Source organism: Onychostruthus taczanowskii, unplaced genomic scaffold (assembly GCF_017590055.1).
Source record: "Onychostruthus taczanowskii isolate IOZ18803 unplaced genomic scaffold, ASM1759005v1 scaffold64, whole genome shotgun sequence".
Taxonomy (NCBI): domain Eukaryota; kingdom Metazoa; phylum Chordata; class Aves; order Passeriformes; family Passeridae; genus Onychostruthus; species Onychostruthus taczanowskii.
The window spans coordinates 3,748,776-3,817,206 of NW_024504122.1; the positions used below are offsets into that span (position 1 = coordinate 3,748,776).

Consider the following 68,431-nt stretch of genomic DNA (forward strand, 5'->3'; position numbering starts at 1 on the left):
GAATCTGAATTTATTTTTTTTTACCATGCCCACTGTGTTTGTGCAAATTTGTCTCCCCAGGGCTCAGTTCCCTAAACCTAAGCTTGGGACAACTCCTAGAGCCTGGATACACACAGGTCACACACAGCCCCAAGAGGAGTTAAATGCACTCAGGGTTTCAGGTCTGGCTCAAATCTCCCTGTAGGGTCTTTGCTCCTTCAGCTTCCACATGTGCAGTGACGTGGCTGTTGGTGAGACCAACACCACGAGTATCTCTGTAGTAAACATTTACACCCCTCCCTGGGAGTGGAAATGAGTTGAACCCCACAGTGTAAGGCCTTGAGCAGAGTAAAACCTTCCAGCTTCCTTGGTTGCCAGTGTTTGCTCCCTCTGCCTGTAGCCTGAGCTCTCTCTCCTCCCTGCAGGGACACTGACCGAGTTGATCAGCTCTGGTGAGCATTTCCAGCAGCCTCTGTCCGTTGTCCGTCAGCCTTTCCTGGGTGACTTCTCCCAACTAACTCGGCTCTTCTCCCTCTTTGTTTCTCACTTGCCTGGAAATCACCAGAACTAAGCTGGGGGTGGCCAGCACGAGCTGCTGGGGGTTGGATCTGTGTGAACAGCCCTCTGTCCTCACAGAAAGGCTTTTAGGACTTGGCTTTTGAGAGCTTAACTGGGATGTGGCTCAGACTAACACTCACTGTCAGTCCGTGTGTGTACTGCTCACTGACAGGAGATTGTCCTGCAAGTTTTATGCATTTATTTTTGATCATTTCCCTTTTTTCCCCATATTTTTGGGAGAGGGCCACGTGTTACCAAACAATTCCAGTATTGCTGTGCAGGGTGTTGGCAAAAACCTGCCACTTGTTTTAGAAGGACTGAAAATCCCATGGCTGGAACAGGTGCCACAGAGCTGGTGGAGGGTCAGGATAACCAAAACCCAATAAATATCTGAGATTTGGGATGAGGAGAGGAGTGGGGAGTGTGGCTTTCAGTCCCCCTTCCTCAAACGAGCAACATCCCTTTTCCAGCCTGTTTTTTAATGTCTCTTTTTAATCTCTGAAGCAATGCAGGGACCACCAGGATAGAAGGATGAGCTGTCCAGAGCTTTCCAAAGCAGTGTCAGAGCACCATTGTCTAGGATAAAACAACAAAAACCCCAGCATATGTTAGGAATGGTGAGCTCCAACAAAGAGATCCTTGTTTTAATCCCTCTGGTTGGTTTTCCCCTCATCCATCAGTGAGCTACTCTGGGATAATCATTCCCTGAGCAGCGAGATGGGGCTGTGGGAGCTGTGTGGCACCTCCCAGGGCTGTTCCCACTCCTGCAGGTGCTTCTGACAGGGATTTCCAGCAGGTCCCTCCAGTCTCCAGAACCTCTGCAGAGAGGCTGGTCCCTGTCAGCCTTCCCGTGCCGGGGTTCCGGCTCCAAGGCCGCTGTGTGGAGCTGAGGAAATGAGCCCACTGAAGTGGGAAATGGGATTTCTCTGCTGTTTCTCTCCCCATCACTGACCAGCAGCTGGAAATCTCCTTTCTTGGCAAGGAAGGATTAATCAGAGCTGCTGGGTGTCAGCAGAATTCCCTGGCAGTCTCTTGGCAGCAGCAAATCTCCAGTGCAGAACAGCAACAGCACCAAATCCTGATGCCAAAGAGTTAATGGAGAGTCCCTGGGTTTTGTAGGAATTGAGGAGGGCAGGGCACACAGGGCTCCCAGGTTTTGAGGGGGGCTGCAGAAGGTAATTAATGACTCTGAGCAGTAATGAGGTGCATGTGCTGGTGCGGCTCCGCCAGTGCCGGGAATGCTGCGCCTGCCCACCTGTGCATGGAACACCTGCCTGCCCACCCCGGGCTTTGCATGTTCCTCCTTGGCTCAGTTTCCTGGATGCAGGAGTGTGGGACTTCTGGAGTGCCTGTGGGGGCAGTGGGAGGATGGCAGCGACCGAGGGCTTTGACATTTCTGTGTTTAAACCTTTCCAGCTCTGAGCAGGGTCCAGCCTGCTCCCAGCACTGCCACATCCCTCCTGTGAGCCAGGGCTGGATCAGCTGCGTGGATCAGAGCCCCCAATTCCCAGTGTTCCCCACATTCCCCATGGCCTGGCTCAGAAGGGCCCGTGGTGGCTTTCCTTCAGCCCCTCAGCCCTGAGCCCCCCAGCGTGGCATTGGCATCGTGCTGGAGCTCCTTTGCAGCACATCCAGCCTGGAAGTGTCCAAGGCCAGGTTGGACAGGGCTTGGAGCAGCATGTGACAGCAGAAGCTGTCCCTGTTCATGGTGGGGTGGCACTGGATGGGCTTTAAGGTCCCTTCCCAGCTAAACCATTCCATGGTGAATGGCAGAGAGCTCTCTGTGTGACAAGAGGGCACAGCCTGTCCAGCCTGGCTCAGGGCAGTGCTGAACAGAGGCATTTAATGACCTGCAACTCCACACTGGCCCTGGCTCCATGCTCCTTCCTGTGCCCATTCCCTGGATCTCTACTCCAGCCATAGAAGGGAGGAGCACAGATGCTGGAGCTGTCCCTGTCCCTGTTCATGCCCTGACCTGCAGGGAGGTATCTCCCCCATCCTAGCACTGGGAATATCTCATTTTACAGCTCAGGTAACTTTGTCAAACTCCTTCTGATCTTCTCTTTTCCATTTCTCTTCTGTTCCCGATGCAAGGAATTGTGGCAACGTGTTCTGCTCCAGTTGCTGTAACCAGAAGGTGCCCGTTCCCAGCCAGCAGCTCTTCGAGCCCAGCAGAGTCTGCAAGTCCTGCTACAGCAGCCTCCACCCCGGCAGCTCCAGCCTGGACCTCGAACTGGACAAGCCCATCACTGCCACGTCCAACTGAATTCCTGGCCTGGGAGCGGCGGGGGAGCGGCCGGGCCGAGCCTTCCCCACGGACACGCGGATCCCGGGGGCCGAGGCTGGGAGGCTGCGCGTGGAGCTGGGGCCATGGGCGCTGCTCGGCGGGACAGACCCCGAGGATGCGCCGCTGGACTGTGGGATTCTCCTTGTCCGGCTCTTCCCCTTTCCTGCCTGTCCTGTCTGTGTGTCCGTGTCCCCGCGCGCGCGTGTGTGTATATATAATAATCTATCTGTTTGTTTGCGGGAGGGTCCTGGAGGTGGGGAGGGAGCTGCTGAGAGCCAGGATCCCTGTGGGTATTTATCTGTCCCGTGCGGAACTGCTGCAGACCGAGGATTTTGGGGAGCGGGGAGCAGAGGGAGCCGGGCCAGCCGGAGTGCAGAGCCTGAATAGCTGCAGCCTCCAGTGCTTTCAATCACTCCTTATTCCAAACCCAAAACTGCTGTTTGGGAACCTGTTGCTGCTAGAAGAGGTGGGAATCTCCTTCCCCAGAGACCTTTTCCCTCTCTGTTCTCACAGTGGCTGCCCGAGGGGGTCTCAGTCAGGTTCCTGCCCTGGCAGCTCTGGACCTGCACACACAATCCGCGAGGTCTGAGCCCTCGCAGCGGGAACACCTGGAATGCTGGCTCAGGAATGCACGTGCTGTTGGTGAGAGCTGAGTCAGGCATCACACCGGGCCTTGCCAGGCATCTGACCACGCAATTCCTGCTTCAATCCAACTAGGACAGGAGCAGACCTTTGCCTTGTCCTTGCCCCATCCGTGTGAGTCCCTCTGGGAGCAGAGCATTGCCAGGGTCAGGTCCTGGCTGGTCACTCGCACTTTACTGGACGATCCAAACTGACGGAAGGCGGCCGGGACCCGCCGGAGTTGTGGGGCTCGGCCTGTGTGGATTGCACTGGTGCTGGGCACCCTCCTGGGATGCTCCTCCTTTCCCAGGCTGTGTTCAGTGTACTCCAGATAGGAAAAAGCTGCCTGAGGAGCTTAAAACAATCCAAAATACATTATGGATTCCCCTTCCTCCTTCTGTCCCAATCAGACTCACCTCACTGAAGGGTGAAACTCCCAAATACCCGTTTGTAACCAACTGGTAGGTGCTCATCCCTTTCCCTTCCCGAAGATCCTGCTTAGTGCAATCTGGCAAGGAGGAAGAGTAGATCCGCTCACAATGCATTCCCTAGGCAAAATCCCAAATTCTCTATGGTATTCCCAAGAATCCTGCTGGAGTATTTGAGAGTTCTAGATGCAACAGCTCAAAATCCAAGAAACCTTGGGAAAGGAGCATTTCCCCTCCCTGGAATGTCACAATCACATCATCCAAAGGGAGGGTCACATGGAGAAACCAGATGGCAGAGCTCTCTGGGTCTCGGGGGAGACGCTGAGGGGGTTGGACTGTGCCCTTCCCACCCTGCCAGGATCCGTGCGCTGGCGTGAATGCCCAGGAAGGAGGAGGCTGCGTCCTTGCGGGAAAGGGGTCTGGGAATGGACGGAGCATCTTGGGATCTCCCTGGCACAGGTCTAGAGAAAGAGACACTGAAAGTGAAGTGAAGGATGGGGTTTCCAGCCAAGGCAGGTTTAGGATCTGTTCCTAACCCAGCGGTGGGGGCTGGAAGAGAGGCACAGGCATCGCTGTTCCGTGCAGAGCGGGATGAGGGAACGTCCGGCTCCTCCCAGGGTGGTGAGGGGCAGGTGGCAGAGCTGGGTGGGGGGACACCCCAACCCTGTGTGTGGCTTTGGGGTGCAGAATCAGCCGGAGCCTCCGCACGTGCCAAGAGGGTCCGCTCCGGGCCGGGGCTGGGATGTACAGTGTGAATAAAAGCTTGCAGCTCTTTAGGCTTTTTTGGATCGATGAAGCACTTTTTTTATTAATATTATTTTTTCTTTGTATGTAAAGGAGGAAGCCGTCTCTCTGTAGCTGTGTACAGAAATAACCCTTCTCTCCACAAGAGAGTAAAGTGCTCCTATATTTTTCATTTTTGTCAAAAGCGAGAAGTAAATACTTTAGAATTGTTAAATATATAAATAAAAGTGAATAAAGTTTAGACTTTTGCATGGGAGCATTTGCTAACACACTTTCTAATTTTTTATTTTTCTTCACTGTCCCTCGGAGGGAATGTATTGGAGGCTCAGCAGGAACACCAAGGCCTTGGAGAAGGAGGCTGCAGCTGCTGCTCATGGCTTTCTGTTCTATGCTGTGTCTTTCTAAGGACAAACTGTCACTCCTAAACTTAAGACAAAAAATTAAAACTTAGGCTTGGTTTTTCCTGGGGCAGGAGTCCCAGGAAGGAGGAAGCACACAACGCACACACCCTGCCAGGTTCTGTTGGCACAATCAGCATGGTTTTCCTAGAACAGAGAAAGGTGCCAGAGTTTCAGCTCCCTCCATACCATGTTTTTCTTTTTCCCCTTGACCAACCATGGTATCTCAGTCTGGTGATGTTACCCAAATGCAGGAGCAGCCTGGATCTCCAGGGAATTCCCCCTGCTTGTGGCAGGGTTTGGCAGTGGAACCTCCATTCCCACTTGCACCTGCCTTATCCTGACACTGGATGGTGGAGCTGTGGCTCTTTGGGAACAACCCAAAGTCACTCGGGTTTAAGATCTCTTTGTCCCAGAAGGTGGAGAACTCAACTGATGTTGGTCCTGCACAAGGGTTATTCCCATTTTCCAAGCACTGCCTCCTCATTCCAGCTGTGCACAGTCCTGTCCCCTCAGGCCCCCATCATCATTTATTTCTTCTCATACATATTTGAGGATTTGCCCTGAGTTCTTGGGGGTCAGATGTTTCATCACAAGACCTTGAGCACAATCCGTCTGTGATTCGATGGCGTTCATTAAATCAAAATAAACCAGGTTGGGGTAGAGCCACTGATGGGATCTGGAGCAGACAAGAAGCAGGAATGGCGTTCGGTGGTGTAAGGAACGCGCAAAGCGTTTCAGTTACACCTCACAGTGGGATTTCCTGGAGCTCCTCTCATACTCGAGTTTCTCCTGAGGGCGTTCTCAGGGGCTCATTGTCCTGCAGATATTGCGAGCCCCGGGCACAGCCCTGCCGGGAAGCGTTTCTGATCTGGGAAATGCCGAGTGTGGGTCTGCCCCGGCAGAGGGATCAGAGAAGTTCTGAGCTTCCCCAAGGTGCAGAAGAGCTCCTGCCAGGGGCAGCAGCTCTGCCAGCGGAGGACACGGCTGAAGGTGTCAGAGCTCATTTCCCCGCGATCAATTCTTCCTAAGGAGTTTCCTTCCCTCTCTCCTTTGTCCCAACTCCCGGACAGCCCACGAGCCTGTCGGGACACCGGCGCTGCTGTCGCGATAGGCGGCTTCAGTGCTGCCCCCGGGCTGTGGAACAACCTCCTGTGCCGGACCTCAAACCGCGCAGGAAGCGCTGGGAACTGAGCGCCCCTCTCGTCCCAGGTGCCCCTCCCGGGCAGGGCAGAGCGAGGTGGCACTGGAGTCACTGGGCAGGAGGGATGTCACCCGGGCAGGGCTCCGTGCTCACAGCTGGGCACAGGTGAGGGTGGTGGTGGCAGGTGCAGGGTGGAAACCAACGGCTCTGCTGGGGAAGGAAGGGAAGGAACTGCTCACCACCTGCCAAAGGCTGCAGGAGCGGGAGGGAGCCTGCCCTGGGAGAGCTTCCGAGGTGCTGTGAGGCTGCAAAGGGCAAAAACCTGGAGCAGGTTCAGGGCCCGTTGAACAGAGGGGGCCCTGGAATGACCCAGGACAAGGTTTGGAGCCAGCACTGAGCAAAGGGCAGCTCTGCAGGAATGGCCCAGGTGCTCCCCAGTCCATCTCTTCCTGCAGTGCAGTGCCACAGCTCCCATTGTTGCATTTTGGATTTCAGCTCACCGTTCTCTGGACTTTGACATTTTATAAATGCTGCTAAAGTTTGACTTTATTATTTAACAAATCTGGGTTTTAAACCGATTTCCCACAGCTGTGTCACAAAATTATTTTCAGGCCTTGCAGTGGCAGCAGGTGATGGGTTTGATTGTCCTCTTTTTGGGTGGGATTTATATTAAAATAACATCTGAAGTCTTGATTACTTACTTGAAGCACATTAAATATTTGAAACCATGCCCAGCTCTGAGGAGAGAGCTGTTCAGCAGCACTGGAAGTGTCAGACCCTCATGTGTGTAACAGCCTTTATTCTGCTGTAGCCTCAGAGTGAATATTTAGATCTTAATAAATTCATTTTCCTACACAGTGATGAATTCAGAGTCCCCTGTTATCTGAGCTGGTGCATCTGCAGCGCTCCCCGTTTGAGGGAGGCAAATTACAGCTCACGTATGAGGAAAAATTAATCCTGGTGTTCAGAAACATAAAATAGGCTGGGAAAAGGGGAAGCCTGGATTGGCAGCAGTTGGAGATGATCCCTCAGGGAGAGCAGGGGATCCCAGGGGTTGACCAGCTCTGCAAACACTTCCAGCACGAGGCCTTTCCCTCCTGGGTCACATCCAGCTCCTGCTGCTGGAGCCACGGGCACACGTGGGGTGGGCGTTGTGCCGTGGTCACTCAGAGCCCCGCGCTGCTCCCTCGCTTTCCTGTTCCCTGAGCTCCACAGGGCACAGCAGCTCCTGTGCACTGACCCCTCTGAGACCTCTGACACCAAACTGCAGGGACAGAGTCCTGCTGCCAGGACACAGGGAATGGCTTCCCCTGCCAGAGGGCAGGGATGGATGGGATATTGGGAATTAGGAATTGTTCCCTGGGAGGGTGGGCAGGCCCTGGCACAGGGTGCCCAGAGCAGCTGTGGCTGCCCCTGGATCCCTGGCAGTGCCCAAGGCCAGGTTGGACACGGGGGCTTGGAGCAGCCTGGGACAGTGGAAGGTGTCCCTGCCCATGGCAGGGGTGGCACTGGGCTTTAAGGCCCTTCCATCCCAGCCCATTCCATGATTCCATGTTTCCATGATTCTGTGATGTAGGAGATTTTCCAAACCCAAATGTTCTTTATTCCCTGCAATGCACAGACAACAGAAGCCCTTTGCTGCTGGTTCATGGCATCTGGGTGATTCCAGGGAAGCCCTGCTTGGCTCAGCCTGTGATCCCTGTGCCAGGACACAGGGAGCCCATGGAGCCTCCCTTGCTGTGTCCTGCTGGGATTGCTCCGCTCTGCTCCTCCCAGAGCCACCCTTTGTGTCCTCCTGGCTCTGGGACACCTCCAATCTCAGCACACAGCTCCTTCCCCCTCTTCCCACTCAGTGTCTGGCTGCTGTAGCATTTTCCAGCTATAAATTCCAGCTGTCTTCAGTTTATTAGTGCCTTTCTTCTTCTATTAGCAACTTCTTAATTAAAAACTTGTAGCCAGCAGGGCAATACCAAGCAGGTCGACTGATGGGCTGAGGGGAAGGAGAAGCCCACAGCCAGTGCTTAGGTGGAGAATTACTGTATTTCAGTCCAAAACTTACATAGAATTTCTGTCAGGATGGATTGCAGCATCATTAGGGCACGTGCATAGGGAATTAATCAACTTTCTGGAGGCCAGAAATAATAAAAATCCCTTTTTTCTTCAGAAAGCAGCAGTTCCTGAGGAGGTCAATGTTCACAGCCACAGTGGGTGGAAAGGGCTGACCCTGAAGCAAACCCCACCCAGGGGTGGAAGTCTGTGGTCAGCACTGGAAAGCAGGAAGGTGAACAGGGAAGAATGGTGGGTTTCTGGATTTAATCAGCTTCAGTTTGATTTTGGTTGGTTTTCTTAAAAAAGAAGAGTGCTGGCACTTGAAGAGCTGCTGCTTCCAGCTCTTGTCTGGATTTTATCACTTGGACTTTGCCTAAAGCACTGTGAGAACATTCCAGCACCTTGAAGTGAACTTCAAAGCCGTGGATTTCAGCCCGGGGCAGGTGGGGGTCACTCCTAAAGGATTTGATCTGGCTCCTTGTGGAACGGGACATTCCACCACACCTGGAATCTGCAGGTACCTGAGGATTTGGGGGCTGCGTGTCCGTGCGGGGCGGCGGGCGCTCAGAGCCGGCTGTTCCCGAGCACCAGGGCGCTGTCCTGGAGCGCTGCCCCCTCCCCGTAGCTGCCCCTCCCTGACTCCACGGCCACCGGACACAGCTCCTGGTTGCACCACCTGGATGGAGAGAGGGCTGGGCAGTGCCAGCCTGCCACACGCACCGGGCTGGTGCCAACCCGAGCCGTGGCCAGCTGGGATCCCGCCCGTCAGTGCGGGAATGGAGATCGCCCGAGCAGGGAAAAGCCCCGGGGCTGAGGGCAGCCGCTGCTTGTTCCCAGCTGGGTTCGTGGGTCTGGCCCCGGCCAAGGCTTGGATCGCCCCGGAGGCAGAGCAAAGCCTCTGGCACTGCCCGTGGAAGCATCCAGAACATGGGCGGACAGGGCCGTGCCTACCTCAGGGCAGCGCAGACGTCTGTGCGGGAAGCGTCAGGCCGAGCCGCGTGTTCCATTAAGAGAGCTCCTGTGGGGAGTAGGAGGTGTCAGCATTCCCAGGCTCCTGCCAGAACAGCCCAGGGCTCGGGAAAAAAGGGTGATGGTCACTCCTCAGCAGTGCTTGAAGGCTGAGCTGCTTCAGCATGAAAGGTGGGGACTGAGCTTCAGAGCTCCACCCTTGACCCGGGTGTGAATCAGGCGACTATGGCTGATTCCCAGCCCTTTCCTGGTCTGAAATCCATCAGCACAGGAGGGACCTGGAGCTGCTGGAGAGAGTCCAGAGGAGCCACGGAGATGCTGCAAGGGCTGGAGCCCCTCTGCTCTGGAGCCAGGCTGGGAGAGCTGGGGGTGCTCAGCTGGAGAGGAGAAGGCTCCAGGGAGAGCTCAGAGCCCCTTGCAGGGCCTGAAGGGGCTCCAGGAGAGCTGGAGAGGGACTGGGGACAAGGGATGGAGGGACAGGACACAGGGAATGGCTCCCACTGCCAGAGGGCAGGGATGGATGGGATATTGGGAATTAGGAATTGCTCCCTGGGAGGGTGGGCAGGCCCTGGCACAGGGTGCCAAGAGCAGCTGTGGCTGCCCCTGGATCCTTGGATGTGCCCAAGGCCAGGCTGGACAGGGCTTGGAGCAGCCTGGGACAGTGGGAGGGGTCCCTGCCCTTGGCAGGAGTGGCAGTGGATGAGCTTTGAGGTCCCTTCCCACCCAGCCCATTCCATGGATCTGCGATTCCTGTGGTTGCCCTGCCTGTGTAGATCCGTGCCAGGCTGTAGGAGAAGTCCCTGGCTGCCAGCTCCATGGTCAGTGCCCGCTCTGAGCCCGCGGCTGCCAGGAACTGGCGGAGGCTCCCGATGGCTTCCCGTGCCCGCTGCACGGCTGGGGACAGTTCCTCAGTGCCTGAAGCCAGCTCCAGCTTTTTCTGCAGAGAGAACCACCACAGAAAACATTCCAGTGTATTTGCCTTGTGCCAGGGAAGAGGCTGCTGGGACTCTGGGCACACCCAGCTGCTGACAACAAACCCAGATCCAGGTGGCTGCCACTGGCACAGGGGGAGCAGCCAGGGAAGGGGATGTGCCCAAAAGAAAGCTCCCAGCCTTGCCTTGGGGAGGGAGAATTCCCTGTGACCAGAGCCAGTACATTGCTGTTTCCATTCTGGCTTCCCAGCTGCATGTGGGAACCAGCTCTCATCCCAAATTCTCTCTAACTCTATACCTGTATGAGGGCCTAATTCTCCCAGGGTTATATAATAACTTGCACAAATATGCTCAAGCTGTGTCCAGGCAGGAAAATTCACATTTAAAGGAGCTTTCCTCTGCACATTGTGTCAGTCGGAAAGGTCTCAGGACAAGAAGAAATGGCCTCAAGCACCACTGGGAGAGGTTCAAGTTGGATGTTAGAGAAAATTTCTTCACTGAAAGGTTGGTCAGACACTGGCACAGCTGCCCAGGGCAGTGGTGGAGTCCCCATCCCTGGAGGGATGTAAAGGCCATGTGGATGTGGCATTTGGGGACATGGGTAAGTGGTGGCCTTGGCAGTGCTGGGGAGTGACTGGACTTGATCCCAGAGAGCTTTTCCAACCTAAAGGATTCTGTGATTCTGATGAAGATTGGGAATTTAACTGTGCCAGCAGCACTGCCTAAAATCTCCCCTGGTTGAGCTGGGCTTCTGTTCTGCCACATCCCAAATCCCTTGTGAAAGCACCAGGGCTACTCTGCTGAGAGAGTCTGGAATTGTTGTTCTTTGGGCATGGCATTCCCACACTGTTCATCTGTGTCTCCTGTGTTGTTCCCTGTTAGCAGGGATGGGACACTGCCTGTGTTTGGGGCTGGCCCTGCCTCGTGTGCTGTGGTCCCATCTTTCCTCACTCCAGCCCCTCTCTCTGCAGCAGGACTGAGGGATCAGCTTGGAGAGCATCCCCAAAGGCTGGATGTGAACAGCACAGCGTGATGGGAGGTGCTGTTCATTAATTAGCTCCATCAATAACCTGCAGACGAGACTGAAGCCTGTGAGCAGCAGCTACACAGAAGGAATTTTTTATGTTTCTCAGGCTTTCAGTGCTGAGGTGATCCCGCAGCTCCTCTTACTGGACCAGGAAATCCATCTGGGCTGGGCTGAACCCAGGTTTGCTCCATGTTCTCTGACTGCTCAGACCCCGGACTTCCACACTTCCCAGTACTGCTCTTCTGGGCTCCAGGGGCAGAAACACCCCCAGCATGTGCTGGTCAAATACAAGAACAACTCCAATGCCAGCATGAAGCCCATAAAGCTCCAAGCCCATGGAATACTAATGTTCTGAAGTAGCTTGGAGGTTGCTGCTAACGAGAATCACAGATCCCAGAGGCATCAATTCCCACAGTTTGGGTGGGAGCCAGCATGGCACTGGCCGAGCACGGGACACCACCTGCTGCTTGTGGCTGGGACACAGACATACTGCCACAGCTGGAGGATCTGAACACCTGGAAATATGGATCAGGAATGTAAAATCATCATTGGTCCTTAAGGGATAAAAAAGACCTTGTATTTTCTTTGCTCGCCAATAATTTACTTTGTTGTTGTTGTTGTTCCAATTGCACTTGTTCCTTTCCTAACCAAAAGCCCTGGATCTCCTGGAAGGTTTTTCCATGCTCTCTCTGCACTTGGGATGGAGAGGCTGGGAGCTGCTTCAGGACAATGCTCAAGGCAGGAGCAGTTCCTGTTCTCTCCTAGCTGCTCTGCTCCAGCTCTGGGAGGAGGCACACACAGCATCACTGCCCCACCACCCCTTACTGCCTGAAAGGATCAGCAAAGGAGCTCCAGAGCTCCAATTGTTCTGATTCCCTCTGTTTTCCTGGAGGAATTTTAAGATGCTGCTTGTTTGTTTGCTCTCACTGCTCCCAAACCATGTGGTCAGAGTGGTTTTTACTTACAAGATTAATCATGAGTATCTAAAAATACAGTGACAGGAGGAACATCCCGAGCAGGGCTAAAAGCACAATTTTGTGTCAATGCTTGGAGCGAACACACGGCCCCACATCAATAACCTCGATTTGTTTCCCGCTGCCTGAAAATTGGGGCTTTGGTCTGAAAAGGACCTGAAAACACTGTCATATGTCTGAGATTGCAAGGCTGATTTACAGCCTGAATTACAGCCCTACACAGAAATTCTTGAGGCAAGAGTTGATTCTGAACCTTGCATGACACGTGCGAGGCTGGTGCTGAGACCCTGTCCTGGGATGTGCAAAAATTTCACCTGAAGTAACTCAAATGCAACAATCAACAAACTGCCCTGAGCTATTTTAGAGGCACTTTTCAGACTGTAATTGAATTTGAAAGTACACCCAGGGCTCTGGCTCAAAATTCCAGCTAATAAAATTTTAGTACAACACGAACTGACTGGCCCTGCGCAGTATCCACCTGAAATTCTCACCACAGCAGAGCTGGAAGTCAGGATGTGTCCTGGACTGATCCCAAACCATGGACAGCAGGAGAGGGGGGATTCTGCCCTCCTGCCCCACTCAGGTGAGACCCCACCTGCAGAGCTGCCCCAGCACTGGGGCCCAGCACTGGAGGGACCTGGAGCTGCTGGAGAGAGCCCAGAGGAGCCACAGAGATGCTCCAAGGGCTGGAGCCCCTCCACTCACCCTTCTCCCCAGGATTTCCAGACTCATAACCTCTAGACAAGGTGGTTTGTCACAAACTCACCTGTGTATTAAAAACCTAAAAATTCAACCTCTCATAGTCACGTTGTGCAAGGATGGGCAAGTTCTCTGTATTTCCCTTTTCCTAAGGATAATTACAACCCTTGGTTCCTGCTCCTGATCACAGCCCCACCAGCACTGGGCATCTCACCATCAGTAGAGACAACTGATAGAGGATAGAAGCAAAACCTGGCGTTACCCTTGAAATGACCTTCAGAGAACCAGGAGCTGTACAGGTACTAATGCTGCTTTCTGCAAAGCCTCTGACAATGGGCACAAGTCCTGCACACTGAGAACCTTGATGGACAAACATAAAATAAATTCTACTCGGTTCGTGTGCATCAATAAAAAGGAAATGGATTGGTGCAGTAAAAACCCCTTTACGATGGGTTAAATTATTTCCTCAGTAGACAGGATTGGGAGGGATGTTTCAAAATTAACCAGACTCACAGACTGAAAGAATTTGGACACCTGGAGCTCAGAAAGATGTTGTTTATCACTTGTGAGTGAAAACCTGATTCTGGTATAGAAACTCAAGCACGTTCCTGCAGAACTCTGCAGACAGAAATCCCTCCCAGGCTGCCTTTCCAGCACCTGGCTGCCCGAGGCATAAAGGAAAAGCTTAAACTGGCCAGGTCTGATCCTATCCAGAACTGGAGCACCCACACCGCTGAGCCCGACCCAACCCCTCTCCCTGGACATGCAGCAGCCTCAGTGTGACCTGGACAGTAAAGGCAGTGGCATTACTGGAATTTGGAGACCTTGAAGCCAGCACTCACCCTCCCCCTCCAGCCTCACCCACAGCGTGATTGATGGGAGCACTGAGGAGCTCGTTAATTAATGAATCTCAGTACTCGTGTAACTGCTCTGCAGGTCCCTGCTCTGCATCACGGCGCTCTGCTCCCTAATGCTCCCCTGATTATCCAGTTGTTGAGCAGCTGGAGGGGCCCTCCCAGCAGCACCAGGGAGCTGCACCTTTGTGGGGTGTTTATTTAAATTAGTGTTCAGTGTAAGACTGTGTAGGCTGCTTCTTTCCAAATTATTTTAGAGCCTACCCACAGCTCCTTTACTTCTCCATCCATCCATTACCTGCAGTGTCAGACTAAGCTGCTGTTTGCCAACAGCTGGATTTGCCCCCAGCAGATGTACTCAGTCCTGCTCCTGAGTAGATCTGGCTTCTTGTTTGGTGCCCAAATCGTTTGAGGTATTGCTCCAAGTTTTCTGAGAGGATGGCAAGGGGACCCTCACCCCTGGAGGTCAGAGAGGTGCTGTGTACAGAGCACAGCTGAACTGGGGGGGGTGAGATGGGACACAAGTTGCCAACTGCAACCACCGTGAGAACTACTCAGGCTCTGGAAAGCTCTGTCCAGTCCCCAGTGCTGGAGGAGAGCATTGTCCCAGACCCTTCCCTTCTCATGGGGTCTGGGTGGGAAGGTGAAGGCTGCACACCACCAAATCCAGCACTCCAGATGCCCAGGATTCCCTTTCTGTGCCTGGGCTAACGAGATCTGGATTGCTGTGCCTGGATTAATAATGTCACCTCTGAGACAACACCCTCTGATCCTGCCTCCTGTCTCCCTTTTTGGGATGCACCAAGCCAGGAGATGCTCCTTCACCTTCACGAAACTCTGAGCTGTTTTGAACTCCTGTCACCTGAGCAGCTTTAAAAGTAGAGCCAGAGAACAGCAAATCCAAAGAGGCAGAAATGAAATTCCTTTGGCTTTTTCCATCTTTCAGGGAATAAAAATAGAAAGTCATAATGCAGTAGATAGCCCTAGTGAGGTTCAATATTCAGTAGTCCTGTGGTGATTTTCCAGTTAAGAAACAAAACCACAAAATTATTTTGGATTCAGGAAGGTGAGTCACATTTAAAATACACTTATTTTGGTACCTGTCTTGAGGAACTCTGACAGTGCCAAGCTCCCCACTGCTGAGCTGAAAGCACACAAGGATCCCGGGATTAGCACTGCCTGCATCCTGTTTTTGGAAGAGCTATTTAAGGAGCAGAATTGTAAGACACAATTCCAATTGTTGGAATACTCATCTAAAGCTTTCAGTTTGGGCCTATTCCCTGCCAGCCTCGGCCAGGAGCACAAACCCCACAGAAGGCTCTGCCAGGGTGGGTGTGGGCTCACCTGCACTGTGGACAGGAACACAGCCATCGCCTGCCCTTGGCTCTTGGCGAGGGATCGCAGCACATCCAGGGACAGGATATTTGTTGTTCCCTCCCATATGGACAGCACCTGTGTGGAAGAGCATCAGGGAGTCTTTGCAGTGACTGCAGCAAAGGGGAGTGTGAGGGAGCAGAGACACGGCCGAAGTAAGGGATACCAAGGATATCTCCAGAGATGTCTTGTCTCACAACAAGTGGAAGGGAGCAGTGGAGCTCCATTGCTGTGCTAGGGAACAGCCTCAGCTCCAGGAAGACATCCTGTCCTCCCCCGGGGATGGCTGGGCTCAGCAGGAAGGCAGTGAGGCAGGAGCTGACACACCTGGAGTGAGCCTGGGAGGGCTGTGTTCTCCCTTGAGTGTGTCTTTAGCAGGGAACCAGAGTGCTGTGCAGGGGACTTGGTGACACACAGGACCTTCTCCTGCCACCCTCTTACCAAAGCATCCCGGAGTATGACTGGCAAGCCTGTGTCCTCCATGTAACCTTGGCCCCCAAAACTCTCCATCGCCTCAACAGCTACGGCAGAAGCCTGCAAAATGCAGAGAGCTGGCATGATCCACAGTACCTGAGGGGAAAATCCAACCTCCCACACCACACAGCAGCTCCTGCTGGGATGGGCTGACTGGGTCCTGCTCATCTCCTGAGGCAGGTTGGTCATTGCCTGCAGGAGGAGCAGATGGGAGTGAAGCTGAGAGAGGACCTGCAGAAGCAGCTGCCTCCAGAGCAGGAACTGCTGCAGGCCCTGCAGGTATCCCCTGCTCTCACTGCTGTGTCACTCACTCCTCTTCCCAGCTCTGTGGTTGCCAACATTCCACACTCTGGGCTAATCAATCTGTTCCATACCTGTTTCCCCGTGTACAGTTTGGCCACTGGGATGAGCAGCCTCAGCAGCAGCTGCTCCTGCTCACTCGCCAGGTTGGTTTCAGCCAGGCCCAGCAGGCGAACGATCTCCATGAGCAGCAGAAACGCCCCTCTCACCTGCACCTGTGAGCAGAGGACAGGGATCACTGGCAGGGGTCTTGGACTCTGCTGACTCCAGGACCCCAGGCATGAAATTGCCTCCAGGGTAAAAAGCCACCCCTGCCTGCTCAGACCCACAGCTTCGGAGACTCTGAGCAGCCAAGGCACAAAGCATGGAATATTAAAGGTTCTCTGCCACTCTTGGACACTGTAAGTAAAGGGGCAATGCATTACATCAGGCCTCCTTGAGCCTTAACAAGACTCCTAAAAGGCATCCAGGCCCCAAATACACAAATTTTCAAAAGGTAATGGATGTGAGATGATGGTCAACCTCTGAGCACCTGGAGCTGCAAAGTCTGTGACAGATTTCTTCCGGAGCAGCTTACTTCTCTGGCAAGTTTTGATTTGGGAAGCATCAGGGGTTGTGGGACAATCTGCCCTTCCTTTCAGAGGGGGAGTTCTGTCCACAGGCAATGAGAGGCTGGAGCCTGAAGTCATGTTTGACAGATGTTGACCACCTTCCCCCACCTTGCAAGAGAATTTTAAAATACTGTTTACAGCCCATCTCCTGGTGCAGGAGCTCCCAGGGAAGTTGGATGTGTCCATGCCAGTCTTGGACAAGAGTCAGGTGACTGTGGTGTCAGGCCTGGAATCTGAGGCAAACACCCAACTTCAGAGGTCATGGCTATCATAGTAAGGGCACTTCTTTCTCTCAGGGAAACTCCCAGGTAATTGTTTAGGATAACCTGAAGTCCAGCACAGGAGTTAGGTCTGTTATCAGATCAAATCCCACTAGAGTACAACAATGCCCTTGCTGCATCCACCTTGCTGTAGCAGGAATGGCCTCCTAAATCGGAGTGGAGGCAGGCTGGCTGTGCTTACTAACAGCACAGGATCTCTGCCCTCTTTCCTTCCCAACAGGTCTAGCTTGGCTCCCAAAAGCCTCACCTCCATCCGGGCTATTGTCTGCATGTGCAGGGGATGGTCCTTGAGGAGCTTCCCAAAGGCCATGCGCTTGCAGGCATAGTCCCTGCTCAGACTGATCATCCTGGAGGATGGAAACACACACAGTGAACAGTTACACCAGCAGCTTTCCACTTCTGAGCATTCCCTTGCAGTCTCCTCTACCATAAGAACCCTGCTTAGCTATAACCTGTAAAGGTTACCCACCAACAGGTCAACCTCCTCCAGCACTGCTGGCTCCAGCCTGTCCCACAAAGGAGACACTTGGCTCCATGCTAAGCACTGCAAAGTCCCCTTGTCCTGCTCCTTCAGCCCTGGGGGGATCCATGCTGCCTTCACCTTCTCATGGAAGCCACTGCACCAATGACGTTGTGGATCCGAGTGATGTTCAGCATGTTGGAGATGGCGGCCACTCCACGGCCCTCTGCAGAGATCTGCAAGGAACAAGGGCTGACATGAGCCTTTCACATGCCTTGGGTAGGGATGGACACGGGAATGAAAATGGTGTCAACAGGCACATGGACATGGGCTGCCCACTCTGTCCCTGTCTGCCCTCAGGCACTCAGAGACCGGCTTGCTTTAAAATACATTTGTGTCATTTTAGCCAAGTCTGTGGTGTGATGTGGCTGCCCCATCCCTGGAAGTGTCCCAGGCCAGGCTGGATGGGACTTGGAGCAACCTGGTCTGGTGGAAGGTGTCCCTGACCATGGCAAGGGTTGGAATGAGATGAGCCTTAAGGTTCCTTCCAACCCAACCTATCCTGGAATTCTGTTTCTATAACCTGAGAAGCGGCTTTTGGAGACCATGTCAGCATGATCAGTTCTGGTCCCTGCTGCTTGCTCCTACCTGCACACTACACAAATTGTCCCTCTGCTGGCTCAGGAACCAGGATTACAGAAATGACCAGCCTAAAATAACTTTGTTGTTGTTTGTTGTCTTCTCTCACATCTTTTCCTGAACTCTTGTCAGCTCTGCCTCACACAGAGCCCCACCAGTGAATTGTTCTGTCATGTCAGCAGCCAAGCCAGAGAGGTGGAAGAGAGGAAGTTTTTCAGTTGGGATCTCTGCTGAAAGCCCCAGGAGCGAGTGCCATGGCAGGGCAGCCCAGTCCCCAGGGCAGAGGAACTCTTACACACCAGCTCTGCTCTGGCTCCTTGCAGCCACAGCTCTGCTGTTGCCATTTGCCTCGTGCCCAGCTTGTCCTTCAGCCTTTGCACCTCGATGTTGTTCAGCTTCCCCTCCTCATCCCGAACCCTCAGGAAGAACAGGGACAGGCCTCTGGAGCCCTGGGTACACTGCAACGTACAGAGGGGATTTTATTACCACGCAACAAGGAAGAAAAAGAATGCCCCTGCTCCTTCCCATGGTTCCCCACCCAACAGAACTGGTTTACCTGTCCTTCAGCATCTGCTATCCTGGCCAGGGTTAATGCCATATCAGAATCAGCTGCTGATGTGAACCACTTAAATCCATACAGACGATAGGTGCCATCTGGCTGCTTCCTGGCCATGGTCTCGGTGCCGTTTGCTGAAACAGAGGTGAAAATTTCCTGGTCCTATGGGAACTTCTGTGCCAATCACTGTTGATTTTACAGAGTAAGCAGCAGCTCCTTTAAGGCACTTCTTGCTATGAAGATGGAGCATTGGTTAGCTGTTAATCTCTTTCATTGACCCTTGATAAGAAATGCAGTGTGTATAATCCAGTTCTTTAGGAGTTACCTCAGCCGAGAACACAAAGGGCTCTGTGTGCACAAGAGGACAGAGATTGGGTCTTTTGTAGGTTAAAAAGCAGAGCTGTGCAGAGGATTTGGATGATTTCTGCTGAAGTCCTAAACCAGCTCCCTGGCTTTTTAGGTTCCCCACATCCTTTGTGTTCAGTTCTCACTGCCACATCTGTTCCCACCCCACAGCACGTACCAACATCCGAGCCACCCCTTCGCTCGGTCATCCACTGGCCAGAGGTCCAGAACTTCTCAGGGTCACGGGATGTCAGACGGTCAAAAGCGTTTTTCAGAGATCCAGGAATACCCAGTGACTGTTTGAGGGGAGGGAAAATAAACTGAAATGATCATAACACAATAGTTGACATTACACAGTTGCCTTAACTGGCAACTGGGCTCACACAGGCCAGTCTGGAAGCCAGGTGGGTGTCCTGCACTGCAGAGGATCTGCAGGTGCTGCTGAGAGCTGATGAGCCAGCACAGCTCCCACCAGCTGCTGCAGCACTGTGCAGACAGAAGGTGCAGACCTGTGTTACAACACGGAGTGCTAAGCATCCCTATCCCCTTGGATTTCTGGGGAGAGAGGTCCCAAAAAACCCATGTGCCAGGTTCATGTATGCTGGGTGTCTGCAGTGAAGAGGGAACTACCTTTTGCTGCTTTAAGTTTTTGTGTATTTAAATGGCCAGGGTTGGCTACCTAAGGGATATTTTCCTCTGAATCCTACATAGCCACTGAGGCAATGCAAAGGGGGTCACTAAGATGCAGAGCCAAACATTCCAGTTGGTAGAGTCTTGGTGGTTTGGTGAATTTACATCAGGTATGGATCTAGCCTACTATATCTAACTGCCATTCCACACAAATATGGGAAAACAAATTGTCTTGTAGTAAAAATATATTCATAGGATCATAGAAATACAGAATGCTTTGGGTTGCAAGGGGCCTTAAAAGCTCATCCAGTCATGGGCAGAGACAGGGTGCCCCTGTCATGGGCAGAGACACCTTCTACTATCCCAGGTTGCTCCAAGCCCTGTCCAACCTGGCCTTGGACACTACCACTTGGGACAACTTTCCAGCTACCTGCAGTGCCACAGGTGCCACGGGCAGCAAAGGCCTTATTGAACACAGTGCTGTCAGTGAATATAAAGGTTGGCGTGAGCACAAAGGCTTTGTACCTCACAGAGAAAGGCAGTGGGAGAGAGAGCTGAGTCACAGAGCAAGGAAGGGCTGTGCCCAGAACCAGATGGATCAGTGCTCCTCCATCCTTGGCTGGTGCTCCTGTCTCTAACCTGCAGTGCCAGGATGTGGGCTGTGCCCTCAGGGACCAGCCAAGCTCATACCTCAATGACTTTGGCTGCGCCATCAGTCATGGCCAGTGGACAGCTGAAACCTCCAGAGGAGCTTGAGAACAAGTACAGTTTGACAGCCTGGTACAGGCGGCTGGGAGAGGGAGAGACAGAGGGAAAACAGATGGGTTACACAGCAATGCAACAGCACGAGGATAAAATACCTCGACTGGGAAGAGAGGAAAAATTACAGCCAGAATGCATGAGGATCAGACCATTTATTTCTGAGAGGGTAAAAACTGTTCCAGCCAGGAAGAGGGAAGAGGAGCAGTAGAGTTTCTCAGTCCCAGTGGGACAGCCAGCACCAGGCCAGCTTGTACGGTTTTTAAACAATAAGAAATGTGGGTCTCTCTCCATGGTCTGGAATACAAAACACCTGCAAGTGAAATCCCACATCTTTAGCTGCATTACAACTAACACACACAAAGCTGCAGTGGTGCAGGGAACTGCCAGGCCCCACAATCAGGAAGGTGACATCAAAGAATATTATGATCAAGTGTGGGCCATTAGTTATGGCTTATCACTGGTGAGGTGGAACATTGCAGTGGACAGAGAGAGCTGCTGAGGACAGCAGGAGGTGTGCTGGTGTCCGTGCAGCATCTGCTGCTGGTTACACAACCAGCTCAGTCCTGCAAAACGCTGAATAAACCTTGCTGAGAATAATCAGGAAGGCTCTGAGTCATTCCCAATTTGTCCCCGTTACCTCCAGTTGGAGTATCTCTTCTCATAGGCCTCAGCAATCAGCCCTTCCTCTGCTGAAATCTCCTTCATCCTCCTCCATGCTGAGCAGGTGTGGATGTGATCCACGCGCTGCCCCCAGGCATCGTACTGCCGGAACACAGGGGGGTTCAGCTCACATTCCCAACTCAGAGGCTGGATCTTGGTCAGCAGGCGGTTTCCAAACCTCTCCAGGTCCTGATGCACCTCCTCTAGGACCTGTGGAGCAGCAAGGAGAGCCCTTCAGCACATCCCAGCCTCAGTCCCAGCTGGAAGGGCAGAGGACTGACCATGTTGTCCTGCAATGCCAGTGGTCTCCTGCCATTTGGCCCTTCCATGCATTCCATAATACAGCAGGACAGCTCCCTCAGCCTCTGCTGGCACAGCTGTGCTCTGCTGTCACTTTTTTCCCCTCAAAATCACTTTTTCAAGTTACTTTTGGCAGCATCTCTGGATTTCACAAAAGACAGAAGCACTTTAGTGTCAAGGCTGAGAATGACACACATGCACACGAGCAGGGGGGTTGGATGAGACGGTCTCCAGAGGTCCCTCGGCTGCTCCTGATTTACTGCTGGAGAAGAATGCCAAAGGAAAGGCTGCCAAAACCAGAACGCCTTCATCTGTACAGGAAAACTTCCACTGGGCTCAGCAGCTACCTGCCTGTCAGATTAGAAAAAGAGGGATGGAGCAGCCTTTTCAGATTCAGCCTGGCACACAACATGTCTAGATTCAAATTCCCACCCTGCACCCAGGGATCCTTCCTGAAGGATTAATGTGCCCTCATTTCTGCTGGGCTTGGCTGACCTGGATGGAATAATATGTCTGTGGTTAATGGAGGGAAACCAGCACTCACAGAGGAGTGATTGATTCCAACCCCCTCAGATCCCTATTTCAGGGTGACAGGAATTGCCTTTTGCAAGTTCTCTTCCATGTTTATGAGCAAAGCCAAGTGAAGTTACCCAGATTTAAATAACCTAAATATAGATTACTAAAACCAGGCAGGAGAACCCAACCTCCAGCCCTGTTGGACCTCATTGGCCTAAACACATCCAAGACTGTGTTGGGGATCAAAGAGGTACCATGAAAGGAATCTTTTTTGCTGTTCTCTTCCTCTTGAGAGATGCTTGTTCCCTCCTCAATAAAATAATGAAGGAGGCAAATGCAATAATTGCTGCACCCAAAACTGTGCAATTACAAACGCTGTTAATTTCCTGTTGATGACATACAAACATGGCTTTTCCTTTCCCTGCCTGCCCCTGTATTGACCTTCCATTAATCTACATCCTGTGTGATTGATTCCTTCCTCCCTCTGCCATTCCATGTGTGTGATGAAGTTCAAACACACATTCTCCAGGTGCTACTCTGGAAATCTCCATCCTCAGACTAGCCGGTTTTCCTTCAGCAGAACAGTGAAACAGTGTTAAAAATCACAGAACAAGCCAAAACCATGCATGAGAGCCTGTCAGCTGCTCCAGCTATGCCACATCCATATCTGCCATGGGCATGCACCTCTAATCTTTGAACAACAATTTGACAACAATTGAAGGCTGACAACAATTTGAAGGTTGTTTCTGAGGCATAACCCAGGAATCCAAAGTTCATGGGCTTTGCTGAAGCACAGGACTCTTTGAACTGTTGACCTGGTGGGATTTGTAGGCAGAAGAACATGAGTCTACCAAGCAGATCTCTTGGTCTGGGTTCATACAAGGAATTCGTACAACAATCCCTTCGCCATCATCCATATTTCCTAAAAGCCCCCAGCTGCTTCACTGGGAGCTCACGCCCTGACCACACACAGCCTGCCAAACCACCAAATTACCCAAAAAAAAGGTGTTTGTTTCCAAGGTGAAGGAACAAAATCAATACTCCTACACTTGTGACTGCTGAATGTCACACACAGCAGCCTCGGTGCTCCAAAGAAAGGACACTGGGATGTGGAGTGGACAAATCACTTGGGTCAGGGCTGAGGCTGCTGGGTGGTCTCATTCACCCTAATCTGTCCTTTGATGTCATAAGCATGAAGATATGGGAAATGTGCAAATTAATTACACACATTAGGAGTGCCAATAGACGTCCTTTATATTAAAGGATGTACTTTCAGGACAGCAAAGCCTGCTAGATTCCTCTTCACAACAACAACCAGAAAAAGCAGATGCTTAATTCAGCCTTCTCCTTAAATCATCTTCAAACAGAGAAAGAAATTTTTTGTGCCATTTCAAGAAAATTTCTGTACTTGACATGGAATAGCACAACAGGAATCATCCTCCAGCTTCGGTGGGGCACCCAAAGCTTCAGGGGTTGTCACTGCCTGGAGAGGAAGGGGTTCCCACGGAGAGCAGGCTCTCAGTGCTGCAGGCAGCAGCCCGGGCTCTCCTCTCCAGCAGTGAGGCAACACTGCCCCGCTGGGACCGAGTGCAGAAACGAAAGGAAAATGCTGCTCCCGGTTCTCTGGGAGATTTTGGAGCTGCTCTTCTCAGTTTGGGGAAGGAGTGGAAGTAGCCTTGTTGTACTGATCCTTTTATTATCTGGGAGACCTGAATCATGCTTCTTCCGAAGGTGCAGGTTAGGAGCAGGACCTTCATGGTTACCCAAAAGTGTCCTCCTTTCCTGTCTTCTCTTCTGCCAATAAGGCCATGGTGGTGCTTAGGGAGGCCTCATTCTTCTCTCTTGGAATGGCTGTGACAAGCTCCCAGCACTGCCACCATACTCTTCCCACACTGTCTGCCAGGCCTCACAGACCTGGAGAGCAAGCAGGGGAAGTGGGAGCCTCACTGAAAGCCAGGTCCCCTCCCCTATGATCTGGTGGCTTTAGAAGTCATGGCATTGCTTCTGCTGGAATAAATCATGGAGAGAGGTCACACTCTGCTCCATGAAAACTGCTCCCTGAAAAGTGGGAAGCACTTGTGGCCCTTGGGGTGATGGCACAGGCCAGGGAGTGAGGTGAGCCTCCTCCCAGGGGTTCCTGTAGGACTGGAGCTCACAGACAGACATCCAGAGCCTGGGGCCTCACCCCCTCATCTGCACCCCTGAAATCCACACAGAGCCTTTCCTGGCTGAAGAAACGAAATGCCACGGATGTGTGCTGGGAGCAAGCAAGCCCAAGGGGCCTTTCCACCCTCTTGAGTACCCAGCTGAGAACAGCCCCAGTCCTTAGGAATTTTCCTTAAAATCCCTCTTTCACCAGGAAGAGAGGTGGAAGAACAAAGCAGAGTTTGTAAGCATCGTAGTCTGATTCCTCTCTCAGAAATTCCTTTCTCTACATAACTAGACAACAAATGCCCTCACTGACAATCCCAAAACAGCCCTGCAACACCCAGCCCAGTCCCAGGAGCCCACTGGACCACTTGCTGTGTGTGTCCTGGCAGCGTTTGTCATCTCTGCTCTTAAACAAGACAGGTTTTAAGGAATGCTGATAAATTCCCTCCAGTTAAACACTCAAAGGCACAAAAAGGCTCAGACAAATGTTCAGTTCAGAGTCAGAGGCAGCGACTCGGCAGAGTTGTGGTGGGTACACACAGAAACGCGAACTGACCTTGGGAGGAAGGTGTGTTTTCAAGTAACTCCAAAGCAAAGTGTCTTCCAAGTACTGGTTCCCAGTCTCAGGCTGCTCTTGGAAGAGGACCTCTGCATCTCTCCTTGGGAGGCGCATTTCCAAATCTTCTGACACTTGTTTTTCCTTCATGCTGGCCTGTTGCTCCTGCCCCACGGTGGTGTTGATTCCTTTAATACTCAACATTTGGCACCGGCCCCAAGGCAGAAAGTGACCCGATTGCCACAACTTGCACGTGACACTGGATCTCCGCCAGGGTAAGCGACCGGCAAACATGATCCAGCACAGCCCTGGGGGTCTCGCCTACAGCTCTCACCTGCAGACAGCCTTCCTCGCCCAACAGCAGCACCAGTCCTGGTTTGTTTGTGTGTTGTGAAATTATTCTTGTAAAATCAATTAAGTCTTCTCTCCTCCCTCAGGGAGGAGCTTTCCAGCAGCTGTTTTTTAACTGAACTAGGGAAAAGGTCTTAGGAAAGAGGTCTGGAAAAACACAAGTGTGTTTGTTGTCCTATCAGCTGGGCAAACCATCATAACTGGACAGACTGACATTTCCAGGGCTGGGGGAACTGGGAAGGGAGGGGTGTGCTCTCATGAGCATCCCCCTGAACTGCTTGGAGTAGAGATAAAAAGGAAAAAATATGTTTCCTTATCTGAAGGATAACAAATTGCCTGGAGATGGGAAGAATTGGTTTAGGCAGATTATTCTGTAAATAACATACCAGTGAAATAGAGAACCCATCCTCCTTGCCTAGGTTATGACACTGTCTCTAAAATACTCTGCTCCTTGTGAAGTCCCTGATGCCTTTGCATTGGGATGATACCAAGTCTCCCTTTCCCTAGAAAAGTATCAGAGTATTCTAAGAACGTGGATTTGAGTAACTTAAAACTGCACCTCCTTTGGGGTTATATGCTGCTAATAAACCCAGTATTTTACGATAGAGTGATTTTAAACAAGTATGATACCACACTACCGCCCCTGCCATGGCTGTGCTTTTGCAGCACCTTGTCCTGCCCGAATTCCTGGGACAGGGCAGTAGGGGTCGAGACAGGAGCAGATACAGCAGCAAGGACAGAGACATGGGCAGGGACGGAGACAGGGGCAGAGCAAGGGCAAGCATAGCCAAGCATAGCCGCGCGAACAGGCAGAGGCGACAAGCCCGGAACCGGAGCAGGTGCAGGGCAGGGTGAAGCCTTCGCCTCAAGAGCTGGGCTGCTCCCGCCTCCTCCCGCCCTCAGCACCGCCCACGCCCGGGCGTCCGGCGGCGCCGTGCCCAAAGGAGCCCGCGGAGCCGGGCTGGGCGGTACAGGTAGGGGAACTGCCCAGGCGGACTGGGGAGGGCCGATGCCGTGCTCTACGGGTGCCCTCAGCCCCCTAGGGTCTCCCGTGCCGCAGGAGGGCTCCCTCACTGTCCTTCAGGGGCTCCTCAGGGAGCTCCTTATGGGGCTCCTCGGTGCCTCAGGGCGCCCGGAGCTCAGGGACCCCTCAGTGCCTCATGAGGTCCGCCCGTGCCTCACAGCGCTTCCCAGCGCCTCCGGGGAGCTCCGCGCACCTCAGGGACCCCAAGTACCTCAGGGAGCCGCTCCCGCTCCCCAGGGGAGCCCCTCTGGGGCTTCCCCCGCGCCTCGGGGCTCCCTCAGGGCTCCCTCAGCGCCTCGCGGCTCCCGCGCCTCAGCCCCGCCGCCCCCCTCGGGGCTCGGGGCTTCCTCACGGTGCTGCTGTGTGAGGGGCAGGACGCGGCCCTCTGTGCACCCCGGCCGGGCCTGGGCTCCCGCTCGTAAAACTTCCCAGGAACCTCTCCAAAAAATGGGTAAAACACATCTTTGGATTCATGGGTGTTTTTTAAAGGCTGTGGTGCCTCACTTTTCCAACATTAGGCACAAGGGGTCAAGGGGCAGAGTGAGAGTGCAGGGTGTCGGGAAGTAGCGGGTTCCTGAGGACGCGATTTGTCTTTTCCCTTTCAGTACTAACTTGCTGATATTCAATGATAAGGTGGCTGCAGGGTGGGGGAGCGTTGGAGTTCCAGGCAACTTCTGTCCTTCCAGCCCTGGTGAGACACTGATGCCAAAGTCTTGTGCCTTGTACCTGAATAGCTGGGCTGTAATGGGTCAGCTTGGTCCGGGTGATGTTTCCTCCTCAGAAAATCAATATAAATGTTGTATGATTTATAAAACATGTTTTCTTGCATCTTTGCCTCACCTAAATCAGCTTTATTTAGTTAATAATCTCACATTATAATTACAACACCTTTGTCTGCTTTGATTGCATTCCAGTCCTGTTCAGAGTAACTGGGTAAAAAAAAAAAAAAAAAGCTACTTTGCTAAAATATTTAACACGTTAAAAATTTTGCAGGTGTGTATTTGTTTAAATATACTTTTATAGCTGTAATCTGTCCTCATTACTAAATGAAGTGCTAAATTTAGCATAAAAGCTGTCACCGTGTTCGATCAACTTGTCTTAATGACTGCCAGCAAATGGAAATGAGGCTTCCACAGGAAAAAAAAAAGCACAAAAGGTGCAAATGCAGAACAAGGTTTGATCAGCTGAGTTAATAAAAGGCTGCATTAGGTCAGGAGTTAAATCACCCCACCGTGTTTGTGCTATTACTCTATTTGTTACTGGGGAAGTCGAGTGGCTGTGGACACGGCAGCATCCCTCTGGGACCCGTTCGTGGTGTTTCCTTTCATTAACATCCCCCATTTACGATGAGATGTGGAGATCTCCCAGCAAGTCATTTTTCAAACCAGTTAACACAGGCCTTGTTAATTCCAGCTAATGGAAGTTTTTAATCAGGATTGTCAGATGGTGCTAAATCAAGCACCTCGCTCAAGTGAGAAACATGGAATATCCAGTGTTATTGCCTGTATCAATCAACTCTCCATTCTGGTAAAATGAGTATTTTCCTTTTCAATCCAGGCTTGTCTAACTGAAACAATTGGGACTCTTTTTTTTTTTTTTTTTTTTTTTTTTTTTTTTTGTACCTTTCAAAGTGTCCCAGAAGAATCATTCCCTTATCCTGGCCAAGACCAATGTTAGCACGTTTCCTGCTTACCCTTGCTAAGATATTAACTGCTATTGGCAGACCTCCAGTTCTTTCACATTCCCCCTTCACACTTTCTGATGGTTGTAGGAATTAACATTTGTGGTTTGGAATAATGAGAAATGCATTCTGAAGTGGCACCGACTGACACCAGGTGCAGTTGTGGCCCTGAATTTCAAACACTATTGATTGTTTACCAGTGAGCAGGAGTTTTCATGCTCTGCAGGCTCAGTGCCATGGGGTACCCTTGGTTTGCTTTGCTTTACCTGTCCTTCCTGGCAATTAGCTTTCAAACTCTGAGGAATTTCATTCTTACTTTAATATAGATGAGAAATAGCAGTAACTGTGTTTTCTACGTGTCTCATGCCTTCTTTATTTTCCAGGGTTTAGTTACAAGTGGAAGGCAGGTCTTTGAAGCACAGGATGGCTGCTCAGCAGCTACTCAAGCAAAAGAAAAAGCCCTCTAAGGTAAAAAATTAAAATATGGTGGTGCAGACAATCTTAGCTCTCGGTTTGGGACCTGGTGCCCTGTGCCTGTGGAGGGGGAAACCTTTCTGTTGTCTGCACTGTTCTTAGTTGGATTAATTCTAATTCAGTGAGAGGCAGTGTGGGGCTCTGGCATGATTTGACTCAATAAATGTAGGCTCATAGGTGTGCACAGAGCTTTATTAGCAGGAAGAACAGCAGTAAAGTAATGGAAGAACTAAATTTAGTGCAGTGTCCACTGCATTGTTCGTGTGGCATCACACAGTGTGTATTTACTGTAGCTCCAGGTGCTGTTTTACAGCTTGGAGTTAAAATCGCTCTGTTGGCAACTCAGACTGCTGGCAGAGCTCAAAACAGCAACCTTTGGTACAGCAGTGGTTGCCACACCAGGCTTGGGCTTGTGTGACTCCACAATTAAAACTGCATGCCTTTTTTGAGGGGAGGCTGTCTGTAAAGTGCCAGCACTGGGGCAGTGGAGGGGGTGGGAATGTGATACAGGGGAAGGCACAGCCTACCAGTGCACTCTGCATCTGGGTAATGATGGCAGATCTATTGATCTCTGCCCTTAAATAATTTAATCCACCCACCTCACACTTGAGTCTTCCCTGCCTAGCTTAAACACCAGAGAAACCTTAAAATTTCATTTTATATTTCTGAGTTACCCTCTTCCCACCTGCTGAGACTTGTTTCTAAATATAATCTGTGTTACACTTAAGAAGGTGCTATTTCTGTCCTTGCCGTGCTTTTCCAGGAAGCAGTGCTGTTCCCTGAGAGCATCACCACGGAGCAGCAGTCCCTGGTGCTGGTGAAAAGGCTCCTGGCCATCTCTGTGTCCTGCATAACCTACATGAGGGGGCTGTTCCCAGAGAGCTCCTATGGCACTCGCTATCTGGATGGTAACACCTGCAGTTTGTGCTGAGGGCTTCTTTCTGCTCACTGCATTTTACCTGTGATCTGCATTTTACACAGAATCTGCCTTCCGTGTTATCTTCTGGCTGCACATTTGTGTGACTTCACTTTGGGTGGGGGTTGGCTACAAATTCTCAAATCTTCTCAAGTGTGGGTGCAGACAGAATTTCTGATAGAGAGCATGGAAGACAACCTTGAGCTCCTGGCTTCTCTGTTGCTGTTCCTCTTGGTTTAGAGTCATTCCTTGGCAGTGCCAGCCCCATTAATCAGGTCTCCGAGCCAGGAGAGTGACTTAAAACACAGAAAGTTTTAAAAATTTACTCTTATTGGAATGTTTTATTTTCTTTTGGATCTTTGAACCCATGAGGTTCACATTTTTAGTTTTCATTGGGGGGATGAAATTAGATTTGTCCATTTTCATAGAATTGTGGGATGGTTTGGGCTGGATGGGACCTTTAAAGATCATCAAGTCCAACCCTCTGCCATGGGCAGGGACACCTTCCAGTAGAACAGGTTGCTCCAAGCCCCATCCAACCTGACCTTGAATATTTCCAGGAATGGAGCATCCACCTTCTCTGTGGGCAACCTGTGCCAGTGTTTTACCACCCTCATTATAAAAACCTGAGTTACATCTAATCTAAATCATTCCTCCTTCAGTGTAAAACAGTTCCAGTGTTGGGATTTTGGGTTTATTTCCATGAAAACTATCTCATATGTGCTTTGGGAATCAGAACTTTTTAAGGAAAAAAAAGAGCTTTCAGAATCAAACCCATGTCACACAATCCCAAGAATTAGTGATGCTTTGATTCGTGAACATCTTTATGATCATTCAAAGTGTGAAATGTCCCCATGCATTCCAGTCCATTTCTGTGTTTTCCCTTATGGCATTAGTTACCCTGAAACATGTTCACAAGTACTTTGTAGATTTGGTTGAAAGTACAGAAATCCCAAATTGGTTCTTGATCCCCTAACCCTGAAAAGCCACTGGTCAAATGTCAGGTCTGTCTAGTGCCTCTTTGATGAGGGGTGTTAACATCTGACCTGCTCACGTCTTCAAGGGCCCCTTGGTTGAATCCTAAGGTGTCATTAATGCCCCTTTTCACTGTAGGACACCTGCCATTCTGAGTGCCTGGAAGCACAGGTAGAAGGAGCTGTGTGGAAAAGCTTCACAGAAAGTGCATTGTGAGCACAGTCGTTGGGACATCACTTCACATGGATGTTGGTGAAGTCTGAATGGAGAAGGGAAGATGTTAGGGAATGGTTGAGGATGGAGTGGAGAAAAGGAGAGAGGAGAGGATGAAGCTGCTGGTGTTCTGTAATGAAGCTGTAACTCCATCCCTTCTTCTGAGAGAGCTCAGGGCTTCTGAGGAAAGCTCTGACATTTGCAAACCCAGCAATAAGCTTGTGTCAGCCCACCTGGGCCTTGGTGGAAACCCAACATTTCCGCTCAGGAAGGACCTTCAGATAAAGCTTTTATCCAAAAAAGGGAGGATGGACTGGCTTAGTTTCAGTGTTTGCCCAAGAGCTGTGATAAGGATTGTAACTATGTGCTAAATCTGGTTTTGCAGACCTCTGTCTAAAAATTCTCCGAGAAGATAAAAGCTGTCTGGGATCATTGCAGATAGTCAAGTGGTAAGTGAGTAACAGCGAAACCAAGACAAAATTGTGCTGAGTAGGAGACATCTGCCCCTGCATTCTTCTTCTTCCTGAACTGGAAAACATCATGCCCTGGTGCCAGGGGAGCTCCCACTGCAGCTGGGGGTGCTTGCCCTGTGTAAGCAGGACAGAATTAGTGACTGAGATCATGTGAGTTCAAGGTCTGTGGAAGTGTTGGCTGCAGTGAGGTCATGGTCAGGCCCCAGAGCACATGTGGCAGCAGAGGTGCAGAGAGAGGGTAAAGACTGTCATGAGATCCTTTATGTTGTGTTTAGTTTTTTCTAGTTTCACTTTGATAGGAATTCTTGCACTTGTTTTTCAATATGTACAATATTTTATCTCCCTCTCTATGAACCCCACAGTTTTCTTCAGGATGTATTTCACAGTTGGCATGTTCCCAACAAGCAGAAAAACTGTCCCTGATGTGCTAGGGAGATACCTTGCTGCACATCCTTTGACTCCAAAAGTAAATATCTGGCCATTGATGCTTCAAATAATATTTACTACTTTGAGAAAATCCATTGCTGCAAACTCTGCATCAGATAACAAAGATTTACAAGACCAGACATGTTCAGATTGAGCCGAGCTCTGTACAAGGCTGATGGGAAAAGAGCCATCAAAGCTCTGGCTGGGGAGCTGGAACAGAGCACTGAGCAGGGACACACTCAGAGCCAGCCTTTGGCCTCCACTCCTTGTCTTTGTCGGGATTCAAGCAGGCTCTGGGCTGACAGGATAATGCCCCAGAAGTGTAACAGTGCACAGATGCACTGAAAGTAGAGTGCTGCCTTTGGGACTGACCTGAAAAGGACTTCACAAGTCCCAAATGTTCTTGGTTGTGTTGACCTAATGCCAGAAAAAATGCCCTTTAACCCACATCTAAGGAGTATGTTTACAGATCAGGAGATAAATATTGCTGGTTAGTATTAACATGTTTTGGTTTTTTTCCCTGGCAGGATTCAAGGTTGTTTTGATGCTTTGGAGAAGCAGTATGTAAGTGGGTTTTTTTCACTTTTTATTAGTGTCCTATTTCTTTGTAAAGTAAGAACAAAACTATCCTTCTATTCCTGCTGTGTTTTTCTTGGGATCTTTGATGCCCACAACAACCTTTACAGCTATGGGACAGGGGAAGGACCCTGTCCTGAGTGTGAGATTTGGGATTTTATGCCTTGAGCTCAAATCCTGTCCAGTTTCTCTGGGCTCTCCTGTCCATGGTGTGGGAACTAATTTGCGGCCTGCAATGGATTTTTCTTAATTCTATGCTCTGCATTTGTGTTCTCTTACATCTGATAGAGATCCTGCCAGGCAGAGAGCTGAGATCTGGATCTCCTGCCTGTTTTTGTTTTCTTGGGAGAGGTTCTGTGCTTCTGCTTCCTTCATCTCCTTTTCCCTAATCTTTCCCCTTCATCTCATGTTCTCTAGCCCTCCTGGCTTTTCTCTCAGGCTCAGAATTTATCCCCTTTTTTTCCCCCTTAATTCACCACACAAGGTATGTAACTGCTTCCAGGACAAAACCAGCTAGCAAGTGCTCATATTCCTTGCTGATTCTCACATAAAAACTGCCCTGCACAGGAAAAAGCCCAGTTGCTGTGCTCTGTGTCAGCACTGTTCACCAGCCCAGCTCCTCCAGACCAGGTGGAGCACTGGTGGTTCTGGCACTGACGATCTGAGTGTTCCTCAGACATTAGTACAACTGTCAGTGTGCACAATTAACAGTGTTAGTGTTTGCTGACAGCTCTAGGAGGTATTTAGCCCTTTTTTTTTTTTTAATGAGAGACATAAATTAATTGTTTGACAAGGATTAAGGAAAAACTGAGGGATTTAATGCATGTTATAAGATTGTTTTTAAGGGCAGTCCCATGTGCAATTCCTTGATAGAGCATAAATTAAATATCTTTGGGGAATTTCCTAACAGAAAGCAAATATTAACCTTCAGTAGGGATGGGTGGTCTTGTGAAGAGTTTTAAACCAGTATTTGGGGATTTGTTTGAAAGGAGTCCCAAGGGGGATTACTGAGCATGGAGTTGTTTTTTGGGAAACTGTGTCAAGCCAGGCAAACTGGCCACTAGGTGTTGCTGATGCTGTGCTGGGAAGAATATGCAAAAAGGGTTTTAACTCCTGGTTTGTTGAGTGTATCTATTCCTTCTCCCTGTGTAGGCAGTCGGGGTTTGATAGGACTTGCTTTTCCTTGCCCACAAAGGTTAGATGTTGATTTTGTGTTTTGTTTTTGTTTTCTCTCCTTAGCTACACGTGGCTGTCCTTGCAGTAAGTAAATGAATACAAAGTTTTTTCTTCCCTCCCCTGCTTGAAAGAGATACAGAGTCAAGGTTGTGTCAACCCATTTGTGCCTTTTTTAAGGAGAAGCCAAAATGTGTGTGATTTTTAATAGAGCTGTGACCTTTCTTAGATACAGTAAATGTAGAGTTCAAGGCTGCATGGGAATGTTTTTCTCAGGATGTCAGACTTCTGACTGAGGACCTTAATTTGTCTCCTTAAACTCTGAGAGTGATTCCTATCATGGAAGCTGCTGTGTCCCCTCCATTTCCCCGTGCAGAAGGGTCCTCGTCATTAATCTGATCCTGGAGAAACCACACACTGGTGGGTCCATAGGCAGCTGTTGACCCCAGCCCCCTGCAAAGCACCAGGAGCTTTGCTCACCATCTACTCTGTGCATCATCTGAGCAGTTAAATCCCAGTCATCAATAGCTGCCGGTGAGGGCTGGAATGGGAATTAACCTCATTCCTCCAGTATTGCACACATGAGTGTCTTCTACCTGTCTTTGAAGTGGTAAGTATTGGCTGCAGATAGAGGAAGGCTCTTTCCCAGCCATTCATTTCTCCAATCCCACACTAAAGATAGCACAGTCTCTGCTGTAAACTGAAAAATCCTTGTTAGTCACTGGTTCAAGTTGTCCCAAGAATGTCCTCACTGTGCTTTCTTGTAACAGATTTACACCAATCCCGAGGTAAGAAAGAGTCTTAATTAATCTTTGAGGCAGCTGAAGGCATGGGTGAGTACATTTGTATTCAGAGTGGAGTGGAGGCTTAAGTCCTACCCTGCCATAGCTCCTTGGTGACCCATTTCTGTTCCTGTGCCTTCACTCCGCAGTGCCAGCTCAGTGAGCTGCATTGTGATCAAACACCCGGCTGAGGGCCCACCAGGGCCTCAGGCAGGGATGTTAGCAGACAACTAATGGGCATGTTCACAGTCTTGTTTTCTTTTCCCAAAGAGAAAAAATGGGGAATTCAACATTACTCATTTGCAAACCACCTTTTTAACAGCCCTGATGAAAAGAGCTGGTCTGTCATGCAGAGAGGTGTAGGACAGAAGTCAGGAATCCCTTCAGACCTGGATGGGTGTGTTGGGTAGTGCCTGTCCTCGCCCTCTCGGTGTCCTCTGTTGTGTTTCTGTTTGGTTTCACCTGGGGGGTGTGATCCTAGAGTGAGGGTCTGCATCCAGGCTGGGGATCAGAGAACAGCTTCAGACCCTTTGCATCTGAACCTGGTTCCAGTTCTGCTGCATGGCACCTCAGAGTCTGGGGACAGAGCAGGAGCTGAGCCATGCCAAGGCTGGGATTTGCAGGGAAAGCTCAGAGTTAAGAGCTCAGCTGAGCTCCTACTAATCGACCTCATTGTCTCCGGAAAAAGTGAATTATAGGCATGGAATTGTTGTACAATAGACCCTTTCTCTTGGGGGGAAGCTGTCTGTTCTTCCTAATTGTTTTATTCTCTAATTCTTTTAAATGGAAAATCATCCACTATTTTTGTCTACCTCATAAAGAGTCCAAGACCAGTGAAGTTCAGCTATTTCCCATGCAATACTGTTTGGATTTCCCTGTGGGAAGAGTCCTCCAGGCCCTTGTCCCCATACGGAGCGCAGGGCAAGGCTTTCTTGTGGCACTGGTCACCTGTGCAGCTTCCCAGTTTTCCTTTAGCAAGGGGCACTGGGAGGATTGGCCAGCCCTGGAGCTTTTCTAGAGACTGAAGGTGGAGAGCCAGGCCCACAGAGGAAGTGGAAGGAGGAGGCAGGAAGTTTGTAATTTTGTTATGATTCTTTCAGTGCTAGGTAAGATGCGGCTGCTAAGAGAATTTGCCAAAGCTTGTGCAAGCAATAATAGAGTTAAAATTGTCAGCATGTGAGATTAATTCTGTGCTCTGGCAGAGAGTGTGAAAGGACTCTCCAAGCTCAGGACACATCTTGTTTCTCAAAGTGATCCATTTCTGCTTCTCTCTCTAGACAGTCACTGAAATGTATCAATTCAAATTCAAGTACAAAAACAAGGTGCCCCAGATGGACATCAGCAGGTAAGGATTTGGGTTGATTTCTCAGGGTTACACTAAAAACTGTGCTCTTGAAGCATTGAGAAGTTGCACTTTATGATTGCCCAGAGAGATTGTGGATTCCCCATCCCTGAAAGTGTCCAAAGCAAGGCTGGATGGAGGAACCTGGTTTAGTGGAAGGTGTCTGTGCAGATGGCAGGGTGGGGAGCAACATGAGCTTTAAGGTCATTCCAACCCAACCCATCCTGTGGTTCTGTGGTTTGAGCAGGTCCAAGCCATTAAGCAGCTGTGAATACCATCAGAGTTGAGGATATTCACCTTACAGGGTATGAACTGCTGGGAGGATGAGCTGAAATGCTCTTTCAGAGCACCACGAGGCCCTCAGAGTACACCTGAGCCAAGGACAGTTGACAGAAGTGGTGCCTCCTCAGGGAGGCCATGCAGAAACCAGCCCAGTTGTTGAGCTTGCTGCTGTCTCAGCTAACAACAAGTGTTCTTGCACTTCCACCAGGCAGCCTTGTGCTTTCAGATGAGGCTTGCTCAGGTTTGAGCCCTTCACCATGATCCTGTGCCCAGGATTTTTTTCCCTTGAGGATTTGCATACGTGCGTTCTGCTTGAGCAGCCCTGCGTGGGTGACCTGAGAGAACTTTCACTTAGGGTGCCTGAGCTGATGGTGCAAAACATGTGGCAGGAAGTAGCAGGTTTTTGCCTCTTTTTGATACTCTGTTAGATATTTAAAGCTGTGTTTAGTAGGCCATAATCCTGTGGAGCTTCAAATAAATGCTATCAAAGGCCGTTTGCTATAACCAAAGCAAAGAAAAATAATTAACCTGTTTTTACTTTGTTCTGCAGTTGGTATTGGTGAAAGATGGATCTTGGAACCTGCCTGGACAGCAAGAGAGCTCTGCTTTCTTGTGTGTTCCTCGGGAAGCTCCTCCCCAGCTCTCCTGGAGTGTGCCCTTAGCTGCTCTTTCTCTAAATACATCAAAATAATTTTTAACCATAAGGCAAAATTATTTTCTTTTGGGCAAATCTGAATTATCTCTGGAATGACCTTTTGGCTGTGCCCTCCATTTCTGCTTCGAAGTTGCTGTCCATTGTCCTCACACCGAGGGGAAGAGGAGATCTGGGATTTGAAGGATAATAGATAGTCCTTGAGTACTTTGGGCTTTTAATCAGCCTTACTCATTAATTCCTAGAAATAAGGACAGTCCCCACATGGAACTTGGGCGTCCTTTGTGCCATCCAGGGAGAGGCCAAGCCATCTTCCTGTCATGTTTGAATGTGCTCTGAGGCTCCAGAGCCCGTGGTACTGGATTCCTGGGCCCTGTTTCTGTGGGGATTGGCAGTGCTGTGGCAGGCTCGTGCGTGCCCCTGCAGTCTTTAATAATCCAGAGTTCTGGCACAGATCAGGGAGTTGTGTCACCTTTCCTATCAGCTCCTTCAGCTGATAACAGTGCCTTTTACACCTGCAGCAGCTGTCCTGTGCAGACTCGAGTTAATCACTCAGGGAGAGAGGTTTTGTGAGGCTGCAGCGTCACATCCAAGGGGTAAGGGGAGACTTTCTCCTAAATGGTCCTTGTCTTATTTTAGATGGATTTTCCAGGAATTCATTGCCATGGATCCCACTCCTTCTAAGGTTCAGTTCCTTCTGCTTTTTGACTCCCTCTGCATTAAATTCTCAGTGTTATTCCCATATTGAAGCAGTGCTTGATCTGTTAATTCCTATGGACATCTCATTTCTTTTTTTCTTGTGACCTTTTCATTTTGCCATTTCTGATCTGCTAATCCCACAGTTTGTAATGGTAATGGATATTCCACCTTAGGCACTACCAGCATTTTCCTCTCACTGTACATTTCTGAACATGCAGGATTTAATCAAGGACCACAGTGCGCATCTAATTCCGCAGAATTTGGACTTCATGATCTTAGAGGTCTTTTCCAACATAAATAATGCTGTGATTCCTTACCTTGGAAAGTCAAGCTGTTCCACCCCATTTACATGACCCAAAGAAGTTCAGCTGGAAGGGGGAATTGCTCTTAATTTGGTCCTTTCTGAGGGTCAGTCAGTCAGTTTCATTCTGGGATATTCTTGGGTTACTTTTTTACTGCTTTTGATGCAATTTGGGGTGATTGTGTTGGGCACCCTGCAGCCCACACATAGTGTCAGGGGTCTTCCAAAGACGTAATGAAGGAGCTACACATCTTTATGACCCCTTCTCATTGAAAGTTAGGGAAGTTCAGGTCCCTTAGTCACACAGTGATTCATCTGCTCTCTCTGAAGTTGGCTGGCTGCTCTGAGTTGCTCATCTCATCTACCTCAGTTTTAATCAAAGAGAAACAAGCTCCTCTAGAGTGCCATTCATCCCACTCATGTCACCCATGGGTCTCTGTCTGGACTGGTGGCTTGGAGCAGCCAGCTGACATTTGGATGGGTGAAGGAGGTGAGGGGAATGCCCCTTTGTCACTGCTGAAAAATGTGCCTCTGAGCTGCTTTTTCTTACATGGAATTGAGTGAGAACATGCAATTCACTTCTCTTCAAAAACTGCAGAATGGACTTGAAAATAGCTCCTGTGACGAATCGGCTTTAGATGGGTCCTCAACTCATTCCTCTCATTCCTGAAATTGCTTAGGTGAAAGGCACTTGTTTTATGGTCCTTTGATCCAATTTAATCATGTTCAAACAAGTGAGTCATGACATTTGTATAATGGTTGCCCCAGCTCCAAAGTCTGTTCAAATGTAAATGCCAGGCCTCTGAGTTTGCAGCGGGTGTTCTGCGGATGCCACCCCATCCCTGGAGCCTGTTTCACTTCCCTGTTTATCTGGAAATTACATAAAGACATTGTAGCTTTGTCACTGGTGGTTTCAGACAAGTCAGTGGGTGCTCTGTGTGTGTAATTGGATCGTGAATATTCATGACAGAGGATAACAAATCCATTATTCCTCTTCCTATTGCAGCAACCACAGGGAGTTTGTGGCTGGGCTGTGCAGCAAGGATGTCAAACAGGCCAGCAGGCTCCTGCTCAGGACCCTGTACCTGCTCATGCAGGACCTGGGGCCACTGCCCAATGACATCACCCTGAGCATGAAACTCCTCTACTACAACCATGGTAGGTGAAGAGCAGTGTGCCTTGGGGAAGAATTCCATCAGTCTCTGTAATGAGTGTGAGCCCTGTGAATGAAATAAAGCATAGAAAAGGTGAGATGGGAGAAGCTGTTGGCTGATTGCACTGAGAAATGGTGTAACACAATAAATCTTTCTGATGCACAGGGATGGCAGGTGTTTTTAGGAAAGGTTTGAAATCCATATAAGAAGAACAGCTACATGGTGTGAAAGGGGAAAATCCTTCTTCCCTGGGTTTTTGAGTTTTTTTTTTTAGTTTGTTTCCTTAAGGAACAAGCAATGTCAGGTTTTGCTCCAGCACTTTAGTGGTATCTCAGCATTGTAAAGTATTTTTTTCTTTCAGCTCCCTGATAACATTTGCTCAGCTTATTTTACCCTTTGCATTCTGTCCCTTCCTCCTAAAAAACAAGCAAACAAAAAAAAACAAAAAACAAAAACAAACAAACAAAAAAGTCTGAAAAAAAACTGGAATATTTTTAGTAGCTGATGGTACTCAAAACTGGTTCATAACTGCTCTTTCTAAATCAGACTGAGGAGAGATGGAGTTTGGTTTCCCTGACCTCATGGGGTTCCCTCTCTTTGTGCAGTCACTCCCAAGGATTACCAGCCCCCTGGCTTCAAGGAAGATGGCTGCCCTGCTGACCTCCTGTTTGCTGGGGATCCCATCAACCTGAAAGTGGGCTCAGTCTCCACTGATTTCCACCTCATGAAAGTCAGAGTGACAACTGAGAAGAAGAGGGTTAAGAAGGCTGACAGCAACCTGATCCAGAAGAATGGCCCTACTGAGATCTCCCACCAAGGGCTGGACTGTGAGGAAGATGAGGAGGAGGAGTGCACAAAGGTACAGAAATAGCTCTATTTGATTGTCACCAGAAGAATAGAATTTATCTAGCAAAAACCTCCTTAAAAGAAACATTTTCCTTATGGATTTACCACCTCAGTGTATTTTTTAGGTTATGTTATTAAGACAAAACATCATTTGCTTTATAGAATCACCCTTGCCCTGTCAGAGCAGATTCCAATGAGCATGAAGGGGACAAAAGTGACACCCATCCATGTACGAAAACAGAAGCATCTTCTTTTTGCCTTGAAGATAAAGGTAAATGCCCAGTTTCAAAACTGAAGGAGCTTCTGCTCCTGATTGTATCCCTACATCATGTATTCCACACAATGTCTTGGGTAAGGTCTTTCAGTGCTGTTAATAACAGTTGGTTATTTGAGATATTAGAGAAAAAAAATTGTTCCCTGGCAGGGTGGGCAGGCCCTGGCACAGGGTGCCCAGAGCAGCTGTGGCTGCTCCTGGATCCCAGGCTGGGCCCAAGGCCAGGCTGGACAGGGCTTGGAGGAGCTTGGGACAGTGGGAAGGTGTCCCTGCCCATGGCAGGGGTGGCACTGGATTGGTTTTAAGATCCCTTCCCACCCAACCCATTCCATGATTCTGTGATTCTATGATTCTCTAATATTTAGGTTTTTGCTGAGCAGAGTTTGTCAGGCTGTTTGAATTTTGTGTCAGGTCAGACTGAACTGTAACAAAGGGCTGGTTGATTATGCTTGGTTTGTTAACAGAAACATTTGATTTTGTATCAGTATCTTTGCAACTCTTTATCTGAGCAGGTTTTTTGAGATATGGAGGAAATGCCCAGATCATCAAAACTGAGTTACATTATCTCCATGTTCAACAAAGATCTTTTACTTTAGCTGTTACAGTTTGACTTTTGCTAATAACTTCCATGTGGGAAAACACACATGAAAATACATGAGAAAAAAAAGCTTTTAATCAACCCAGCCTGTGCTATACCATGCTGTTTGACCTTCGAGGCTCTGGGATATAGCCTGTGGAACAATACCATCTAGTGACAAAATGGTAAATAGCATTCCTGGGATTGCCAGGCAGTAGGATAAAGCAGCTTCCCTGCCTGTGAAATCACCTTTGCAGGTCTTTCTCCTGCAGATTCCCCGATGACTAATAGGGAATTTAACTCATCCTGCCATTTTCGTTGCTCTGGGGATTTTTGCAGGATCCTCCTACTCTAAATAGTTGCCTCATCTCATGACACTGAGGCACTTTGGACACCCCCTCAAATTTTATTGAAACTGTCTGAAAGGTTAATAAATATTAACCAGGGGAGATCTCCCCTCCTTTCCCCCACACCTCACATTTAGGGCATGTCTAGACATAAGTTTTGTTTTCTTAGATCCAGGTTAAAAGGGAGATTATAATTGATAGAGCTGCTGCAAGCAGATGTTCAGATGACACTTCATGCTGAAATCTCTCTTTCTAGGAATAAACTGCCACTGCTGGCAGTGTCTGAGAGCAAAGCTTACACAATTTCATGGGATTCGTGTCTCAGTGCTTTAGTCAGGCTTCCAGATTATTTTTTTTTAATTAAGCACTTTACAGCTAATTTTGCTTTGCTGTTTGAGTTGCAGGTAGCAAAAACAAGAGAGGAATCAAGGAGACAGACAGGATGCCTTGCTCAAGGGCGTGTCAGGAGGTAAGGAAGCTTTAGTGGTTCTGAGATACTCCAGGCACAGGGGAATTCACTGCCATGAATCATTGCATCATCAAAGGTGACACAAAATTCACTAACATTAGTGGATTTACTGTGCAGGATCACAATGCATAGAGGCTACAGAGTAGCAGAGGGATGTAAACATGAACTGGAAGCATTTAGGAAGAAGCTTTCCACAATCAGTTTATTTCCTCTGGCCAGTACCAGAATTTGATTCTGTTCTCTGGAGCTGGTACCTCTGAGTAACACACACAGAGCCTATCTCTGTCCCAGCCAGGCTTGTTTACCTGTGGGTGGTTTTGGATTAAGGGTCTGAAATCACTACTCTATTTTAGGTTTGAAGGGTGTATTTTTTGCCTAATATGGTCTTCACCTCTCCCCTCTTGCTTCCAGACTTTCTTTACATGTGAGTCACAGGTACCTAATGAATCCTCTCCCTTTTTTGTTCCCCCTCTGGGGTAGGAAGAATTATCCCCTGGAGGTACTGATCTCTTTTTTGATGGTTGTTGGGGCAACACAAAGAATTAGGATAGACCAGGTAGGTTGTTTTAGATAAGTAAAAAATTAATCCCACCCTGAAGGCTGGCCAGCCAAACCATCAGAGCCCAAACTCGTGGGCACGTACAGAAGTTTGTTCAGTGATATGGCAAATCTCTGAATATTGCCACTTGATTCTCCTCACATTCAAATTAGCTGAGAGTCATGTGAGCTTGACTGGTCAGGATAAGTTAATGAGAGTAGGAAATTGCCACTAAAATTTTCCCCGCCTCTGTTGAAAGGAATCCCGGGATGTCTAAACCAGACAGCAACTGCAGACTGCAACTCACCCTGTCATTCTAAAGGCATCTCTGAGATATTTGCCTTGACTCTGGATCTTAGGAGTGAACTTGTGTGCCTAGGCTGGTATTTTTCAAAGTTTAACCACATTTTTTTTTGTGTCACATCCTCCGCTTTCCTTCTGATCATTGTTTATTCTGTCTATGAAAACAGGAGCCTTTTTTGTTTGCGACTCATGGTTGCCCCACTGATTCATGCTCTGACCTTCTTTTGGGGCTGTCACCATGGCCAGCACAGCACCAGACACCTCTCTCAGCATGTGCATTTCATTAGAATTCGGTAGCAGGAGTGAGAGTGTCTGAAGGTGGTGGAAACAGCATTAGTTGCTAAAAAATGGAATAATCACTTTATCCATCATGTGCTTCCAAAGACTTAAAAAAAAAATCCCAAGCCCTGGGAGATTCTTTTCTTAATGTATTCTTTGATGCTATTTTTAAAACCTCATAGCTTAGAAACTGGCTAATATTTCACCCCGTTTGGGGAAAAACAAAGTCAAGCCAGTAGTTAGAATCATCACTGTAAAGCCTGCACTAATAAAAATTTGACACTTTTTTCCATATGAGAGGTACTTTCCCTTCTTTTCTGAAGGAAGTGGTTAAAACAAATGACCATTGTGTATTCCATGTGAGTCAAGAAGCCAAGCTGGTGAGTGAAGTTTGTCCTAAAAAATGAGGAGAAGCTGGGGTGGAAGTCTGAGTTAGGTGTTGTCTGACAGGGTCAGGTGTAGGTGAGATGGGGAGGAGCAGACCTGCTGAGGTGTGAATGTGAACACCTTGTTGCCATCCAGACACTATTAATAGTGTTTTCCAGCCCTTGGGGTGGGGTGGGAATGCCAAAATCTTCCAAACTAACCAGAACAATTTGGAGTGTCACAGAAAATTGCTGTCTGCACAAGGATTTGGTATGCAAGAAGTTCTGAGTTTGAAACCGTTACCCACAGTCACAAGCTGCTTTTGGAAATGTGGGTGAGCACATTTTCTGCTCTTCAGCTGGAGTGAATCGTTCTGATTGCTTGGTTACCAAAAATAAAAACTGGAATTGAGGTTATTGGTTATTATCTTGCTGACCTAGAGCTCTTCAGGAAAACCAGGAATGAGAGTATTGAAGGTTTATTTTTGTCTAATGGACATGGGAGAGGCGAAAGGATGTGGATCTGCCAAAAGAGAAGCAGCTCTTCCTGCCCAGGGAGAACTGGAGCTGGCCTTTAGGAGTGGTCACAGAGAGTCTCTGCCAGAGGGCTTTGCAGGTTGGGGGGAAATATTCATGTACTCCACTGGCTTCTTATCTGCCATCTCATGATTGATGATCCTTGTGATCAAATGAGAGATTGCCCTTTCCCAGCAGAGCATCTCTGCACTTAATCATCCAGAGTTAGGCACCAGCATGTAAATTAGCTCACCTGTCCTGGCTTCAGGAGCCTTCTGATTGCATCAGCCAAGGGTTTGTCTTCCTGTGCTATCTTTGTGCATCTTCCTTCTTTCCACTGGCATTTTAGGAGCTGTGAAGAGTTGGGGGAAATAGAAAATTGCTACCCATTAGTATAACTTCTAGAAATTGGTTGATGAGAATGAGGTCCTGCACTGAACTTGGGGTAACTTCTGAGTTCTTCAGCAAACTCTTCTATCCTCTTGCAAACATCCTTCATCATCCTTGTCCTGAAAATTGATTTTGGTCAGCTTTGTCTTCATGTAAGCAAACATGTTGCAGTGGAATGAGTTTGGAATGAAACAGAACTAGAAGATGAGTAAAATCTGACCATGTGAACGCCTCTGCAGGCATTTATCTCCCATCAGGAAGCTGTGGGCTGAAGTTCTGGGGTGGTCCTTGGAGCAGTCTCAGTGCACAGTGAGGCAGCCGTGCAGGGAGCCCTGGCTCGCCCTGAGCTGGGAATGGTGTGGCTGGATCAGCACAGCACCAGGCAGCTCTGCCTCCCAAGTTTCTGACTTCATCAGCTGCTGCCAGACACTGCTTCTGCTGCTGGGCTGGCCGTGCTTGTAGACTGCTGTGGGACATGAGGGAGCGTGTTGACACTTGGCATTGTGTGGGCATCCCAGTGGGACCAGTGATGGCTCAGGGGTTCTGCTCTGGGATTCACTGGCTGCTGTAGGCAGGCTCCTGCCATGTGCATCAGCTCTCCTGACGGGAGCTGTCTGCAACTGAGATGTCTGGGGAGAGGTTCATACCTAAGTGTTGTGAATCAGGGCTGCTCTAGGCCTCAGAGGACAGTCTGTCTGGCCTCCAGCTGCTGCTCCTTGTGCAGAAGACTTGGCTACCTGGCCATTGCTGTTTCTCCAAGGGACTGTGTGGACACAGACTTTCATGGATGATGCAGTAATACCTGCCTAGTGTGCCAGGGATCAGTGTCAGTTACCCTGACAGAGACCTCAGAGCCCCTTTCAGTGCCCACTGGGACTCCAAGAGCTGGAGAGGCACTTGGAGTAAGGGCCTGGAGGGACAGGACAAGGGGCAATGGCTTCCCACTGCCACAGGATTAGATGGGATACTGGGGAGAAATTCCTCCCTGTGAGGCTGGGGAGGCCCTGGCACAGGGTGCCCAGAGAAGCTGTGGCTGCCCCTGGATCCCTGGAAATGTCCAAGACCAGGTTGGCTGGGGCTTGGAGCAGCCTGGGACAGTGGAAATTGTTCCTGCCCATGGCAGGGTGTGGAGTGAGATGAGCTTTAAGATCCCTTCCAGCCCAAACCATTCCACAGCTCCTGTGCACTGCTGAGCTGCAGTGCTGTGCACAACTTCTTTCTGGCAGTGAAGGTCAGCACAAGTGTGTTCAACTGCAGAACAACAGCTTGGAGATCAAGACCTTTGTTGTCTGATTTTTCCCAGGCAAACCACGTTCAGAAGTGCCATGACAGAAGGCAGTTGAAGGATGAAACCTGCCATGTGCAGAGCAATAGGAAAACATTTTTCTGTGGCAATGTCATTATCTTGAACTTTCACAGAGGAGAAAAAAAGCAGCAAGGTTTATCTCTGTCTGTCTATCAAGAGAGTGTATCTGATGAGAAGTTCCCAGAACATTTTCTCCTCCAAACCAGCTGAAGCTACACAGACCCAAGCAATGAAGAGAGAAAGATTCAGAGATGAGCTTGCCTCTCCTTCCTGTGAGCTCAGGCCATGCTGGGAGGAGTGAGACAGGGAGGTCAGGAAATTCCTGGCTTCTCTCAGTTCACATCAGATCCTTAGCTGTATCTTGGGGCCCTTCATCCCTTCCATGAGTTATCCATGTCTAGTGTGCAGGAAACAGTTTCCTAGTGATCTCTGCATGCAGAGGTGAGGCCTGTCACCCCACAGATCCAGGGAGATTTAACCCTTGCACCCTCAGATTCCCTGGCAGCTCCCACAGGGTCATCTGCAGGAAGACGTGGCGCTTCTGTGCTGGCTGCCATTCCATGTGTTCATGCCGTGCATTCTAGCAGCCAGACCCTCTGGAGAAATCCACATACATTAAGGTTGAACACATCTAATATCCCTGCTGCTGGGTAGCAGCCTCAGAGGCAGAAACAGTGGCCATTGTCTTTCTCCCCTCACTTACAGAGCTGGAATCAGGATTCTGGGAAGTGATTGTGATCCAGCAATGAGAATGTCCATCACAGAAGTGGACAGTGTGATTGAGGGCCCTGGAGGAGATTAGCAGGAGAGGTATTGGTAATTTTGTCTTCTAACAGATATTTTTGAAGCATTATTTTTTGTACTCTGGAAAGATCTGTTCATTAATCCTTTAAAAGCTACAAGATACACAAGGTGCAGAACGGGGCGTGAGATGAAAGAGTGACTGAATGACAAAGGTTTTATCAAGAGCTGAGGAAAAGGAAGAGGACTGGTGGTAGTCAGTGATGTGTTGGTGTGGTTTCCTGGGCACAAAAACGTGGCAGCTTTCCACAGCAGCACCACACTGAGGGTCTCTCATTGTTCCACCTGCGTAAGTTGGCTTTCACAGTAACCAGCATGATCCTCCTGCACAGATGGAACTCAGGAGAGATTCCACTGATGTCAGTGTGACCATGGCACTGGAAACTGATGGGAGCCAGTGCTGGGGTTTAGCCACCCCTGCACAGTCAGCAGGGCCAGCTGGGGATCAGCAGGGCCAACAAACCTGCTCAGAACACAGGGAAAGGGAGAGCGTTCCTCAGGACCTTGTCCTGTCAGGTGGTGAATATCTGCAAGGAAGGAGGCTCTACAACTTCCCTGGCTGACTTTCACCACTACTTGGTTGCCCTCACAGTAAAAAAAAAAAAAATAAAAATTTTGTTCTTATGTTTAAATGGATTTCTTGTATTTCCCTGGCAGTGCTCAAGGCCAGGTTAGATGGGGCATGGAGCAACCTGGGCTAGTAGAAAGTGTCCCTGCTCATGACAGGGGAGTGGAATGAGATGAGCTCTAAGATCCCTTCCAACACAAACCATTCTGGGAATCTGTGATTCTGTGCTTTCAGTTAGTGTCCATCTCCCCTCATCCTTCCACCAACACCGTGATGTGTCCTGTGACCCTGGGGTTTTGCTGTGCTTCAGAGCACGGAGAGCCAGCTGTCAGTGAGCAGGCAGGAATTAGGTCTTAGGGGACCAATCTGAAGAGTCACCAGGTTGATTTTTCGAAGTGACAAGAGTTTGCTGTGCTGTTGAGTCAGTGGTAGCTGCAGCTGAAATCACAGGATGCCTGGGTCACTCTGATTAACATCCCTGACGATGAGAGTCCTCTGCACAAACTGCGTTGTCCTGACACCTGAGGGTTGCTCTGCTTTATTTCAGCAGCTCAGTCTTGTATCTCAGCCCTTATTCTTCCAGCTTGCTCGATGGAACTGCACTTCTTTTGACATTCATGTGCTTGTGAACTAGTGGGGATAGTTACAAGGTACCAAACAAAACCCTCCGTGTCCTGGACAAAGGGAACTCTTCTGAGGACATAAAATCTGCCAAGTGCCAAACCCCAGCATGGGGCAGGCCAGGGACAAAGAGGGACACAGCCGAATGCTCTTGTGCAATTTTAGCTGTTCTGCATAGGATGCCTTGGGAAGCAAAGCACATGTCAGGAGAGCTGTAAATTTTCTTAAATTTATGCTGGGAATTTTTGGCCAGAATATGTGGGGGCACTGGGGATTGCAAACTGCAGAGCACAAAACTGGGTCCTGATTGTGTCTATCTAAGAATAGCAGTGTGGCTGTGGTCTGCTCACTCTGTTTCGTCCACCAGTCTTGGGAAGGCTTTAATCTAAGTCTAATCTATTTTTAGCCTGATATCTTCTCCAGACAACTCGCAGCTGTCCTGTGAGTTTTATGCCAGAAATTAGTAACACTTGTATGATTCACAAGTTAGCTGCAGTTCTATTGGAAAACTCCTGAGGCAAAATACTGCTTTTTTACATGTAGTAAAACAGGAGATTCACACTCACTGTGTGTTCATTATATGACCCAGACCCTGAACTCTGCCTTGGACTCAGAGTCAGGAGGACTTGGAGCTGCTGGTGCCTTTGCTGCTTGCTCTGAGCTTGTCCCACCTGTCAGCATGGTCCCTTTTTGGGGTGCGGGTGCAAGGGGCTGCACCTTGTCCTACCTGCTTTTACAGCTCCTGGCTCATTCGCGGGGCTGAGGTTGTGTATGAGGAAATGCAACATTCTCACAGCCCAAGCTCTGACATCAGTTATTCAAGTGAAGCACCCCAGTACATGGGAAAAATTAGAATTAATTAACTTCTGGAGGCTTTGATTGTATGTTTAATCAATGGGAGGGATTTCCTGCTTCTCACCACACCGTTGAAGAGGTTTACTTTCTGCTTCAAGTCAAATAAGCACACGTCGGATCTGACTTAATCCCCTTTAGAGCAGCTTTTCTGGGGAAGAAGCTGGAGTGTTTGGTTAAGGATAGGAGCTGAAGTTGGTCTTGGGGTCTGTTCCTGGCTCCGAGTTCCTCCGTGAGCTTGGGCAGGGACAGGCCAGGACACGTTGGCTGCAGTGAAATACCTCTCACTGTTGACATCTGATTCACTGAATGGTGAATAGTGCTTCTCTAGAGCCCTCCATGGCTTCCTTGGATGTTTTCACTCCTCATCTCAGGTTCGTGTGAGGTGCTCGTGCTGCCTGTGGTAAAGGGCAAGAGAACTGGGGGGAGCTGGAGTGCAAGCAGCTGCTCGTCGTGGCTATTTCTCCACCTTACAAGTATCCCATCCATGAAGGAAATTCTGGAGGAATAGCAAAGGGGTAAAACCTTCACTGAGTAGCTTTCTGGGCTGTGGAAGATCCATTCCTCAGTAGAGGAAATTAAAGCACCAGCTCTAGCTAGGTTTAGGCTAAAACAGAAGGAGAGCTGCCTCATCCAGGTGATGGGGCTGGGAGACTGGGAATTGTGTCCCTGCTTTGTTGTGTGGCCAGCAGGACAGGGTACAAACCACTGCAGAGGTTTGGATGCAGGGTTTCCTCCTCTGGACCCTTCTTTTCAAAAGTAAAAGGAAGCAGACGGGTTAAAATGATGTGAGGGAGAGAAGGTAAATAGCTGCCAAAAATGCCAGTTGGAGCAGCTGAATATCAGGTGAGGAGCTGTAACACATGGCTCTGTCCTCAAGCAAACACACCTTGGGCAGCCTTGGAAAGCTCTGTCAGCCTGACTGTGCAGGGTGAGGGAGAACCGGCCCAGCCCACTTTGGCATGTTCTTGTTTTCTCTGTTTTTAGGGAAAGGAAATTGTACTTTTGCATTAGGCAACATTGTATGGCTCATAATGAAGAGGAGGGAAGAAAAACAAATTGAAACACGATAGAGAGGCGAAGGGAGGCTGTTTCAAAGTATTTTGCTGTTAATCCCTAATCAGAGCTATTTCACACATTAGAAAGCCCATTGCTATGCAGAGATTGCCGAAGCTCATTCCAAGGTCAGATGGAAAGCCAGCCTTGGTGACGTGAGCGGGGAATTCTATAATGACCACATCTTGTAATCTGGAGACCTTGTGCTCATCCCCGGGATGTGTGCTGGAACAGCAGTTCATTAACTCCTTGTGCTTCCCCTGCTGCAGTTCCGGGGTTCCTCGTGCCTTGCAGTGACACTAGAGGGAGGTACTCCTGTTTGGGAGCAGGAATTCTATTAGCACTCCTTTCCCTCTCCGTTCACCTCGCTGTCATCCAAGTGAACTTTGTTTTGGAGAAGCTCTGTGCTGTGGTCTGTCCCCTCAGCTCAGCTCCAGTGAGAGAGGCCACATTGCCAGACTATGCTTTGTCCCTTCTGGGTGGGCGACAGCACACATTGCTCTCAGCAGCTCTGGATTATTATTGTAGAAATGCAAATATGTGACATGATAAGGAGGATAAGTGAGCTTGTCCCCTGGCACAGCCAACACTTCAGCTGTCGTCCTGGCTGTCCATCTCCCTGTGGTCTGTCTGAAGTGTCTGTTCCGTTGACTCACTTATATTCTCACATATATTTATCTGTGTTTTTTAACCTCTTGGGTCGCAGGCTCGGAGTATTTCTGGGAGAGGTTTGTGTCTTTCTAGAGGCAAGCTAAGCCTTTTGGAAAAATGTTTGCTTGGCTTAGTTATTTTTCACAGACTCACAGGTAGTTTTAAAGCCTGAGATTGACCAGCTCACACTGAATTCCCTGATGTACAAACAGAGGGACTGTGTGTCTTCTCCTGTCACAAATTTCACCTAAGTGGCCCCTTCTTTTCCGTATGTTATGATTATCTGAGGTTGGTGGAGAAACAAATGTCCTATCTGCTATTATCTTTCTCAAGGATCTCCTTGCTCCTGCTATTTTCTGACAGTAATGGGGAGATGGGTCCTGTCCCCTTGCCACCAAATCCACTCCCTGTCCCTGAAGCTGAACCTGTTGCTTGCACAACTGTTACATTCCCAGCTCCATCCAGTACTCCAGTTTTGATTCCTTGCCTAATTGCTTTTCTGGAGAACAGGATCACACTGAGCAAAGCCAAGAGGATCCAGGCACACACATGACACTTTTGGAAGCTATACTTTTTAACTCATGTTGCAGGAGCATGCCCTGTGAGAATGATCCCTGTTTCTGATGGTTCTTACAGATAAACCTCCTGAACCTTGCTTTCAGCCAGGAAGAGGTAATAGGACCTGAGAAGAAAAGGAAGGTCAGTGAACCAGAGAAGCTGCCTCTGAACAACAGGGAATTATGTTCGTTCTGACACACAATACATTTGGAAGGTGTGAGTTTGCACTGTCATCTGACTGGTACAGACCAATGTTTAACTTTTCCCCATCCCACGTGTATTTCTGCATGTTTAGTTGTCTCATGAAAACTCTGCATTGCCAAGAGACAGCAAGCACCAGAACTGCTGTGGCATTGCCAACCAGCTGCACTTGTTTGATGTTCTTAAGCTGAGAATTTATCATTCCACATGAACAGTGTCTGTGTGCTTCTTTCTGCCTCTCTCCCTTACGTCCCCTGCCCCTCACTGAATAAATCCCCTCCTCTGGGGCTGGTCTGTCCTTTGCCACTCTGTCACCCTGATTTAATGGCATTATTTCCAGATGAACTCTGAGGTATCAATGCCAGCAAGCAGCATGTCTCATGATCCACCACATTGTGCTTAACTTCATACTTTGCTGTTTCCTGGAGCTTAAGATTTTTTTTTCAAAGAAGGGGTCTTATCTCTATTGAGTGCAGAGATAAACTAATCTGTACACATTTTCTGCTGGTGCTGGATGTTTAGGTCTTTCTTCTGACTCTGCGAGTAGTGTTGCCATGACTGTGTTATCAGCTTATTTCTAAGTCAGCACCCCACCATGTGTCGGGGGGCTCAGCAGTTGTGTGATATAAATTGTGTTGCAATACACCCAGTTTAGAACCAGCTGTAAGAAAGTTACCTGGTGGCTGCAAATACAGGTAAGGAGAGCAACACATGACAGGTGTCTGATCCATAGAGTCTGGAGCTGTCATCTGCTGTGGCAGTGTCCAAGATTGGTTGCAGACATCAGGGCCCTTCCTTCCTCCTGGAACAGTGATCTTTCCTTGCCTGAAGTTGCCAGGAGATGGGATTGATGCATCTCCCTTCTGCTTTGACTCTGCTTGGCCAGAAAGTTGAAAAGCCTGAGTTGAAAGCCAGGCTGGACCTGCCTGACTGAGTAGAGGTAATGCCCAGACTGAGCCCCCTTCTGCCACCCTCCTTCTCCAGGCAGTGGAGTGTTGGATTGCAGTCCTAAAGCCGATCCTGCAGCTGTCCCCCCTTGGCCCACAGCAAACAGACCCTGCCTGTCCCTGAGCCCCCTGCAGTATCTGGCAGGTTCCATGGCCTGATACCTATTTCACAAAACCTGCAAAGCAACAGAATTCTCCATTTTATCCTCACTTTCACTCCATGTTCTCTGTTTTGTACCTGTGGCCTAATAAGCCAGTTTGTTCACATGCCAGAGCCAGCCAGAAACTTTCCTTCTGCTGGGGTTTTGTAACAGTGTTTGCTCTCAGGGCTGCACATCCTCAAGTGAGCCAGGCTCTGCACGTGGGTCTGCTGTCACCTCACAGCTCTGCCCTGGCACTGCTGGGCTCTGAGGGCCACATTCCTGTAGCCCTGACTGCACCCAAAGCCGTGTCGTGCTGCTGGGTCACACACAGAGAATGAAGCATGGCTGTGATTATGGCTGCTCTAGCAAGGTGATCTCACTGCTCTCCATGTGATTCCCAGGGGTTAGGGGCACATCAGCCTGCCTGGGGCAGACTGGGGGATGCCAAGTGTCCTGTCCCCCAGTGAAAGTACACACACAGCCACCACCAGGTCAACACACGCCTTTGCTGGCCCCGTGATGCCCTGGTCTTGTAGCCAGGGCCAGAACTCACTGTCTCAGTTCACATGGGGTTCTAATCAGCTATTTAACGGTAATGACTTTTACTCATTTTCATTTCAGGCTTCGTTAGAAATAAAGCAAGTGGTGATGAAGTGCCGCAGTAAGCGTCTGATTTTTTTTCCCCACTAAGTTGTGGTTACCACCAGATTCTAAGAAAAGTCTTTCCACTGCAGATTGGAATCATCTAAACCACTTACACATATCCTTTTATTGGTAATTCTGCTTGGCTAGTTAAAGGTGAAAAACCCTTTTTCTTGTGTTTCGGTCGCATTTCTTGTTAATACTCATTAACTGACTTAATGTATGTTACACATCGTCAACCTGATTCACTACTGACATAAAACAGAAGCGATTCGTTAGTAACGGTCCCTTGCCAATTAGTGAACTAAATTACGTTTGAACAATTTTCTTCAAAGATTCTCCTCCTCCCCTCATGCATCATTTGGCAAGTCCCCTGCATGCTTACAGTAATTGTGTGCGTGCAGTGAAAGGAGACTGTTACCTCCTCAACCAAAATAAATGAATATGTGATCCCGGTGCTAATGCAGCAGTGAGTAATACAAAAAATCACAGCCATCCTCCCTTTGATCACCCAAAGATCCCAACAGCAATTAAGATTAAAAGCTGCTTAAAAAAACCAGAATATTAGGAATATTCTGTAAGGGGAAAGTGAATGCTCCCCAGGGTTTTTCAGAAAGCCAGCGAAGAACGGGAACCTGTTCTCGTTTATCGCGACCGCAGGCTCTTCAGTCACTGTGGTGTGGATGTCTTCAACCTGCCGAGCCACAGCCAGGTGAGCGGGGCTTCTGGAAATCCTTCCTGCTTTCTGGGACAGCGTTTAATAAGAAGAGCAGTCTGTTGGTTTCAAACTGAAAGTAAAACTGAAGTCAAACAGAAAACCCATCGTCTCAACCACATCCTTAAATACCCTGTCCTTGGCAGGAACAGCCTCTGGGGCTGTGCGGGAAGCAGGTGGACAGGTATCAACATTTGGTTTTCACCTGAAACCAGAGGATCCTTTTGGGATTTCCACGGCTGTGTGTGACCTAGGAAGTCATCTGATCTGATCACTGCTGCTGCTGCTTCAGTTTTGGAGAGATGGCAGAGACGAGAAACGAAACATGACCCAGGAGGAGGAGAAGCGAATATGAGTTCATGATAAAAACAGGAGAGTTCTGCCATTGATATTAACGAGGCATGGAGGGGCTTCTATCCATGGTGGTGAAACAAAAATCACTGTCCCAGTGAGCTGAGTGCTCATGTTTTCCCTCCAGTGGATTTAGGAAGTGACCCCAGTGGAATGTCTTGGCTATAACTTGTTCTGAAGGTGTTTAGAAATCAACCAGTGTTTTCCTGAGTGTAATTCTAATCATCAATCTTTCACCCCAGGGGCTGTTCTGTGAGATTACCATCTCGGGATTTTGGCTGGAAGTTTAATTTTTGTAGGTTCTGCATTCTTCCCCTTGAGTCAGCAGGTAAAGTATGTGGCTGTGGCCTGCATTTGTCATGCCACAGGGCTGCCATTCTTGGGGGCCAAGGCCCTCGTGCCAAAAGCAATGTCACCCTGCTGGAATCCCACCCATGTGTCACCGGGCAAGGTCTTTTCTGTTAATGGATGAGTAAAATTTCACCAGGCTTTTGTTGTCATCACGAGGTAAGTAAGAGGGATTTGCATCTGAGCTGGCACATTTTCCAGAATCAGTTTCCAAGGCTAATTTAAGTCTGGTTGGCATGTAGATCTTTCCTTTAAGCGGAGGCTGAGATTCCGAAGGCTCACAGTTTTCCATAGGAAACACCACCCTGGGTGTCCGTGTGCCAGACAGGCCTGTTTGGCATTTCCAGAGCATCAATGACCCACTGTTCTAAGGCAGAATCGATTGGCTGATGGTGTGAATACCTGCCTGGGGAGCTGGCTGTACATGGGGAAAACAGGAATGCAAATACCCTGGCTGTGATCAGTGGATTCAGCACTCACATCCTTTGAGTGTCCCAGGCCAGGTTGGACAGGGCTTGGAGCACCCTGGGATAGTGGAAGGTGTCCCCATGGCAGGGGGTGGGATGAGATGGGCTTTAAGGTCCCTTCTCATCCAAACCATTCCACAGTTCTATGATTTAATGTCCTTCAGGGAGGTTCGTGGCCGTTTATAAGAAAAGCACCCAGCCCTGCCCTGGAGAGCTTTGGGCAAACACCGGAGGGAGAAGGGGGATGTGGGAGGCAAATACAAGGTACTGGTTTCTTTTCCAAGCATGTCATGCTATATTCTCTTCATGGTACTCGTGTTTCTCCACAGGACGTGCAGTGAGGGGATGTTTACTCTCGTGAAAGTCTGGGCTTGATAACAGGAAACGAAGTCCTTTGTGCAGTAGATTGACCTTGAATCACACACAGACCTTTTTTTCAGTAACAGAGAGTAAGACTGTGTAAAATACAAGAAAATGGTGTCTCCAGAAAACAAAACTGGCATTTGGAGTTGGCTAGAATGTGCCCAAGCCTCTGCCAGCCTCAGCTCCGTGAATGTCAGCCTGAGCAGGTGGTCGAGGCACAGCCACGGGTCAGGGCCTTGTAGGAGAATCGGGGGGACAGTTGCTTTTTGTCCCTCAATACTTTCCCTTAAAAGTTCACTCTAGACAGAAAAACGAAGCTGCATGTGCCTGTGGGTGAGGAGCAGTGCTGGGATGCAGGAGACCCTGCAGTGTGGGGACATTCAGAGGTTTAGGGAAGGACTCCCTCCCTCCCTCCCACTCTTTCCCCACAGAGGGAGTGCTGGCCTTTGGGGCAGGAACCATCTTAGGAGCCCTTGCAGGAGTTTTGTTACATGGGTTTGATCTGTTGGATGTTCACAAGTGCTTCCTCAGTGTTATTAAAACAGCACTGCAGGATGCAGCTCCATTAATAACCAATAATTCCAGAGTGAAAGAGCTCTGCTTACATGCAAAAACCTACATGCAAAAACATGCTGAACTCTGCTCACATCTCCAGCTGTTCTCTGCTGCAGCTCTCCAGGTACAAAATCACAGAATGGTTTTCATAGAAAGGGACCTTAAAGCTCACCTCACTCCTCCCCTGCCATGGGCAGTGACACTTGCCACAATCCCAGGTTATTCCACCCTGGCCTTGAACATTTCCAGGGATCCAGGGGCAGCCACAGCTGCTCTGGGCATCCTGTGCCAGGGCCTGCCCACCCTGCCAGGGAACAATTCCTTATTCCCAATATCCCATCCATCCCTGCCCTCTGGCAGTGGGAAGCCATTCCCTGTGTCCTGTCCCTCCATCCCTTGTCCCCAGTCCCTCTCCAGCTCTCCTGGAGCCCCTTCAGGCCCTGCAAGGGGCTCTGAGCTCTCCCTGGAGCCTTCTCCTCTCCAGGTGAGCACCCCCAGCTCTCCCAGCCTAGCTCCAAAGCAGAGGGGCTCCAGCCCTTGGAGCATCTCCATGGTTTCCTCTGGACTGGTTCCAGCAGCTCCATGTTCTCCTTGTGCTGGGACTCCTGAGCTGGAGGCAGCTGTGCAGGTGGGGTCTCACCATGGAAGTTAATCTCCATCTTCCAGTCCCAGTATCTTCCCTGCCATTAACTGAAGACTGGATCTTATCCATTGAAGGCAGTCACTTGCTGTTCATTCCTCCTGGAGCACAGAGTCCCACATCAGCAGGGCTCTGGTGACTCCCAGCTGTGTCCCATAAGCAATGGGCTGGGAAGGGACAGCACAGGTAGTTATAACCTGTGTGTTCTCCTGAAAGCTTGGATCAACTTCCCATGGGTTCGGTCACTTTTCATCCAGATCCTTTCCCCGACCTGGCTCCCCTCATTGCCAACAGCTGATAAGGGTGGAAGGGGAATTATCCATGGGGCAGGGACCCCAAGACCTCTTGTTTTGGCCCAAACCTCCACATTGACCGAGCTCAAGAGGAGCCAGAGCCTCTAGCACAGCACAAAAACTCCCCAAAAAAATTTGGTGTTATTCCATGGCAAATCAGTGCATGCTTCAGCACCTGGGAGATGCTGGCAAGCAGGACATCCAGGCACAGCTGAGTTGCCTGTACAATCAAATATTTCCCATTCCTGATAGTTGTTACCTGGTTTCCCTGCTGAAGTACTGGCATGACACTGAAATAAAAAAGTATTCAGGCCAGTTGCCTGACACTGTGTTCTTTATGTTTTCAAAGAGCTGCACAGAGAGTTTAACTGGAAGCCTTGGAGCAGGAGTAGCCAAAAAAAACTCCAATCCCAGTATTTCAGTACATTTTAGCTAAGGCCAGATGGGCTCATGCAAGTATACTTTGCTGTATGTGTTAATTTTGGGGAAGCTTTTTGTGCTTTAAAGCTTTTGCTGACTTGGAAATCCAACCCACAATCAACTCACAATGCTTCTGTAAAGGAGATCTAAGGATTTGACATGGATGTGTCAATTTTCTGCTTCAAACAAAGACGTCAGCCTGCAAGTAAGCTTGCCATGGCAGTGGTGTGTTGGAGGGCCATTACCTACTTATATCCAAAAATTATTTAGCCGACTGGCTGGCCGCCTTTCCTTTTTCCCAGGCTCTTGGAGAGAATGTCATGTGTTAATTTTGGGGAAGTTTTTTGTGCTTTAAAGCTTTTGGTGACTTGGAAATCTGACCCACAATCAACTCACAATGCTTCTGTAAAGGAGATCTAAGGATTTGACATGGATGTGTCAATTTTCTGCTTCAAACAAAGACGTCAGCCTGCAAGTAAGCTTGCCATGGCAGTGGTGTGTTGGAGGGCCATTACCTACTTATATCCAAAAATTATTTAGCCGACTGGCTGGCCGCCTTTCCTTTTTCCCAGGCTCTTGGAGAGAATGTAAGAGCTGAGCTACTTGGCTACAAGAGATTTTCTCCTCTGGAATTGGCAGCTGCTCATTCCGGAAGAGCAGCAGCATATTTGGCCACTGATTGCAAAAGCAAAGGGAAAACCATTATTTTTTCATTTCGCTTTTTTAACTCTCCAGTGGGAGACATTGACTGTGTTTGGGTGACCCTCGTTGCTACAGCATTGCTAAGGCTTCCCTATTCCTTAAAAGTAAAAAATTAGGATATTCAGTTCTTAAAAATGCATATATTCCCCTTGGCCGGGCTCGGAGCAAGCGGGTGCCAAGTGTCTCATTGTGTCAGGCCTTACACAGCAGCACATTCGACGTCACGGCTTCATGAGTCAGGGTTTTCTGTCTGAAAAGGATCACCTCAAGAAAACCAGGACAAAAATTCCCTATAGCCCAGCAACAGAGCGTGCTGTGTAAGAAGCTCTGTTGGGAAGGAGAGTGAGCTGTGAGAGTCAGATCTGTCCGCCTGGGCATCCTTCCACGCCGGACAAAGGCAGTGACGGTCAGCACGGCTCCGTGATTCAAGTGCTTTGATAATCGCTCCAGGAGGAGCTGGCTCTGGCAGACCTGTGGCCGTGCTGTGGCTTTGCTGATGTCAGGGCACCTTTGAAGAGGCTCCACGAGCGCCTCGTCGCTGAGGTGCCGGGGTAAGGAGGCCGTGCGGGACTGCGTGCGCCGTGGCTCCTGTTGAGACCTGCCGGGATCCTCGCACGGAGCTGCCGGGAGCTCCGGGGCGTTGGAGGTGTTACATCACAGGGGCTCTGCTGCTGTCACCACCAGCCCCCTGTGCATCACTGCGGCAGGAAACGCTGCCCGTGGGCAGGCTTGGGGGTTTCAGCTGCTATTTCCTCTGCTTTCCATTAATAATTCCATTAATCCATCAGCACTATTGCATCCGCAGGTCACAAGTTCTCTGTAAAGGAGGTTGAACATCTCATATAAGAAGGGTCAGGACACAGGGAATGGTTTCCCACTGCCAGAGGGCAGGGATGGATGGGATATTGGGAAGGAATTTTTCCCTGTGAGGGTGGGCAGGCCCTGGCACAGGGTGCCCAGAACAGCTGTGGCTGTCCCTGGATCCCTGGAAGTGCCCAAGATCAGGTTGGTAGGGGTTTGGAGCACCCTGGGCTAGTGGAAAGTGTCCCTACCCATGGCAGGCGGTGAGTTTTCAGGTCAGGATGAGTTTTCAGGTCCCTTCCAACACAAATTATTCTACAATTCTATGAGCTTTATGCCCACTATAAAGAGAAGCTGAAATTCAAAGTGGAAGTGACTCTCCTGAGGGCACAACTCTGCCAGCTAGGAGTGATTTGACAGAGGCCAAACAAATGGTTTGACAGGTGCTCTCAACAAATGCTTCTCTGCCATTTCTGATGTTGTGTAGATTTCTGTGAGGAGTTCCTTTTGTTAGTCCAGAATATTTCTGGAAAACCTTGTGTAGCAGGGCTTTGGGAAATTAATTTTCCCTAAATTCAGCAGTCTGCTGGGGGCCATCTCACTTTCTCCTGTGATCTGCACCTTAGTGGTGACATTTGGTATTTGAGGGAGGCATCAAAGAGAGGTGCTGAAGCTGAAACCCTTTCTGTTGGTGCACCCACTCCAATTTGAGATGTTTGAGAGCTCTGACTGAAGGCCAACGGCCTTAAACTCCGTATTTGGTCAATGAAGAGAGATCAGCTCTTTCCCAGGGTGATTCAGAGTGGAGACAGGCTCTCCTTTTGAATCACTGAAGGAAGCCTTTCATCCCTCTCTCTGTTATCTGCAGAGAGACATCTCGCCCCCAACACTGGTCTTTGAATGAGCTGCTGTTGATCCCACCTGCACCCCACTGGTCTTGGCCAGCAAAACCTCTGGACTTGCTCCTGTGCCCTTGTGGAGGATGATCAGAAGTCCTGCTCAGGCACATTATTTTATGTCTGTGCAACTGAGGAGGCTTTGCACTTTCCTCTGGAGCATCTGTTGGGAGTTGTGTCTGGAGGCAGAGATGGGCTGGGTGGGCTTTAGGTCTGATCTGGCCATTCCTGTCTTCCTTTGATCTAGAATAATATTTAGCCATTGCTTGCTGGTGAAGGAAGGACGAGGATTTTGCTGATTTCAGTATTTCTGCAGATTTTTTGAGAAACGAAGAGTCACTTTCTTTGGGTTTAGTGAGTCTGGAGATTAACACTGATCCCCATGAATCCTGTGGTGTGAGCAGCATTCCTAGGAGCTGTGTAGGGACTCCTTGGGTGAGCATAGCCTGCCCTGGGCTGGCTCACAGGGTGGGCATGAGGGAAGATGGCTTGGTGTATGATAGTGGAGCAAAGATGGAATGAGATGGGAATCACTGGGGGCTGAGTTAGGGGTCATGTTCAGGTGGTTTTGCTGTCTATTTCCAGTTCCTCTGAGACTTGGTTTTCTGCTGAAAAACTGTCTCAGGAGGATTTATGTGAGGACACAGGAGCCACACTGAATTGGGGGACTGGTTTTTGAGCCTTATCTGTGGTGTTTTCTGAAGAAGACCACAGGTGAAGGAGGGTGATAAAATTCCCCTGGCTCCAGCCTCTGTTCCCAGGACACAGCGAGGGCAACGCTGGCCTCCTCAAGCCAAGACAGGAGGGAAAAACTCTTCATTCCTGGGAGCCCACCTGCTCTCCTGCTGCTGCTCCCACAGCCAAGGAACATTCCTTTGCTCAGGAAAGCAGGAACTCTGTGCCAGACACTTCCCCCCCCTGCGTGGGCCGGGAGGAAGAGGAGGCCAGGCACGGCAGCTGCCCCTCGCCAGGCAGGAGCTTACGGAGAAAGCTGGATCCCTTCTGAGTAACCGTCAATTCCTAAGCCAAGCGAGGGTGCAGGTTCCCTTTGCTGGGAGCAAGGCAAGTCTGTTCTTGGTGGGAAGTTCCTTCGTGGAGGCTCACCTGGGGAAGAAGGAGGGGGATATGGGAACAGCCAGGCTGTGTGGAACTGTGGGGCCACAGCCTGCTCCGTGATGGGCCAGGGAGCAGTGGAGTGATTTCCCTGGCGTGTCGGGATGTCTCACCCACAGACATGAATGAACAAAGGTGGGGGAGAACCTTGGGTTTCCCCTTGCCCAAGGTGCTCTCATTCCTGGTGCTTTCCCACTGAGACTTAAAGACAAGCTGCCTTGCCCCTCTCCTTCCTCTTCCCAGCGTGGCACACGGCCAGGAAGGATCCTCATGGATCCAGGGACTCAGCTGTCTCCTGCATCAACGGTGGGCAGGATCCAACAGCCTCCTCTGCTCTTCTCTTCTCACAGAATCACAGAATAGTTTGGGTTGAAAGAGACATTTAAAGGCCATCCCATTCCACCCCCTGCCATGGGCAGGGACACCTTCCACTATCCCAGGTTGCTCCAAGCCCCATCCAGCCTGGCCATGGACACTTCCATGGATCCAGGGGCAGCCACAGCTTCTCTGGGCACCCTGTGCCCAGACCTCCCCATCCTCACAGGGAGGAATTTCTCCCCAGTATCCCACCTAACCCTGCTCTCTGGCAGTGGGAAGCCATTCCCCCTTGTCCTATCACCCTTGTAAATGTCTTTCTTGTAGGTTACATTTAGGAACTGCAAGGCCACAATTAGGTCACCCCAAAACTTTCTCTTTTCCAGGATAAACAATCCCAACTCTCTCATCCTTTCCTCGCAGCAGAGGGGCTCCAGCCTTTGGAGCATCTCTGTGGCCTCCTCTGGACTGCCTCCAGCAGTTCCAGGTCCCTCCTGTGCTGGGCCCCAGGGCTGGGGCAGCTCTGCAGGTGGGGTCTCATCCGAGTGGGGCAAGAGGGGCAGAAACTCGACCTCACTGCCCACGCTGGGAGATCAGCCCAGGGCATGGGGGGTGTCTGGGTCCAGTGCTCATGGCCAGGGCATGGCCAGCCCTCACCCAGCAGCACCCCAAAGTCCTTCTCAGAGCTGCTCTTGATCCCTTCATCCCCAGTCTGAACTGATCCCAGGGGTTGCCCCAGCCCAGGTGTAGCAGCAGCACTAGTCCTGTTAAACCACATGAGATTCCCATGGACGTACTGCTTGAGCTTGCCCAGGTCCCTCTGGATGGCCTTGTCCTTTGGATGTGTCACTGTTCAGCTCGGTGTCACCTGCAAACCTGCTGACCTCCATCCCTTCTTCTGTGTAACTAATGCAGATCCTAAATACCACTGCTCCCAGCAGGGACCCCTATAGCAGTGCAGCTGGGATTGAGATGCTCAAGCTCCAGCGAACTGCAGGATTCCACACAGTGCCTCCCTCCTGCCCTGCTCCTCGGGGCTGCCCCATACTTGGGCCAAATTCCTGGGCTCCAGACCAGGCTGAGCACCTGAAGGCTGCCTGTGCCAGCACCAGCCAGGTCTGGCTCTCTCCCAGCACACGGCATCGGGAGCTGCGGGCTGACCCCGCGGGGCTGCGCCTGCCTCTGGCACCCAACACACCCCGGCGGGAATGGCAGGTGGCCACCAGCCAGGATTTCGGGCTGGGATGGAGCGCCCTGGCCCGTCCCTCCCTGCCAGCTGCCTGCAGTGCCCCGAGGCAGCGGCTTCGCAATTCCGAGCAGCGGAAGTGGCAGCCACACGTCGAGCCGCTCCTGGCAGCGCCACGGGTCACTGCCAGCCCCGCCGGCCGCGCTTCCTTCCCCTCCGGCTCCCGGGAAGGGAAGCTGCCCCAGCAAAGTGCCCATCAGCAAAAAGGCTGCGGGTGCCGCAGGGACACCCAGCTGCCTTCTGGATCAGCGCCCGAGGAACTTGGCAGGAATTGCGCCAGAAGAGTGGAATAGCAGAGCTGGGAGAGCCGGGGGATTTGGGAGATACAAACGGGATGAAGCCAGCCACGGGGCTGGGGACAGTTGCTACCTCAGGTTATTTTTTGGAGATGTTTGGATATTTCTAGGGAACTGCCCTGCCTGTGTTTTCTGCCTAGCTGGCTCTCTCCTCCCCTGTGGTTATGGAAAGATGTTTTTCAGCCAGAAGTGCCTTGGTTCCGCAGCGTTCCCCGCGAGCCGTGTGACACTGCCTCCAGCGCTGGGACCGGCGCTCAGTGCTTTCCCACAATAGGCCGGACACCGCTGTGAGGACGCCAAAAAACCTTCTGGCTCCAGAAGGGATTTAGCCCAGCAAAGCCTTTCTGCTGCCTGAATTCAACCCCTCATCCTGCCGTGTCCGAGCCAGTCTTGCTTCCATCTTCTCTCAACTGAGCTGCTTGCACATCCCAGCTGGGAAGCTGAGCTTGGGAGAAAGTCTGTGGCATTGGGGAGTGAAGCCTGGAGATGCTGCGGTGAGCAGCTCCTGCGTGGGAGCGAGCTACCTGCTCTGGATCCCTGTCCTGTCTCTTCCTGGGCCTCTTCCACAGGCAACAATCCTGGAAAATCAGGAAGATCGCTCCTGAATGTCTCTTGCTGTGGTCAAGGCCCCAGAGTGTCTCGTTCCACCCTCCAGTGGCAGGCAGCGGACAGCTCTGCCCTGCTCCGCCACATCCCCTGCACCTCCCACTCCGCCTTCTCAGGCTCAGCAGGCGCTGGGCTTTTCCTGCCCCTCTGCCAGGCTGTTTCCCATGCTGGGTCAGGGCTTTCTCAGTGATCACCTCATCCCATGAGCTGGCAGCCGGTGGAAGAGTGGTTCCCATGCTCTGCCAGACACTGCCAAAGTTGCTGCCAGATCCTGCTCTGAAGCCTGCGTGCACCAGCTCGGATTCCCAGTACTCTCCCATCCCATCCTTGGGCACCATTTTGGTGGTCCCCATCCAGCTCAGCCCCTAAACTGGTGCTGACACCTTTGCAGGCAAACAGACCTGTACCCAGCTGTCCCCTCTGGTGCCACCAGCCTTGTGCCCACTGGGAGAGGGCGGCATCTCTCCTCCCACCTCTCTCCAGGCGTTTGCTGCAGAGCTCGCGTGCAGGCAGCTGGAGGGAGTCAGAGGAACCGCTTAGAGAAAATCTGGGCAAAGACAAGGGAAAAAAACTCCTGGGACCTGGCAAGAACCTACACAAGTTTCCATGAGAAATCCAACGTGGCCATCCAGCCCGTCTGTGCTGGAGCATTCCCAGGCCTCTCCCGGGGTCAGCAGCGTTGCCAATGCCCACCCAACTTTCGGCAGAGCCCTGACCAAGCCTGGTCTCCTGCCCATGGCTCCAGCAGCTCCTGATCCCGTTCTGCCTCCCTGCTGCCAGTTCCCAGCCGCCCAGGGAGCTGCCTGCCTCCCGTTGCTCCCGTGACATATTTATTGCTATCAGTTTAGTCTTTAATTTCCTTTGTTTCAGAATATCTGACGGCGCAATTAAGAAGGCCCGAAGGGAAGCGTGTGTGTGCTCGGTCATCAGACCTGCGGTTACCGTCTGTCTGGAAGCGGCGCTGGAGCGAGGCTCGGCAACAGCTGCCAGGCTTCCAGGCTTGTTTTCATTTTCTAAGAGGTTAACTGAGAGCCCGACGCGAAGAGACACCCGTACACACCCAGAAACCCCGCCACACACACGGAGCCACACGCACCCGTACGGAAACACACACATAAACACAGATGTGGGCCGGCACGGGGACATGTAAACACAGCCCTGCGCGGAACCAGCCCCGAGAATGCGGGATGGGACCTGTCTTATCCCTGCTTTCCCCAGGCCGTGGTGTGCAGGTCGGGGCTGCCGCACGGGGAGCGAGGAGCCCTCGCACCCTGCACCTCCAATCCATGGAGTGCAGTTTGTTCTGCCCCAGCTCCGGCATGGTGGGGCAGGTCCCTCCCGCTGCTAGACTGAGACCTTCTGGGGGAAGAGCCCGGTCACAGTAGCTGCGAAGAGGCACAGCTGGAGCCTGTTTCCTCCCAGGCTTGGCTGCAAGGCGAGCATGCGAGGATGTGGATGCGTCCAGGGTCGGGACTGCGGAGCTCCCTCCGCCGGCACCGGGAGCCAGGCTGGGCCCCTCTGCCCCGGTGTGCTGGAGGGAGCAAGGGAAGCTTTAACATTAATTACAGCAGGGTTAGGAAAGGAGAGAGCCTTTCACTTTGTCCCTAGGGATTGGTAAATCCTGGGGGGTTGCAGGTCCTGGTGCCCTGGAGACTGGTGGTGCTGGGTCAAGGGGGACTTGTGGTACTGGGGTGGTGAGGACTGGTCCTGTTGGGGTGCTGGGAACTGAAGGTACTGGGGTGGTAGGACTGGTGCTAGTGGTTGCTGGGATGGCGTGGACCAGTGTGTCAGGGTGATGGGTGACAGTGGTGTCAGGATAATGGTGACCAGTGATGCTGGGGTGATGGGACCAAAGGTGTTGTGAGCCCAGGATGATGAGCACCTCAGAGAGCCAATGCTGCCCCACAGCAGGCTGACACACAGCAGCACCAAGGTGAGGTGTTTGCCAGCACAATTTGGCAACACCAAAGTGGGGTGACCACAGCTTCCGCATGGAAATCCCCATCCCAGAGCCTGGCAGGCACCTCACCAGCTCTGCCAGGAAGAGACAGACTTTACCCACCCATGGCTGTCCTTCCTGCTCCAACAGCAGAGCCCATGTGGGAAATGCCAGGCTGGGAATAAAGCAAGGAGAAATCTTTCTAGGAGCAGGTTTGTGCCTCACAGTGCCCAGCTGCAGAGGACAATCTCCAGTGGCTTTTAAGGGCTGGGTTCATGCTGCTGCCATGGGGCCTCATTTGGAGCTTGCTCCTCTCCCGCTCCTGCCTTCACAAGACGTGTAGGAACTTCCTATCTCTGGAGCCTCGGGCCCTTAGTCAAATTTGGTTGGCAGCCACAGGCGCGCACACGCTCGCCCGGCAGGATTGCACGCACACCTTGTTTTCTTAGGAAACAAGAGGGGAGCGTGACCCAGGCCAGGTAGCACTCCATTCTGCTGTAATAAATGAACATGTCAACTCTTCTGGCCCTAAAACCTGTCCCAGATGCACTGAAGGCCAGGGGGGAAGTTTGGCATCCTCATGGTGAGCTCAGCCAGGTGAGGGAGGTGCAGCCAAGTTTGGTGGGACACCCAAGGTGCCCATCAAGGCTCAGTCCCTGCCTTGCTGCAGGCATGGGCTGGGGGTCCTCAGCAGAGGGGTCCTGCTGCTGTTGGGTTTATTTCCCTGCTGCTGAGCAGGGAAATAAAGGATGGGACATCCCAAATTTTAACTGGGAGTGTCCAGTTTTAACTGGGGAGAGCAAAGAGCAGGGACAAACCCCTCAGTCTCAGCCAGGGCTGGTGTCCCTCTCCCCTTCATATCGAGAGGAACCTCTGCTTTCCTTTCCTCTGTTTCTCCAGGAATCTCCACTCCTTTTGCTGACTCCCTGAATTAGTTTTAGTGGGCAAAGGGACAGCAGGGGTTCATCTTCCCCCAGAGCTGCGCTGATGTGCAGCCAAACGTGGCACAACCCTGTGTGTCCTACAGGGCTGGAGGCCATGAGCTGGGGCAGGGGGCTTCAGTGGCATGTACCCTCTCTGCAGCCCTGGCTCCAAGGAGCCTGGGGACCTGCCACAGCTCCTGCTTAGTCCCAGGGCTGGTCCTTCCCCACCATCCCTGCCATCCTAATGGGTCTCTCCCAGTGTTGCCTGCTCCTCTGGCAGCCTGCTTGGGATTTGCTTCCAAACACTTTTCTTCCCATCTCTTCACTCTTGCCAGCCCTCTGCCTCATCACAAATTGTCCTCCCTTCCCTTAGGTGAGATCTTTCCCTTGAGTCCTGATTTCTCCCTAGGGCCAGGAATTATGTAGGCTCAGGCCATCTGAAATGCCTTGTTAAGCAGATGTGTCTCAAACAGCTTCAACCTCACAGGTCCTGATGAATTTTGGGTTTTGGGCTCAGTCTTCAAGGCAGATTCCACATCCCATGAGACCCTAGCGGAGCAGGAGTGGAAGAGCCGGGATGTTCACTCCCGTTTGGGCACCGATGACCGGGTGCTCTGCATGCTGAGGGTCCGGCCAGGGCTCTGAGCACTTTATCGAGGCTCCTCCATCGGTGCCAAGCGCACCCGGGGCTGTGGAAGTGCCCCGGTCTCTGTTGGAGGGCGATAGCTGCGCAGAGATAACAGCGCTATCAGATCCCCGGGGCTGGCCCCGCCCGTCTCTCCAAGGCAGCCCGAAGCATCCCCTCCCCGAGGGAGAAGGGTCCCTAAGCCCCGTGCGGGGGGTCTCCAGCCAGCCCCAAGCTGGGGTGCAGCAAGGAGAGGCCGCTCCAGCAGCTCCACAGGGCTGGAGTTGACCCCGCTCCAAATGAGACTAAACACTTGCTGAGCAAAGCTACCGACAAGGGTCTCGGGGGACCACTGGGGATGTGTCATCCTGCTCCCGAGCCAGCCCCGAGCTCCAGCGGTGTCACACAGAGAGCGGCTCTGCCGGGGGGTCCGGATCCTGGCCGCTGCCCTCCCCCCGGCTCTTGCGGGCCTGTGCCAGGTCCCCTGCTGGGCACGGGGGCGGCTCTCGGAGCCGGGTCCTGCGACAGAGGTTGCGTTCGTCTCGCCTCCAGCCCATTGTCTTGTTTATTTGTCACGGTTGGTCCCCAATTAGGAGTTCGAGCCGTTTGGGACAAGAACTGTTTCTTCCCATGTGAGCGCGCGGTTCCCTCTCCGCCGGGCTGTGATGTGGCCGGCGACCCGCAGGAGCATCTGCTATTGCAGCAACAGTGCCCGAATGCGTTTCAGATGGGCTCGGCTCTGCTTTGCGTGCTCGGGCCGGCGGCCAGCCCGGGATGCAGCCTCCAGCCGGCCCTCGGGATGCGATGTTCCCGTCCTCGGGGACCCGGCTTGAGGACCTGCTGGGGGGATGGTCACCAGCCAAACGCGTCTGGCCAGTGCCGAGCCTTGGGGGCACCCCCGGGTGGGGAAGGGGCTCTGCCCTGGGCACCAGTGGGTCCCACCCCAGCCTGTGTGCACACGGGGGAAGGCGGGATGCTCCACCTGGCATCTCTCAGGGAGCGACCCGACCGCCACCCCCGGCTCTGCCGGCGAGGTCAGCCCCGCTCGGGATGCTCCCGCCGGCTCGGTGCCGGGGATGCAGCGCGGGTCAAGCCGCGCAGGAGACGCGCAGCCGGCGGTGCCCCAGCCCCGCACCTGCCCCGCGGACGGCAAGTCCCGTCTGGCCGGTGGCCCCGGGGCAGCGCAGGGCCCGTCCGGCCGGGTTCGCGCGGCGTCAGGCAGCACATGATCCGCGCCGCGGGGCCAAGGGCTGAGGTCAGTCAGTCACACCCAGGCAGCGGCACTGACTTCACCGCGGGCAGGAGCAGCTCCTCACGTATCCCGCTCCCCGAAGGCAGCGCTGACCCGCCGCTCGGGGCCCGTGGTCAGGCCGCTCCGTTATCGGGGCGCGGGCATCGCTCCCATCGCAACGGATGGCTCCCCGGAGCCCCTCCTGGCTCTCGTCCCAGCCAACAGAGTTTCTCTGGTCCTGGGGCCGAAGGGGAGTCACTGACAGGGTCCTGCCGGTGCCCCTGGGGAAGCCGCAGCGCCGGGTCCTTCGCGGCGCTCCCGGTCCGGCTCGCGGGGCTGGCCCGCTTCCCCGGGGCGCCGGCTGGGTGGGATCAGCCGCTGGCTGAGGTAATTGAAAGCCCTTTCCATCTCTCCCGAGTCTGGGATGAGCAGAGCAGCGCGTCCTGCCTCGCTGGGGCGATGGCACGAGCCGGGGGTCACCGCCGGCCCCAAATCCCAAACCTCATGGGAGGATAGAGAAAGGGATTGGGGGAATTTTAGGGGCTTGTCCACGCGTTTCCAGGGAAGGAAGAGTTAATACCGCGCCTGCTGCTAATGAGCCTTAACTGGGAATGACCCGACACAGGGGAGAAGTGAACCCATTGTCCTCGCCTGTGTTTGACTGTCTTCCAGGGAGACTCATGAAACGCAGAGCCGGGGCGTGAGTTCCCGATTTATGTCAGGAGGCTGTGATTTATTCTATTTATTTATTTTTGCCATCTGGTTGAGGAGGGATGTTGAACGCAAGCGTGAGAAATCCAGATGTGCACGGCTCCTCGCTCACATCGTCCCCAGCCCAGCTCCCGGCCCCGCCGGGCCCGACCCTGTCCCCGGGCCCTGACAGCCCTGGAGCTGCCCGGGGCGGGTTGGTGGCACCCCACGGCACCTTCCACGTCCCTGGCGGCGATGAACTGTGGGTGTTGACACAAGGAAAGGCTACGTTTGGATGTCCAGCCCTGAACTTCCCAGCATAGGAATTGTTGGCCACATAATGCCGTGGTAACAATAGCCATGGGGACACCTGTGTGTCCCCAGCTGCAGGGTCAGGGTGACACTGGCAGCCATCAGGGTGCCATGGTGACAGGTGCTGCAGGACTGGTCCTGGGGCATAATGCCCATCCTAAAGTGATGATGCCCTGCCCCATGCCTGTGTTTTGGGGAGGGTTGTATTGCTTTGAGTGCATTGTATCCCACAGTGCAGGCAGGAAACGAGCCCCACAAATGGGCTGCAATTCCAAAATGGGCATCCTATAGGGAAGGGACACAGGGGACACCCAGGGCCCCTTCCCTGGTGGCAGGCTGGATGATGGAAGAAAGCCACATCAGGCATGGAGAGACACCATGGCATCCAGGGATGTCCCTGGGTGCCTCAGCTGTGAGATGGAGGAGCCCATTCTGTTTTGGCATTGCCCCTTCCATGAAGGGACAGCAGGGCCAGGCTGGAAATGGGCACCACTGGCCCTCTGTCACCACTGGTGAAGCACAAGGCTGCCACTGGCACAAGGCAGTGCCAGTCTGGGGTCAAATCCATGCCACAAAACCTCCCATAGGAGCTGAGGGGCGCAGCTGGGCAACACGGCTCCGCAGGGCAGAGGAAGAGGGGCTTAGGGGGCAACTTCTGAATTTCTGTGGTGATCTTTAGGTTGGGGCTCCTCTGAGACATGAGAGATGATCACACAGGATCTTAGCTCATCCGCTTGCTGTCTCATGCCTGGGAGGTTTGGCCAGTGGCCCAAGGGCTCCGGAGGAGGAGGAAAATTTCATCATCCTGCTCCAACGTCTCCTGTATAATCAGGCTCTTGTTAACCGATACAGCCCCATGCGAGGCGCTCGCTGAGCACTGGGCTGCTGGTGCAGCCTTAGGTGGTCTTGGCCCCGGCAAAGCTCTGCTGAGCCTCTCCCAGCACAGCCTGGGAAGCGGCTTTGATTTTATCTGGTGTGTCCCCTCCACCTCGCACATGCTCACTCAGCTCCCTCAGCCTCCTCCCAGCCTTTCTCCGTTTCCACAGGAACTTCCAGGGTTGGCAGAGTGGGGCTCCCCACACCACGGTGCTCCACACCCTGGGATGGTCCCCTCACTGTGGTGGTGCCCGTGCCATGATGCTCCCCACGCTGCAGTGGTACCACACCACGATGCTCCCCATGCCAGGACAGTTCCTGCACCACAATGGTCCCTGCACCACGATGGTTCCACACCATCCCAGCACTTCTGAGCAGCTGGTGAGTCAATTTAAACATTCCTCCCACCCGGAAAAATATATTTCAAATCAGCCGTCCTATAGCAGGTGGGAAGGGAGGAAGGAACAAGGTGACAGGGGACTGTGATCCACAGCCATGCCTCGAGGGGTTTTTTCCCTGAGGGTGCTTTAGGGGAGCAGAGGTGTCTGAGGGTGAGCACAAACGGCACCCAAGGAAGAGCAGCCAAATACAGTCTGTTTCTATTGGTTTATTTTAAAAAAGTAGAGCAAGAAATATAAAAAAATAAATATTTAAATAGAATTCCAGGAATATATTACCACAAATCT

The 68,431-nt window shown here is 50.9% G+C and overlaps 3 protein-coding genes across 16 annotated transcripts in view; 2 read left to right on the top strand and 1 right to left on the bottom strand.

The window, feature by feature from the left end:
• MTMR3 (myotubularin related protein 3) overlaps positions 1–4,854 on the top strand; it is a 75,986-nt gene extending 71,132 nt beyond the window's left edge. For 6 of the 10 annotated variants that reach the window (XM_041420508.1, XM_041420504.1, XM_041420510.1 and 3 more), the window contains 2 exons: positions 405–431; positions 2,632–4,854. In XM_041420508.1, the coding sequence (XP_041276442.1) occupies positions 405–431; positions 2,632–2,803 (199 nt within the window). In that variant the 3' untranslated portion in view covers positions 2,804–4,854. The other 4 variants (XM_041420509.1, XM_041420511.1, XM_041420512.1 and 1 more) reach the window with 2 other exon arrangements.
• A 3,603-nt stretch (positions 4,855–8,457) lies between these two features.
• LOC121344399 (acyl-CoA dehydrogenase family member 11-like) lies at positions 8,458–24,652 on the bottom strand. Its single transcript, XM_041420317.1, has 14 exons — positions 24,279–24,652; positions 20,733–20,965; positions 20,024–20,123; positions 18,882–18,999; positions 18,359–18,492; positions 18,102–18,260; positions 17,305–17,399; positions 16,951–17,050; positions 15,886–16,026; positions 15,479–15,571; positions 15,008–15,115; positions 9,943–10,114; positions 9,160–9,226; positions 8,458–8,884 (listed from the first exon to the last, which is right to left on the bottom strand). The coding sequence occupies exons 1-14, from the start codon at positions 24,570–24,572 to the stop codon at positions 8,773–8,775; spliced, it is 1,926 nt and encodes a 641-aa protein (XP_041276251.1). The 5' UTR covers positions 24,573–24,652; the 3' UTR covers positions 8,458–8,772.
• Positions 24,559–49,496, top strand: HORMAD2 (HORMA domain containing 2). 5 transcript variants are annotated; one of them, XM_041420320.1, is made up of 13 exons: positions 24,559–24,653; positions 27,718–27,802; positions 28,572–28,716; positions 30,298–30,361; positions 31,339–31,375; positions 32,627–32,647; positions 33,331–33,348; positions 34,620–34,687; positions 37,625–37,776; positions 38,378–38,631; positions 38,781–38,889; positions 40,221–40,285; positions 49,168–49,496. In XM_041420320.1, exons 2-13 carry the CDS (start codon positions 27,758–27,760, stop codon positions 49,282–49,284), a joined length of 1,095 nt encoding a protein of 364 aa, XP_041276254.1. In that variant the 5' UTR covers positions 24,559–24,653; positions 27,718–27,757; the 3' UTR covers positions 49,285–49,496. The 5 variants fall into 5 exon arrangements, with proteins under 5 accessions (XP_041276254.1, XP_041276253.1, XP_041276257.1 ...); XM_041420319.1 differs by lacking the exon at positions 24,559–24,653 and adding an exon at positions 25,483–25,603; XM_041420321.1 differs by lacking the exon at positions 24,559–24,653 and adding an exon at positions 26,084–26,104.
• The last annotated feature ends 18,935 nt before the right edge of the window (positions 49,497–68,431 follow it).

Bases quoted from the DNA above. Each gene is read 5' to 3' on its own strand.
- LOC121344399 (XM_041420317.1), bottom strand. From the start codon at position 24,572: ATGTTTGCCGGTCGCTTACCCTGGCGGAGATCCAGTGTCACGTGCAAG. The intron at 20,966-24,278 runs GTCAGTTCGCGT...GCTGCTCCACAG, and splicing joins AAACACACCTTCCTCCCAAG to GTCCTAGAGGAGGTGCATCA. The intron at 16,027-16,950 runs GTGAGGCTTTTG...CTCTGCTCACAG, and splicing joins AGACAATAGCCCGGATGGAG to GTGCAGGTGAGAGGGGCGTT.
- HORMAD2 (XM_041420320.1), top strand. From the start codon at position 27,758: ATGGCTGCTCAGCAGCTACTCAAGCAAAAGAAAAAGCCCTCTAAG. The intron at 27,803-28,571 runs GTAAAAAATTAA...GTGCTTTTCCAG, and splicing joins AAAAGAAAAAGCCCTCTAAG to GAAGCAGTGCTGTTCCCTGA. The intron at 30,362-31,338 runs GTAAGTGAGTAA...TTTCCCTGGCAG, and splicing joins TCATTGCAGATAGTCAAGTG to GATTCAAGGTTGTTTTGATG.